Source organism: Ursus maritimus, unplaced genomic scaffold (assembly GCF_017311325.1).
Source record: "Ursus maritimus isolate PB19 unplaced genomic scaffold, ASM1731132v1 scaffold_12, whole genome shotgun sequence".
Lineage (NCBI taxonomy): Eukaryota > Metazoa > Chordata > Mammalia > Carnivora > Ursidae > Ursus > Ursus maritimus.
This window is the reverse complement of record NW_024423564.1, coordinates 422,403-491,687: the sequence shown is the minus strand read 5'-3', so window position 1 is coordinate 491,687 and position 69,285 is coordinate 422,403. Positions and strand designations below refer to the sequence as shown.

General features: G+C 41.7%; 2 protein-coding genes across 2 annotated transcripts; both read left to right on the top strand.

The window, feature by feature from the left end:
- Positions 1 to 27,688: 27,688 nt before the first annotated feature.
- LCE6A (late cornified envelope 6A) lies at positions 27,689 to 32,034 on the top strand. Its single transcript, XM_008695764.2, is given in 2 exon segments — positions 27,689 to 27,989; positions 32,009 to 32,034. Coding segments are annotated over 2 exon segments (273 nt in total). The 5' UTR covers positions 27,689 to 27,742.
- A 26,618-nt stretch (positions 32,035 to 58,652) lies between these two features.
- On the top strand, positions 58,653 to 59,006 carry LOC103667588 (sperm mitochondria associated cysteine rich protein). Its single transcript, XM_008695763.1, has one exon. It carries the CDS (start codon positions 58,653 to 58,655, stop codon positions 59,004 to 59,006), a length of 354 nt encoding a protein of 117 aa, XP_008693985.1.
- Positions 59,007 to 69,285: the final 10,279 nt, after the last annotated feature.

Below are 69,285 nucleotides of genomic sequence, written 5' to 3'. Positions count from 1 at the left end.
TAGTCTCATCAGAGGTTATGAGAATTTCTGTCCTTCAACACTGGTTCCAATAATAAATACTGTCAGAATTTTAAATTCTTGATAATGTGATGGATATGGAATTGGATACCATTATGGCTTTTTCTTGCTTTTCTCTGATTCCTCTCAAGGTTGGAAAGCTTTTTCGTAACTTACTGGTTATTTAGTTTTTCCCTTCTGGGAATTAACCTTTTGTGTCTTTTGCTCATTTTCCTTCTTTGCTTTCTTCTCATTGGTCTGTAAGGTTCTTTACATACTAATTTGTTGTCAATTTTATGTGTTGCAAATATCTTCTCAGAATCTGTATTTTAGATTTTCACTCTTTCTGACAATATTTAATGAAAGAAGATTTGATTTTTGTATAACCAAACATTATTTTTTTCCTTTCTGCTTATGTTGTAATTGTCTCTGACATGCACTTGTTTGTATTATTTAGGGGACCCCTCCCAACCAAAAGTTTATAACGTTATTCTGTAAAATCATTTTTGAAATTTTTGAAACTTCTGATAAATGTTTGCGTTCCACCTTAGGCCTTCCAATTATGGAAATGACTTTTGTATATTGTGTGAGGTGGACGTATTAATTTATTGCCCAAATGGATAAACATTTGGCACAAAACCATTTTTAAGTTGCTTCCCTTACGCCACTTTTCTGTAACCCTGCCTGTGACATGGTTCAAGTATTATTATGTATGTGAGTTGATTTTTAATTACAATACCCTGTGACACCATTCTTTCACCAATAGCCCACAGTCCTCATTTCAATCACGTTATATTCCTTGGTATTTGTGAGGCAAGTTCTCATGTTTCGTTCTTCTTCATGTTCTTCTTGTCTATTCTTGGCCTTTTGTTGTTTTATGTTAGTCATAGAATCAGCTTGTGAAGCTCCTTTAAAATTCCTGTGGAGATTTTATTGGAATTACATGGAATCCATGGATTGAGTTGGAGAGAACTGACATCTTTAAGACAATGTGCCTTCATTTCATGGACCTGACATTTCCTTCCTTTTGCTATGGCAGACTTTAATGTCTTTCAATAGTGTTTTCCAACTTTCTCCACTTCTACATCTTTTGAGACATCTATTCTTACATATATATGTTTTTTTTGTTATTATATATAGTTTTATTTTTAAATTATATTTCTAATTGTCATGGTATAATGTATGTGTTCTATAATAGCTTCAGTTAAGAAATATCTTTTCATGACTAAATAACCACAAAATAATCGCTCTATATTTCTTTTCATGCTTATATTACAACCTACTATAGATATTGTGGTTTTTCCAAATTCTCATATTATAAATATAATAGTTAACATCCTTGAGTATTGAGATATTCACATTTTTGTGATAATATCCACAGAATAGAAGCCCTAAAATTGGAATTGCCTGGTCAAAATTATGAATAATCTACATTTTAATCATTTTACTCATAAATAAATAATATCTGAATGAATGGACCAATAATTTGCCCTTAAGAAAGGTAAAGGATAAGACCTATTTACATTCTATCCACACCACCTTTTTCCTTCCACATCTACAGTCAGTTTATAAAACTTATAAATCTTTGCTTATTTGATATGAATGCATGTATTTGATAGGATAAAACAAAATTTCTTTTTTTCCTAGTTTTTCCAAATATTTATTGGTCATATACAAATCTAGCATTTTTTATTGCCTGTTTATCTCTTATTTCCATTGTGATTTTCTTCTTAATTTGTAAAATATAGTTGCATATCAACTATTTTAATCTTATTCACGAAATATGTGTTGTAATTTTACTCTCAATCTGTCATTTCCCTTTCAAATCTCTTTACATGTTGTTCTTTTCCACATGAATAGTATTATTTGGAATTGGATAAACATCAGATTTTCCTTTTATATTACGGTTTTAGGGGCCACGAGGCATAAGAAATAATTACCCTTTCTTTACTACTTTAAGATTATTGTCTAATAATGTGTGTTACAAAAAAGAATTAGATATGTGAAAAAATAATTCTTGAGGGGCGCCTGGGTGGCACAGCGGTTAAGCGTCTGCCTTCGGCTCAGGGCGTGATCCCGGCGTTCTGGGATCGAGCCCCACATCAGGCTCTTCTGCTGTGGGCCTGCTTCTTCCTCTCCCACTCCCCCTGCTTGTGTTCCCTCTCTTGCTGGCTGTCTCTCTCTGTGTCAAATAAATAGATAAAATCTTTGAAAAAAAAATAATTCTTGAGTTTTTGTGGTGCTGGTTGAGGAGCATAAAAGTAAAATAAGACTTAGTATGAAGCTCAGGGTGATTCTATAAGAATAGAACACTTTCAGGGGAGGAGTTAAGATGGTGGAGGAATAGGGGACCCCTTTTTCAGCCAGTCCCCTGAGTCGAGCTGGATAGGTACCAGACCATCCAGAACACCCACAGAACCAGCCTGAGACACAGGAAGATACATCTGGATCTCTACAAATGAACATCTCCAGCACTGAGTAGAGAAGTATGAAGCGGGGAGCCATGAATCTGCACACAGATATCAGAAGATAAACGGAAGGGGGAGGGAGCTGCCGTGTTCAGGTGCCAGGAAGTGGTAGCCACCTGCACTGAGGAGTGGGCTGACTCGCAGACCGGCACCCACAAGAGAGCAGACTGAGACTGTGAGCCGGGGAATGCGAGCGACCAGTCTAAACTCTGGAGCTCTGGAGTGCGCGCGAACCACACTGAAACGGACCTCCGGAGCGCATGGGGGCGACTGGTGGCTGGCGGTGTTAGAAACACAAAGGACAGAGACGTGCGGGACCTGGAAGTGAGGGCTGGGACGCCGGGTGTGGGGCGTACATCCCAGGATGCTGTAGGGTTTAGCAGCACCAACAGAAACAGAGTTAAAGTGGCCAGAAGAGCTCAGTGGAGAGTGGACTGCAATATCTCTGTTCTGAGACAGAGGCTGGGATTCGGCCACTGCTGCTCTGACTCTCAGAAGAGGCAGAGCAAACCGCCAGGGAAAGCCGCAAGAGAACAAAAGCCTGGAAATACCGGCTCACAGTGTGCCCACCCCCAACCCCCTCGCAGGGGACAGGGAGACTCTACCCAAACAGGGTTGCCTGAGTATCTGCGTGCAGGCGCCTCCCCCAGAAGGCAGGCTGAAAAATCAAGAAGCCCACATCCCTAAGGTCCTTATAAAACAAGTGCACACTGCATGGGTCCTGGACAATAATTTGGGCTCTGGTCAACCCCGCAACCTCTCCTCATCAGAATGACGAGAAGGAGAAATCCCCCCCAGCAAAGAAAAGATAATGAGTCTGTGGCCTCTGCCACAGAACTGATGGATATGGATATAACCAAATTATCAGAAATGGAGTTCAGAGTAACAATGGTCAAGATGACACGTAGACATGAAAAAAATATTAACGAAAATATTAATGAGAATATAGAATCTCTAAGGGAGGAAATGAGAGCAAGTTGGCAGAAATTAAAAATGCTATGAACCAAATGCAGTCAAAACTAGATTCTCTGACAGCCAGGGTGAATGAGGCAGAAGAACAAATCAGCGAATTGGAGGATGGGTTGGTAGAAGAGAAAGCTAAAACAGAAACTTGTCTCAAAAAAATTTCAATCTCAAGAATGTAGGTGATGGGAGATTACTGACTCAATGAAACATTCCAATGTCAGAATCATTGGCATCCCCGAGGGCGTGGAGAAAAACAGAGGTCTAGAAGAGATATTTGAACAAATTGTAGCTGAACACTTCCCTAATCTAACAAAGGAAACAAACATTCGTGTCCAAGAGGCAGAGAGGACCCCTCCCAAGCTCAACCACGACAAACCTATGCCTCGTCACGTCATAGTGCAATTTGCAAATATTAGATTCAAGAGTACAGTATTGAAAGCGGCCAGGGCAAAGAAATTTCTCATGTACCAAGGAAAAAGTATCAGGATTATGTCAGACCTGTCTACACAGACCTGGAATGAGAGAAAGGCTGGGGGGGGGGCGCATTTTTAAAGCTCTTTCAGAGAAAAACATGCAGCCAAGGATCCTTTATCCAGCAAGGCTGTCATTCAGAATTGATGGAGAGAAAAAGACCTTCCAGAATCACCAGTCATTGACCAATTTCGTAACCACGAAACCAGCCCTGCAGGAGATATTAAGGGGGGTTCTATAAAAGTAAAAAGGCCCCAAGAACAAAAAGTTACAATCTATAGAAACAAAGACTTTACAGACAACATGACATCATTAAAATCATATCTCTCAATAATCAGTCTCAATGTGAATGGCCTAAATGCTCCCATAAAACACCACAGGGTTGCAGATTGAATAAAAAGACATGACCCATGCATTTGCTGTCTACAAGAGACTCATTTTGAACCTAAAGATACATCCAGACTGAAAGTAAAGGGATGGAAAACCATCTTTCATGCCAATGGACCTCAAAAGAAATCTGGGGTGGCAATTCTTATATCAGACAGATTGGATTTTAAACTAAAGACTACAGTTAGAGATACAGAAAGGCACTATATTATTCTTAAAGGATGTATCCAACAAGTGGACTTGACAATTATAAATATCTATGCCCCCAACAGCGGAGCAGCAAGATACACAAGCCAACTCTGAACTAGAATAAAGAGACATATAGATAAAAATACATTAATAGTAGGGGACCTCAACACCCCACTCTGAGCAATAGATAGATCACCTAAGCAGAAAATCAACAAAGAAACAAGAACTTTGAATGATATACAGGACCAGATGGACGTTATAGATATTTATAGAACACTACACCCCAGAACCAAAAGAATACTCGTTCTATTCGAATGCATGGAACATTCTCCAGAATAGATCATGTTCTGGGTCACAAAACAGGTCTCAACTGATACCAAAAGACTAAAATTTTCCCCTGCGTATTCTCAGACCACAATGCTATGAAATTGGAACTCAACCACAAGGAAAAATTTGGAAGAAACTCAAACACTTGGAAACTAAGAACCACCCCTCAAGAATGATTCAATAAACCAGGAAATCAAAAATCAATTTAAACAATTTATGGAGACCAATGAGAATGAAAACACAATGGTCCAAAACCTATGGGACACGGCAAAGGCAGTCCTAAGGGGGAAATACATAGCCATCCAAGCCTCACAAAAGAATAGAAAAATCTAAAATGCAGTTTTTATATTCTCACCTCAAGAAGCTGGAACAGCAACGGAAGACCAGGCCTAACCCATGCACGGGAAAGCAGTTGATCAAGATTAGAGCAGAGATCAATGAATTAGAAACCAAGAGCACAATAGAGCAGATCAACAGAACTAGAAGCTGGTTCTTTGAAAGAATAAATAAAATAGATAAGCCACTGGCAAGACTTATTCAAAAGAATAGAGAAAGGACCCAACTTAATAAAATTATGAATGAAAAGGTAGAGGTCACAGCCAACACCAATGAAATAGGAAGGATCATTAGAAACTTTTATCAACAGCTTTATGCCAGTAAATTAAGCAACCTTGAAGAGATGGAGGCCTTCCTGGAAACCTATAAACTACCAAGACTGGAACAGGAAGAAATTGATTTTTTTTAAACACACCATATAATTGTGAAGATATTGACAGTGATGAAAAACCTTCCAAAAAACAAAACTCCAGAGCCTGATGGATTCCCCGGGGAATTCTACCAAACATTCAAGGAAGAAATAATACCTATTCTCCTAAAGCTGTTTCAAACAATAGAAACAGAAGGAAATCTACCAAACTCATTCTATGAGGCCAATATTACCTTGATCCCCAAACCAGGCAAAGACCCCCATCAAAAAGGAGAATGGCAGACTGATATCCCTAATGAATATGGATGCCAAAATTCTCAACAAGATCCTAGCTAATAGGATCCAACAGTACATTAAAAGGATTATCCATCATGACCAACTGGGATTCATCCCTGGGAATCAAGGGTGGTTCAACATTCGCAAATCTATCAGTGTGATAGATTATATCAACAAGAAAAAAGCCAAGAATCATATGATCCTCTCAATAGATGCAGAAAAACATTTGACAAAATACATCATCCTTTCCTGATTAAAGCCCTACAGGGTGTAGGGATAGAGGGTACATTCCTCAATCTCATAAAAACCATCTATGAAAAGCCTACAGCAAATATCATTCTCAATGGGAAAAGCTGGAAGCCTTTCCCTTAAGATCAGGAACACGACAAGGATGCCCACTCTCGCCATTATTATTCAACATAGTACTAGAAGTCCTTGCAACAGCAATCAGACTACAAAAAGGGATAAAAGGTATCCAAATTGACAAAGAAGAAGTCAAAATGTCTCTCTTCGCAGATGACATGATACTCTATATGGAAAACCCAAAAGACTCCACTCCCAAACTATTAGAAGTTATAGAGCAATTCAGCAACGTGGCGGGATACAAAATCAATGCTCAGAAATCAGTTGCATTTCTGGGGTGCCTGGGTGGCGCAGTCATTAAGCGTCTGCCTTCCGCTCAGGGTGTGATCCAGGCATTCTGGGATCGAGCCCCACATCAGACTCCTCCTCTGGAAGACTGCTCCTTCCTCTCCCACTCCCCCTGCTTGTGTTCCCTCTCTCGCTTGTTGTCTCTCTCTCTCTGTCAAATAAATAAAGAAAATATTAAAAAAAGAAGAAATCAGTTGCATTTCTATACATGAATAATGAGACTGAAGAAAGAGAAATTAGGGAATCCATTCCATTTACAATAGCACCAAAAATCATATGTTATCTTGGAATTAACTTAACCAGAGACATAAAGTATCTATATTCTAGAAACTACAAATCACTCTTGAAAGACATTGAAGAAGACACAAAAAGATGGAAAAACATTCCATGCTCATGGATCGGAAGAATTAACATAGTTAAAATGTCCATGCTACCCAGAGAAATCTATACTTTCAATGCCATCCCGATCAAAATACCAATGACAGTTTTCAAAGAACTGGAACAAATGGGCCTTAAATTTGTGTGGAACCAGAAAAGGCCCCAAATTGCCAAGGAATTGTTGAAAAGGAAAAACAAAGCTGGGGGCATCACGTTGCCTGATTTCAAGCTATACTACAAAGTTGTGATCCCAAGGACAGCATGGTACTGGCACAAAAACAGACACATAGTCCAATGGAACAAATAGAAAGCCCAGAAATGGACCCTCGGCTCTTTGGGCAACTAATCTTTGATGAAGCAGGAAAAAACATCCAGTGCAAATAAGACAGTCTCTTCAACAAATGGTGCTGGGAAAATTGGACATCTTCATGCAAAAGATTGAAACTTGACCACTCTCTCACATCATACACAAAGATAAACTCCAAATGGATGAAAGTCCTCGATGTGAGACAGGAATCCATCAAAATCCTAGAGGAGAACATAGGCACCTACTTCTACGACATTGGCCACAGCAATCTTTTTCATGACACATCTCCAAAGGCAAGAGAAACAAAAGAAAAAATAAACTTGTGGGACTTCCTCAAGATAAAATGCTTCTGCAGAGCCAAGGAAACAGTTAAAAAAAACTAAGAGGCAGCCCATGGAATGGGAGAAGATATTTGCAAATGACACTACAGATAAAAGACTGGTATCCAAGATCTACAAAGAACTTCTGAAACTCAATACACAAGATCTACAAAGAACTTCTCAAACTGAATACACAAGAAACAAATAAACAAATCATAAAATGGGCAGAAGATATGAACAGACACTTTTCCAATGAAGACATACAAATGGCTAGCAGACACATGAAAAAATGTTCAAAATCATTAGCCATCAGTGAAATTCAAATCAAAACCACACTGAGATACCACCTTATGCCAGTTAGAATGGCAAAAATGGACAAGGCAAGAAACAACAATTGTTGGAGAGGATGTGGAGAAATAGAATGCAAGTTGGTACAGCTGCTCTGGAAAAGAGTGTGGAGGTCCCTTAAAAAGTTAAAAATTGAGCTATCCTATGATGCAGCAATTGCACTACTGGGTATTTACCCCAAAGATACAGATGTAGTGAAGAGAAGGGCCATATGCACCCAATGTTCATAGCAGCATTGTCCACAATAGCTAAATCGTGGAAGGAGCCGAGATGCCCTTCAACAGATGACTGGATTAATAAGATGTGGTCCATATATACAATGGAATATTACTCAGCTATCAAAAAGAATGATTTCTCAACATTTGCTGCAACATGGACGGCACTGGAGGAGATAATGCTAAGTGAAATAAGTCAAGCAGAGAAGGACTATTATCATGGTTTCACTCATTTATGGAACATAAGAAGTAGGAAGATCGGTAGGAGAAGAAAGGGATAAAGAAATGGGGGGTAACCAGAAGGGGGAATGAAGCATGAGAGAGTATGGACCCTGACAAAAAACTGAGGGCTTCAGAGGGGAGGGGGGTGTGGGAATGGGATAGATGGGGGAATGGGATAGATTGGTGATGGGTAGTAAGGAGGGCATGTATTGCATCGTGCACTGGGTGTTATATGCAACTAATGAATCATGGAACTTTTCATCAAATACCAGGGATGTACTGTATGGTGACTAACATAATATAATAAAAAATATTTTTATAAAAAAAAGAAAGTGAAGAAATAAAAAAATAATTGAACACTTTCAACAATTTATTAAGCAGCTACTAGATTATAGATAGGCACAGTCAAAATAAATTAGATAATAAATGATCACAGTTACTTCTATAACTTTCCAATGTGAGACATATTTCGTTACTTATAATTCACCTTCTATTTCCACTCTAGGTCTCACACCCAGTCCCTGATAAGAGAAGACCTAAAAGCCAATCATTCGCTTAATAAATTTTTCTCTTATTAAATTGAATACCAGTCATTGATATCACATAGTCAAGGCAAGCAGACAAATCCTTATGAGCTTCCAAACAAGCTGTCAACTTCTCACCCAGATCTTAATCAAACTGATGGATGGTTTGGGTACCATATCACTAGAGGCATGGGCTGTATGAACCCTCGGGCCAATTACCTTAAGAATCAGTGCTTAGCTCCTAAGACTTACCTATGTGAGCCAAGGAACTGATATCCTGACTACTCCCTTATACGTAAGCCTTTTAATAATGTGAGCAGGAAGAGAAGAGTTATTCTCAGGCAACATAGGGCCAGACTTCTGCAAAGTAAAGTCTTCACCACATGTGTCTGCATGTTCCAGGTCTTGTGTTGATGGCCTAAGTCATATGGAAAAACTATCTGTAAACTCTAAAGTCTTATGCAAATTTTGGCTTTGCACTTGACAAAAAAAAAAAGAGAGAGAGAGAGAGAAAAATCTGTTGATTGCCACAGCATGCATATAGAAGTTGATTAGGGAAAATAATGATGATGATGATGATGATGATGATGATGATGATGATGATGATGGTTTTTGGCATGCATAAAATGTGCAAGGCAAAGTTCTATGAGCTTCAAATATATTATCCCATTTAATACTTTTAGTGAACTCATGAAGTAGAGGTTATTAAAGTCACTGTTTCACAGATGAGGAGACTGAGGCAGAGAGGTTAAAAGATTTTCCCTAAGTTATATAAATAGTGTCAGAGCTAGAATTCATGTCCAGGATATCTGACTTCAGAGCCCCAAACTTAACTCCTAAATAATTTTTCCAAGCTCAAGTCAATTTTAAGAGGTAAAGCAATTTTGGAATGTGAGCTCAACACAACACACACCTAATGCATACACCACATTTAGAAACAAACACAGACACCTGTTAGAATGCACAGATATACTCACTCCCAATGGCAAAGTGACTGGAACACATGTGAAAAAGCTTGGAAGCATCTATGTTTCATTGTTCAATCTAGGAGGTCTAGAGCTAATGAATTAACATTGCAGGAAGGAGAAGGGGAAGGGTTGGGGGACCAAACTCCAAGAAAGAGAGTGAGAGGCAGGAATCACTGAGGATAATAAGGTGGCAGATGATGGCAGGAATTTACCCTCTACCCCATTTCTAAGCAGTCCTATTCCTAGCTGGGAGCAGCTGCCTTGAGCCCCATGGAAGAAGGCAGGGAGGAGCTGCCAGTCACCACCTGTCACAGGACCATGTAGGTGACAGGTACTCATGCCCAGGTTCTGTCTCACAGGCTAAGCGCAGAGCCCAAGGTCAGGATAAGAAGACCTCGGAGTCAGAGCACCTCTATACACTCCTGTCCTGAGGTGCTGACAGACCCAGTGCTGCCTGTGCACCAGTAACTGTCCCCTGAGACTGAGAGTAGCACCTTCCACAGAGGGAGCTCAGACCAGAGCAAGGGGCAGGAGGGACGGAGCTTCGGAGTGGGGGAGATAGAGAGGGACAGAAAGTCTAGAAATTCTGATGAAGGGGGATGAGCTATGAGACAGGAGAGAGAGGAGACAGCAGGATGATTTGTGTGTCCGTGCTCTAAATAAAATCAGTTCTGTATCTTTTTAAGTTTCTCAGGTTTTTGGTAAGTTAAACAGTTCTTCCTGTCAGAGGGAAGAGTTTACTTTGGAGAAATCAACTGTGTCCCTTCCCCAAATCTTCTACCGGAGTCGCAGTGACTCTCAAGCAGTGAACAGAGGAAGCATAAATCCAGACATGCATGGGTCTTAACCCCAGCAGGTGTCGCTAGCAGGTCAGGAAGGGTGTGTGGGCATCTGTGTCAGAAAGCCCGAAGTTGGATAGTGAATAACGAATAACGGTAATGATAGTGAATAATGAATAATGAATTGAAATTTACTGTTGTAAGGTGTGGAAAAGAAAGGAGGCTGTGTGCTGTAGAGAGTACATAGCATATCCCAACTTGCCACAGTCAGGTCTCACCTCACTTCTACATTTCTAGAATGATTTGGGTAACCTGTTTTATATATGTGTATATATATGCCAAGAGTCATCGTATGAGCTGGTTAACCCAACTATAAATGTATATATATGTATTATATATAATTATATGGGATAGTTATATGTTATTTATATGATATTATATATAGTATATGATATATGATAATAATATATATCTGTTGAAAAGCTAGCCATAAAGTTCCTCCAAAAGGGACCCTTATTTCTTGCTCAGCAAAGAACACTGTCACTCTAACCTGGCTCCTTGGTGGGACATTTCCAGAATTCAGAGTGGTGCAGAGCATGGACTTGAGTCACACTTTGTGAATGCACATTTTGCCTTCTCCACTTAAAGGACACGGATTTTGGGTGACTTTGTTGATACAGCTGTCCTCTGTGCTTTGTTAAGAGAAGTAACTGTGTCTGTTTTGTGAAAAAGCTCCTAAGGTTCAAATGAGATAATGTGAAAGCAATTGACAGGCTATTTTAGAGATAATTTCCTCATGACTTATCTTGAACAGGCTTTAAAAAATGTAGGTTAAAGAAATGATGGTAAAACAAGGGAGACCTGTGTGTTCTGAGTCTGACTAACTGTGTGACTCTCCCTCAGCACCTGACCCTGACTGCCAAGATGTCCTGCCAGAACTAGCAGCAGTGCCAGCCCCCTCCCAAGTGCCCCACTCCTAAATGTCCCCCAAAGTGTCCCCCAAAATGCTCCCCCCCGTCTCTTCCTGCTGCAGTGTCAGCTCTGGGGGCTGCTGCGGCTCCAGCTCTGGGGGTGGGGGCTGCTGTAGCTCTGAGGGTGGTGGCTGCTGCCTGAGCCACCACAGGCCACACAGGTCCCACCGTCACAGACACCAGAGCTCTGGCTGCTGAACCCAGCCCTCGGGGGCCTCTGGGTGCTGTGGAGGGAGCAGCGGTCAGTCATCTGGAGGCTGCTGCTGATGTGGACACTGAACCAAGAAAAGCAGAGTTGGGGACAGCAAACGACCAAATCTTTCCTCCAGCTCGGGCTTCTCCTGGGCCTGCCCAAGTGGCTGAGTTGTCTCAGGGAATGTTCTGAGCTCTGGGCTGGCAGGTCCCTCTGCCCTGAGATTTGGAGGGCCAAGTCCTCTCCCCTAATTCCATCTGCTGACCTCTGACACCAACTGTGTTGTCTGCTCCGGGATTCCCAAACCACAGACTCTGATCTATTCCCCAGCTACTCTCCTTGCCCTCTGCTCCTCAAATGAAACAGTAAAACAAGAAATCTGCTCACCATCCTGTTCTAAACTCTTCCTTGCTTGCTTGCATCCCAGTACTTTTCCCCCACCACTATCCATTCTCTTGCTGCCCGGAGATCTTGGAAATCAAATTTGAGCTATTTGCATGATTGGCAATGAGAGGAGGGGAGAGAAAATGGCTCTGTCTTGTACTCTGACACCATTTCTCAGACAAATCCTATGTAGCTCTGCTGGAACTTGAACTTGGACTTTCTTTGGGGTTCAGACAAGTCACCAGGGCAATGCACATTCCTCCCTCCATTGGTCTCCTCCTTGTTCTCCCTTGTGACACTGCTCCAACTCACCCTCGAATTTCTTTCTCCTTCAGGCAAAAAATAAGTATTTAGAAAATTATACATGAACTTTCTACAAATAGCCCATGAATCTTTGTTAATTCTAACTAGAAACATCCATATAGCATGCAGCAAAGATTGTAATAATAAAAATGCCTATAAAAGGAATCAGGGAATTTTAAAAAATCAGTCACTTCTCCCCTTTCTCTCCCTGAGTCCTATGTTCAGTTTTTCAGGTCAAATATTTCATCTCTGTGTGTTATTAAAAAATCTTGATTTTCTTGTCAAAATTTTTTTCAATTACAAATTTCACATGAGATTTAATTATTATTAATTTTACTTTGAGTCTTTTTTATTATTGAAATATAGTTGACATGATATATTATATTAGTTTCAGGTATACAACATAGTGATTTGACAATTCTATACATTATGTAATGCTTACCATGAAAAGTGTGGCTACCATCTGTCACCATACAATGTTATCACAATATTATTGACTACATTCCTTACGCTGTACTTTTCATCCTTATGTTTTATTTATTTTATAACTATAAGCTTGTGCCTCTTAATCCCCTTCACCTACACTGCCCATCTCCCATTGCCCTCCCCTCTGGCAACCATCAGTTTGTTGTCTGTATTTATGAGTCTGTTTTTGTTCTTCTTTGTTTTTTAGATTCTACATATTACTGAAATTATATGGTATTCGTCTTTCTCTGTCTGACTTATTTCACTTAGCATAATACCCTCTAGATCCATCCATGTTTTTGCAGATGGGAAGATTTCATTATTTTTAAGATTTATTTATTTGAGAGGTGGGAGGAGCAAAGGGAGAGAATCTCAAGCACACTCCATGCTGAGTGTGGAGCCTGATGTGGGGCTTGATCTCACGAACCTGAAATCATGACCTGAACTGAAATCAAGAGTTGGACACTTCACCAATGGAGCCACTGAGGCACCCCAAGATTTCATTTTTAAATGCATGCCTTGGTAGTCATATTATGAACTGAATAAACAGCCCAAACCTCAAATTTATATTTTAATTCATGAAAAAACACAGGTGTCTGGTGGAGCAGACAGTAGGAACCCATCACAACTGCTGTGATTAATATGACCTCTAGATGTCCCTGTGTCTTTAGTCATTCAAGATTCAAATTCCCATGAAGAATTGTTCATATTGCTGATCCTAACCATGTGTCTGCTCCTTGGCTATTCCAGGAAGCTAGAAAAGGGATGCATGTTGCTTTGGTGTCAGTAACAAGAGAGCTCAAACACTATGTGTATTGGGGGATCCCTTCCAAAAAATCAACTAGTATACTAACAAGTATGGCGTTGATTGTTTGCCAAAGTGACACATGACCACCATGTTTAGTAAGTAGGACCTCTCAGACAGTAGGATCCTATATCTCTGAGAATGTAATATTCCAGTTGAGACCAGGTCAAGTGTTCTCTGTCCTCCCTTACACTGGATGCCTCTTAAGGTCTGGTGCTATAAATATGTACCTTAGACTAGATTTCCATGAATGCTGAAGTTGTGTTTCTTCTAAGGGTTTTATATTTTTAGCTCCTCAGTTAGGTTTTGATCCATTTCAAGTTATTTTTCTAAATGCTGTAGGTAAGGGACAATTTCATTCTTTTACATGTGGATATGTAGTGCTCCCAGCACCATTTGTTGAAAAGACTATTGTTTCCTCAGTGAAATGTCTTGACACCTGGTCTGGAATCAATTGACCATACACTGATGGGTTTATTTTTGAACTCTCAATTCTCTTGATTGATCAGATTCAATTATTTCCAAGCCCCATTACAGGGTTAGTTTTTGAGGGAGTCTTTGAAGCTTGTTCTGAACCCAGGAGGGCTCTGCTTAGCCCTCACTTTCTTGGTTCTTTCTGGTAAACTAGCTGGCAGCTGCTCCTGGTCAGCATACTGCTGTCATGGATAAGCAGCCTCTTCTTAACTGCTTGCCAATAAAATCTCCCTTATTTTCCAGAGCGCTTTTAGGTCTGAACTTCCCCAACCTCTGTTCTGAATAAAGGCTGTTCCTTTGGTGAGAACGTCAGAGTCCTCTGTTTTTTTGGCCTGCCCCTTCCTTTGGTCAAAATCTCTGAGCTACTGCTCTGGAGCTGGGGGTGGGGACAGTTATCTGCTTCTCTTGGAGTGGCATTCTTCCTGTATAAGTAGGGTGTTGTGCTGGGCTGGCAACTGCTAGTCTTCTTAAATTGCCTCTCCACCATGGATTTTCTATCCTACAAATGAGCTGGGGCAAAGGTGATCAGGGTCCCAGTATTCTAGGCCTGTTGCACCTGAGGTGGAATCATTGCCTGCCTCTCCAGTGAGAGCAGGATGGAACAATGGAGCCCCCATGTCTTGTAGCTTCTGCATTGTAGGGCTGGAGGTATGCAAAATGTTGACTTTTAGTTATTACTGAGATTTAGTAGATTTTCTTGAACAAAAGTTTCTGTGGGGTGCCTGGGTGACTCAGTCAGTTAAGTGTCCAATTCTTTTTTTTATTTTAATAATATTTTTTTATTATATTATGTTACTGTAAGGTGTCCAATTCTTGATTTCAGTTCAGATCATGATCTTGGCATTGTGAGACTGAGCCCTGCATCAGGCTCTGTGTTGAGCATGGAGCCTGCTTGGGATTCTCTCTCTCCGTCTCCTTCTGCCCCCTCCCGCACCCCCCGCTCATGCTCTTGCTCTCTCTCTCTCAAAAAAAAGTTTCTTCATTTGCTATATGTGCTGAGGACAACTTATAGAGACTACAAATGTTTGTTTGTTTAATAATTGTCAATGGTTATAGTTATTTTGTGGGGGACAGTATCCAAGTAGCTCTTCATGTTGTCATTCTGTAAGCCATCCTGTAACATCTTTTGTTCAATTTGGTTTAGATTTTCTTTGAGACTTAAAAGGACTCTGTATCTCAAAATTTTATGTCTTTATAGATTTCTTTTATAATTTACCTTAAAAAGTTATTTTATGAGGTGTGTGGACAACCTAAACTCTGAGCATGGTTTTAATTCTTTCCTCTAAATCCCAGAAGATTCTCCACTACTTCTTTTGCATGGGAGAGAAGGAAAACATAAGGGACCAAGCCCTTTGATGAAGAAAAGGTTACACTAAGCCTATCCTTTGCTAGTGACAATTTCTTCTACTGAAATAGAAATGAAACATTTAGACCCAGTGGTCTGTCCTCATTATGTTACTTGTAGCCTTGAGTACAAGTCAGGATCATGGTGCTTTGGCTGCAGTCCTACCTGGAAGAAAACTCTAGGGCTATAAGAACTCTTAGCATCTCCTCCTAGGAAAACAAAGAGAGGGCTGAGTTTTGAAATAAGTACCTGTGGTAGTCATGGATATAGATTTCCTGAACACTGTTTCCAAACTGAATTCTTTAGTATAATCTAAATAAAAATATCATAGTATTCAGGAAACATAGTTGAAGTATCCATAGTGAGATACAGACAACCCCACCTCACTGTAAGTGTCTGATTTTCCCATGCCCTGAGATCATATTCATCTTAAATTGACTCGGGACATAACATATGTAAAGCATTCTGTAAACTGTTTTTGCAAATACTGGTGACAGGGATTTTTTTTATTGAAGATAATAATATTTATTTATTTCTCATTATTATGTTCAATTAGCATTAGTTTTTGATGTAGTGATGTAGTGTTCAATGATTCATTAGTTGTGTGTAATATCCAGTGCTCATCACCACACATGCCCTCCTTAATACCCGTCACTCGGTTACACATCCCTCTACTCCACTCCATTCTGTCACCTTCACTTTGGTTCCCAGAGTCCAGAGTTTATCATGGTTTTTCTCCCTCTCTGATTTCTTCCCATTCAGTTTTCCCTCTCTTGCCCTGTGGTTCTCTGCTCTATTCCTTATGTTCCACATAGGAGAGAAACCATATGAAAATTGTCTTTCTCTGCTTGACTTATTTCACTTACCATAATCCCCTCCAGTTCCATACATGTAAATGCAAATGGTGGGTATTCATCTTTTCTGAGGGCTGAGTAATATTCCATCGTCTATATGGACCACATCTCCTTTATCCATTCATCTGTTGTAGGGCATCTCAGCTTCTTCGATGGTTTGGTTATTGTGGGCATTGCCACTATGAACCTTGGGGTGAATGGGCCCCTTATTTTCACTATGTCTATACCTTTGAGATAAATCCCTAGTATGCAATTGCTGGGTCATAGGGTAGCTCTATTTTTAACACCTTGAGGAACCTCCGTATTGTTTTCCAGAGTGGCTGTACCAGCTTGCATCCCCAGCAACAGTGTAAGAGGGTTCCCCTTGCTTCACATTCTCACCAACATTTGTTGTTTCCTGCCTTGTTAATTTTTGCCATTCTAACTGGTGTAAGGTGGTATCTCATGTGGTTTTGATTTGAATTTCCCTGATGGCTAATGATGTTGAACATTTTTTTTTAAAGATTTATTTATTTATTTATTTATTAGACAGAGAGAGACAGCCAGCGAGAGAGGGAACACAAACAGGGGGAGTGGGAGAGGAAGAAGCAGGCTCCTAGTGGAGAAGCCTGATGTGGGGCTCGATCCCAGAACGCCGGGATCATGCCCTGAGCCGAAGGCAGACGCTTAACGACTGAGCCACCCAGGCGCCCCTGATGTTGAACATTTTTTCGTGTCTGTTGGCTATTTCTATGCTTCTTTGGTGAAGTGTCTATTCATGTCTTCTGCCCATTTCTTGACTGGATTATTTGTTCTTTGGGTGTTGAGTTTGAGAATTTCTTTATAGATCTTAGATACCAGCCCTTTATTCAAAATATTATTTGCAAATATCTTCTCCCATTCCGTGGGTTGCCTCTTAGTTTTGTTGACTGTTTCCTTTGCTGTGCAGAAGCTCTTTATCTTGATAAAGTCTCAAAGTTCATTTTTGCTTTTGTTTCCCTTGCCTTCAGAGACATGTCTTGAAAGAGGTCATTGTGGCCAGTGTCAAAGAGATTACTGCTTATGTTCTTCTCTGAGATTTTGATGGATTTTTGTCTCACATTGAGGTCTTTCATCCATTTGGAGTTTATCTTTGGGTATGGTGTAAGAGAATTGTCCAGTTTCATTCTTCTGCCTGTGTCTTTCCAATTTTCCCAGCACCATTTATTGAAGAGACTTTTTTTTTCTCAATGAATTTTTTTTCCTGATTTGTTGAGGATAAGCTGACCAGAGAGTTAATGGGCCCTTTATTTTGTTCCATTGATCTATGTGTCTTTTCTTTTTTTGTGCCAGTACCATGCTGTCTTGGTGATCACAGCTTTGTAGTATAGCTTGAAATCAGGCAACATGATGCCCCCAGCTACCAGGACCAATACAAACTAAAAGAATATGTGACCACCAAGCCAACCCTACAAGAAATATTAAGGGGGAGTTTCTATAAAAGTAAAAAGACCCCAAGAGTAATACAGAACAGAAATTTACAATCTATAGAAACAAAGACTTCACAGGCAGCATGACATCATTAAAATCATATCTCTCAATAATCACTCTCAACGTGAATGGCCTAAACGCTCCCATAAAATGGCACAGGGGTGCAGATTGGATAAAAAGACATGACCCATCCATTTGCTGTCTACAAGAGACTCATTTTGAACCTAAAGATACATCCAGACTGAAAGTGAAGTGATAGAGAACCATTTTTCATGTCAACAGACCTCAAAAGAAAGCTGAAGTAGAAATTCTCATATGAGATATATTAGATTTTAGGCTAAAGACTGTAGTTAGAGATACAGAAGGACACTATATTATTCTTCAAGGGTGTATCCAACAAGAGGATCTAACAATCATAAATATCTATGCCCCCAACAGGGGAGCAGCTAGATATACAAGCCAACTCTTAAACAGAATAAAGAGACATTAGATAGTAATACATTAATAGTAGGGGACCTCAACACTCTGCTCTCAGCAATAGACAGATAATCTAAGCAGAAAATCAACAAAGAAACAAGAGCTTCAAATGACATACTGGACCAGATGGACCTCATAGATATATGCAGAACACTACAGCCTAGAACTACCAAATACCCATTCTTTTCGAATGCACATGGAACTTTCTCCAGAATAGACCATATACTGGGTCACAAAACAGGTCTCAACTGATACCAAAAGACTGAGATTATTCCCTGCATATTCTCACATTTTGCTTTGAAACAGGAACTCAATCACAAGGAGAAATTTGGAAGAAGCACAAACACTTGGAAACTAAGAACCATCATGCTCAAGAATGATTCGATAAACCAGGAAATCAAAAATCAATTTAAACAATTTATGGAAACCAATGAGAATGAAAACACAATGGTCCAAAACCCATGGGACACTACAAAGGCAGTCCTGTAGGGAAAATACATAGCCATCCAAGCCTCACTCAAAAGAATGGAACAATCTAAAATGCAGTCCTTATATCCTCACCTTAAGAGGCTGGAGATGGAGCAGAAGAACAGGCCTAAACCACACACGAGAAGGCAACTGATCAAGATTAGTGGAGAGATCAATGAATTAGAAACCAGGAGCACAGTAGGGCACAACAACATAATGAGAAGGTGGTTCTTTGAAAGAATAAATAAGATCAATAAGCCACTAGCCAGACTTATTCAAAAGATTAGAGAAAGTACCCAAATTAATAAAATTATGAATGAAACAGGAGAGATCACGACCAACACCAAGGAAATAGAAACAATCATTAGAAACTATTATCAATAACTATATGACAAGAAATTAAACAACCCAGAAGAAATGGATGCCTTCCTGGAAACCTATAAACTACCAAGACTGAAACAGGAAGAAATTGATTATTTAAACAGACTGATTAATCATGAAGAGATTGAAGCAGTGATCAAAAACCTCCCCAAAAACAAGAGTCCAGGGACTGACGGATTTCCCCGGGAATTCTACCAAACATTCAAAGAAGAAATACTATCTATTCTCCTGAAGCTGTTTCAAACAATAGAAACAGAAGGAAATCTACCAAACTCATTCTACGAGGCCAGTGTGACCTTGATCCCCAAACCAGGCAAAGACCCCATCAAAAAAAAAGAGAATTCCTGACCAATATCCCTGATTAATATGGATGCCAAAATTCTCAGCAAGATCCTAGCTAATAGGATCCAACAGTACATTAAAAGGATTATCCATCATGACCAAGTGGGATTCATCCCTGGGATGCGAGGGTGGTTCCACATTCGCAACTTGATCAGTGTGATAGATCACATTAATAAGAGAAGAGACAAGAACCATATGATCCTTTCAATTGATGCAGAAAAAGCATGTGATGAAATACAGCATCCTTTCCTGATTAAAACCCTTCAGAGTGTGGGGATATAGGATACATTCCTCAATTTCATAAAAACCATCTATGAAAAGCCTACAGAGAATATCATTCTCAATGGAGAAAAGCTGAAATCCTTTCTCTTAAGATCAGGAACACGACAAGGATGCTCATTCTCACCATTATTGTTCAACATAGTACTAGAAGTCCTAGCAACAGCAATCAGACAACAAAAAAGAATAAAAGGTATTCAAATTGGCAAAGAAGAAGTCAAACTCTCTCTCTTCACACATGACATGATACTTTATATGGAAAACCCAAAAGTCTCCACCCCCAAATTATTAAATCTCATACAACAATGCAGTAATGTGGCAGAATACAAAATCAAGGCTCAGAAATCAGTTCCATTTCTATGCACAAACAATGAGACTGAAGAAAGAAAAATTAGGGAATCGATTCCATTTACAACATCACCAAAAACCATAAGATATCTCCAAATAAACTTAACCAGAGAGGTAAAAGATCTATACTCTAGAAACTACAGATCACTCTTGAAAGACATTGAAGAAGACACAAAAAGATGGAAAAACATTCCACGTTCATGGATTAGAAGAATAAACATAGTTAAAACGTCTATGCTATCCAGAGCAATCTACACTTTCAATGCCATCCCGATCAAAATACCAATGACATTTTTCAAAGAGCTGGAACAAACAATCCTAAAATTTGTGTGGAACTAGAAAAGACCCCAAAGAAAAACAAAGCTGGGTGAATCATGTTGCCTGATTTCAAGCTATACTACAAATGGTGATCACCAAGACAGCATGATACTGGCACGAAAACAGACACATAGGCCAATGGAACAGAACAGAGATGCCAGAAATGGACCCTTGACTTTATGGCCAACTGATCTTTGATGAAGCAGGAAAAAAACATCCAGTGGGAAAAACAGTCTCTTCAATAAATGGTGCTGGGAAAACTGGACAGCTATATACAAAAGAATGAAACATGACCACTCTCTCACACCATACGCAAAGATAAACTCCAAATGAATGAAAGACCTCAATGTGAGACAGGAATCCATCAAAATCATAGAGGAGAACATAGGTTGTAACCTCTTCGACCTTGGCCACAGCAACTTCTTTCATGTCACGTCTCCAAAGGCAAGAGAAACAAAAGAAAAAATGAACTTGTGGGACTTCATCACCATAAAAGCTTCTGCACAGCCAAGGAAACCATCAACAAAACTAAGAGGCAGCCCACGGAATGGGAGAAGATATTTGCAAATGACACTACAGATAAAAGACTGGTATTCAAGATCTACAAAGAACTTCTCAAGCTCAATACGTGAAAAACAAATAATCAAATATAAAAATGGGCAGAAGATATGAACAGACACTTTTCCGAAGAAGACATACAAATTGCTAACAGACACATGAAGAAATGTTCAAAATCATTAGTCATCAGGGAAATTCAAATCAAAACCACATTGAGATACCACCTTACACTAGTTAGAATGGCAAAAATGGACAAGGCAAGAAACAACAAATGTTGGAGAGGATGTGGAAAAAGGGGATCCCTCTTACACTGTTGGTGGGGATGCAAGTTGGTACAGTCACTTTGAAAAACGGTGTGGAGGTCCCTTAAAAAGTTACAAATAGAGCTACCCTATGACCCAGCCATTGCACTACTGGGTATTTACCCCAAAGATACAGACGTAGTGAAGAGAAGGGCCATATGCACCCCAATGTTCATAGCAGCATTGTCCACAATAGCTAAACTGTGGAAGGAGCTGAGATGCCCTTTAACAGATGAATGGATAAAGAAGATGTGGTCCATATACACAATGGAATATTACTTGGCCATCAGAAAGAACGATTACCAAACATGGATGGGATTGGAGGGGATTATGCTAAGTGAAATAAGTCAAGCAGAGGAAGACAATTTTCACAGGGTTTCACTCATTTATGGAACATATAAAATAGCAAGGACATCAGTAGGAGAAGGAAGGGAAGAATGAAGGTAAACATAAGGGGGAATGAAGCATGAGAGATTATGGACTCTGGGAAACAAACAGAGGGCTTCAGAGGGGAGGAGGGTGGGGGATTGGGCTAGGCCGGTGATGGGAATTAAGGAGGGTACATATTGCATGGAGCACTGGATGTTATACACAAACAATGAATCATGGAACATTACATCAAAAACTAAGGATGTACTCTATGGTGACTAACATAACATCATAAAAAGTTTAAATAGAAAAATAAAAGCCTATAGTAATATAAAAATAGAAGAAAGAAATATTAAGAGGTGTTCCATAAAAGAAGAAAGACCCCAAGAGTAATATAGACCAGAAATTTACAGAGACAATCTACAGAAACAGGGACTTTACAGGCCATATGATGGCACATAAATTCATTATATATATCTATAATTCATATCTTTTAATAGTTACTCTCAATGTGAATGGGCTTAATGCTGCCATCAAAGGGCACAGGGCTTCAGATTGGATAAAAATCAGGACCCATCCATATGCTATCTACAAGAAACTCATTTTGAATCTAAAGACACCTCCAGATTGAAAGTGAGAAGATGGAGTACCATTTATCATTGGGACCTCAAAAGAAAGCTGGGGTAGGAATTCTCCTATCAGACATATTAGATTTTAAGCCAAAGACCATAATTAAGAGATGTGGAGGGACACTATATCATACTGAAAGGGTCTATCCAACATAAAAATCTAACAATTGTAAATATATATGCCCCCAACATGGGAGCCGCCAACCACACAAACCATCTAATAACCAAAATAAAGAATCTTAGGGATAATAATACAGTAATAGTAGGAGACTTCAACACTTCACTCACAGCAATAGACACATCATCTAAGCATAGTATCAACAAAGAAACAAGAGCTCTAAATGACACATTGGACCAGATGGACTTCGTAGATATATACAGAACACCCCATCCTAAAACAACAGAATACTCATTCTTCTTGAGTGCACATGGAACTTTCTCCAGAATAGATCACATCCTGGATCACAAATCAGGTCCCAACTGATACCAAAAGATTGGAATTATTCCCTGCATATTTTCAGGACACAATGCTTTGAAACTGGAACTTTGAAACAAGGAAAAATTTGGAAGGTACACAAACACTTGGAGGTTAAAAAACACCTTGCTAAAGAATGAATGCATCAACCAGGAAATTAAAGAGGAACTTAAATAATTCATGCAAACCAATGAAAATGAAAACACATTGCTTCAGAACCTATGGGATACTGCAAAGGCCATCCTTAGAGGGAAGTACATAGCCATCCAAACCTCTCTCAAAAAACTAGAAAAATCACAAATGCACAAGCTAATCTTACACATAAAGGATCTGGAGAAAGAAGAGCAAATAAAGTCAAAACCAAGCAGGAGAAGAGAAATAATAAAGATTAGAGCAGAAATCAATGAAATGGAACCTAGAAGAACAGTAGAACAGATCAACAAAACTAGAAACTGGTTCTTTGTAAGAATTAATAAGTTCAATAAACCTCTGGCCAGACTTATGGAAAAGAAAAGAGAAAGGACCTAAATTAATAAAATCATTAAGGAAAGGGGAAAGATCACAACCAAAACCAAGGAAATAGAGACAATTATTAGAACTTATTACCAGCATCTATATGCCAACAAGCTAGGCAACCTGGAAGAAATAGATTCATTCCTGGACACTTATAAACTACAAAGACTGAAACAGGAAGAAATAGATAATCTGAACACACCAGTAACCAGCAAGGAAATTGAAACAGTAATAAAAAACCTCCCAAAAAACAAGACTTCAGGGCCAGATGGCTTCCCAGAGGAATTGTACCAAACATTTAAAAAAAGAAATCATGGGGTGCCTGGGTGGCACAGCGGTTAAGCGTCTGCCTTCAGCTCAGGGTGTGATCCCGCGTTATGGGATCAAGCCCCACATCAGGCTCCTCCGCTATGAGCCTGCTTCTTCCTCTCCCACTCCCCCTGCTTGTGTTCCCTCTCTTGCTGGCTGTCTCTATCTCTGTTGAATAAATAAATAAAATCTTAAAAAAAAAGAAATCATGCTCATTCTACTGAAGTTGTTCCAAAAAATAGAAATGGGAGGCAAACTTCCAAATTCGTTCTATGAGGCCAGCATTATCATGATCCCAAAACCAGACAAAGACCCCATCAGAAAGGAGAATTACAGACCAATATCCCTGATAAACATGGATGCCAAAATACTCACCAAGATCCTAGCCAATAGGATCCAACAGTACATTAAAAGGATTATGCACCACGACCAGGTAGAATTAATTCCTGGGATGCAAGAATGGTTCAACATTCTCAAATCAACCAACGTGATAGATCACATTAACAAAAGAGGAGACAAGAACCATATGATCCTCTCAATTGATGCAGAAAAAGCATTTGATAAAATACAGCATCCTTTCCTATAAAACTCTTCAAAATATAGGGATAGAGGGAACATACCTCAATATCATAAAAGCCATCTACAACAGGGATTTTTGAATACCTAATAACTGATATGTGCAATGAACCACGGCAAACACTGAAAAAGGATGGGAGATATATGAGATATAGCCTCATGCTTGAAATGATTACAATCTCATGCAAAAATGTGCACAACAATAAATTACATGTACAACAAGCAATAAAATCTCCAGAAGATTCTCTTGGTCAGACATTATCAGGGAACCCATTACAGGGGACAAAGGATTTAGATTAGTACTTGGAAGATTTTCCAAAGGCAAAGAGAAGAGGGGAGGATATTCTTAGAGGAAGAACCAACACAGAAAAGAAAAAGACAGACAGCCAGAAATAAAGAAAGAAGGGGGGGCGAAGGAGGGAAGGTGGGAAGGTAGGAAGGCAGGAAAGATGGAAGGAAGGGAGGGAGGCATCTATTGCTTAGAGAAATAGGGTCACAAATCAGGACTAGGAATGAAAAGGGATGGATAAGTCTCAGGGATGAGCTCCTGTCCCCAGACTAGGATGAGATGCTAATAATAGTGAGAGGAACAACATTCAAAAGACTATCACTGATTTGGTATATTTAAGCTGACTAGTTCCATTTTCAAGCCACAACCAGCATTTGCCTGTCTCTCTGTTTGCTCATCTTTCACTTACTGTCTTACGTTATCTATTAATGTGTAATGTGTCTGCATTATCTCTAGAGTGAAAGCTCTAAAGCATGAGGCAGGGCTCTTACTGCTTCTTGTATCCTGGACACAGTAAGTTCTTGGCAAATATCAAATCATAGAATCATGCCTGTAGACACCTGAGCCAGGGAGAAATGGAGTGGCACTGGAGAGAGGCACATGTCTGGGGTCCTGACCTGGAACTTGCTGCACTTGTAAGTCTAGTAGGAGGGTGGACCACTCAGGGGCTTCAATAAGGCTCACTTCAGGGAATGGGCAAATCTATATGCTGCTCTCCTCCAATGAAAGTGCTAATTCTGGTGGGTCAGTCCCCAAACCATGATGAACTTTGTTGTACTGAAAATGACTGTACTCTGAGACTTCAGGGGGCAAGCATTATGAGGAGCTGCCTGGGGGAACTAGGGAGGAGGAAGGGATGTTCTCCCAAAGAGGAACCTCCAGGAAGAGCCCTTAGCCCTTGGTTAGGGGCAGTGGGGGTTGTGTAGTTGTTAGTTCACCTCAAGGAAACACATTTGAGATGCGTGAGGTGTCAGAGTGTGGGCTTATGTGGTATGAATCTGGGTGGAGAAAAGGAAACCCTGGTATAACAAGACCAGAGTTACTCTGCCCTCCCAGGTCTTAGTGTCTATGACACCTTTCTGAGGAGCAGTTAGGGGTACTTCTGATACCTGAGAGGGAGGAAAAGAGGAGAGGAGGAAAAGGAGAGAGAGGAGGGAGAAGGAAGTGAGGGAAGAAGGGGTCGGATCTCTGAGGCCCTATAACTCAGGTGCTCCCAGGGTCCTGTTCTAATGGACTGAGAAAGGCTTCCTACCATCTCCCACCTTCTATTTCACTTACATGGACTCTTCTTTCCCTTCAACCAAACTACATGTCAAAGCCTACTTCCCCCTGCGAGCCTTCCCAGATGAAGCAGGTAGGCCCTGACAGTCATGTCCTGCTGGATTTGCTCCAGCAGATGCTCCTCTGGCCTGTCCCACTCTCCACCCTGGTTAGATCGTTATCTGTCACCCCACATCCCAACCTTGCTCACCTTTGTCCTATGTATGACTTGAAGTCTTTGAGGGCAACCCCTATACTCAGAATATCCCTCTAGTTGCTCATCTTTTTCACTTAATCCCCGGTTTCCTGAGTCCCTGAGTCCCTAGGCACTGAGAACACAGAGACAGGCAAGACACTGTCCCTAACACCAGGAGTTTAAGTAGGACCTTTTCACTTAGCTGACACATGGGCAACAATTCTGAGCCAGATACCTCCAGAAGTGAGGGACCATATTTCAAAGAGACTGTTCTCACTGTAAGCACAGCCTACATGTACTGATATCAATTTTCATAAAAGATAAAGGAAAATTTTTCACTCTGCAGAAAACTTTTCCTTGGGGCCTCTCAATAGTTACATAAACAACTCCCCTTTGCATTAAGAGGTAGCAGAGGTTTATGAATGTTTTACTCTCCACACTTTTCTTGGCCTGATCTGTAAGGTGAGGTCCACCCACCGATTTCTCTGTACTATTTATGAAAGGGTGTTCCCAGAAGCGTTAGGTGTGGATGGTGAACACAAGAGATTGAGATTTGAGCCACAGAACAAAAATGAGTCGGTTTTGTTTTTTTCCTATTTTTTGTTCTCCCAAAATACAAAGTCCATTTTAATGGCACATAGATTATTCCATTCCACAAATATTAATGAGCATCTTCTTTATGTCAGGGATGTATCAGGTCCTAGGAATTTAGAAGTGATAAAGACAAGGTCCTCTCATCAAGGAACTGTGTAATAAAGGTGGTAAGACAAATATGTAGGTCACCTCAGTGACCTACAGCTATAAAGGCTGTGAGAGGCGCTTCTGACATTCAGAGGAGGGAGGACTTGGATGTGGCCTGGTGGACCAGGCAAGTCACTGTGGAGGTGGTGGCCTTGAGCTGAGTGGTAGAAGGGGTGGAGGAGGGGTGGGGGTGGACAAGAAGGGTCTTCATCAGACTTGGATGGCATTGAACTTGGTCCTTCCCCAGCAATCTTAGGGAGGTTTCCACATAATCAGATCCCTCTTAGGCCCCCAGAGATGTCATCTAGACTTGGCCAGTGTACCTAACCCAATCAGGCCACTCTGAAGGCCACAGCCTCTGGTTACTCATTCTCATGGGATTGCCGTTGGCCCACATCTTGTTGCATGCCACTGAGGAATCCAGCCTTGGGAATTGTGAAACATCTGGATAAATAGTCCATGCACAGCTGCCCTCCAATAATATGTAGCCTGAAGGCTTCACTGGAGGATATATAAAATGTTTCCAGGCTCCTTCTCCTGGAATGATTTGTCCACACATCCTCCTCTAGGGTGAGGCTACCTCTGGGTGAGGAGACACTTGTATGTCCATCACTCAGATGCTGCCAAGGCAGGTCTCACTTCTGCCCAGGGAGTAGATAAGCCAGGTAAAAGACCTTTGGGACAGGGAGAAGGGAAGGGAGGTGGTCCCCACAAAAGACCTACCTCAAATGATTTAACATGGGAGAAAGAGAAACCAGAGGGCTGAAGAAGCAGAGAAGATACACCCAGGCTTAAGAATCTCAGGGCAAGGTAAGACTGAGTGAAGAAAGAGCAGAGATTCGTTTCTCCTTTATACCTGACCATGGTGGACCCTGGTCTGGGAAAGTAAAGAGTCTGCTCAACTCAGCTGCACTTTAAGAAGATGATTAAGTTATTAGCTTGGTTGTTGGTGAGTGGGAGTTCCCACTCACCCTGGGAGTTCCCACCATGGCTTACTTCCCAAATTTACCCACTCAGATCCATTTCTGTCCCTCCTAGGATGGATTTAGCAGATTGTAAATGCCAGCTTTATTTTGACAGCTCCAGCCCAGGAGAAAAGAAACAGATACCCAAGGCCCTGACTTAACTGAATTCTCTTTTTCCTTCCAGCTTCCACTCAGTAGTGCACTGATGTCACAGCAGAAGCAGCAATCCTGGGAGGCCCCTATTGCTCCCAAATGCTCACTTCCCCAGTGCCCAAACCCCTCCCTGGCTGCCTGCTCTGCTCCTTGCTGTGACCCCTGTTCAGGAGGCTGTGATTCTGGTTCCCAAAAGCCCGGGGAGCAGAGAGCCTGCCGCTCTCAGAAGGCTCACCGCAAGAAGCCCTGCTGCCTTAGTGGTGGCACAGTCTACCACATCAAAGAAGAGGAGTGCTGAGGTGACCAACCCAAGGGAGAGGGACACAGGTACGGTTGCTCTCTCCCATCCGGATTTCTGCACTCATGCCACTGGGATGCTCCAGACCTCCCCCTCTAGTTAGGGCTGGGAAACACTTCCTGGTCCCCATAAGCTGCATTCCTGCTTCTGTCTTCCATCCACCCCTTCGGCTCAGCAACAACGTAGAGTCAGAGCCCTGGCTGCTGTGAATCCCTGAGGCCACTGGAGGGGCTGAGGCCTCCACAGGTGGATGCTGCCTCTTCTTTCCTTCCAAGATGTTGACTGGTGGTGTTTCAGAGACACATGGTTTGAGATTTCTGTCTCAGCATCCTTATAGCCATCAACCTATGTTATTGCATAATCCTTACATTGAAAGCTTTCGTGTGACAAACATATGTTGAGCACCTACTCTATACTGTGCTCTGTGTTCCCAGATGTAATAGGAGATTTGTCTCTGTTCTAGAAAAGCTTGCAGTCTAGTGGGAGAAACAACGTACATTGTAGATTGAAATATGTGGACTAATAAATATAATTTTAAGGTGATTGACATACTTCTTTTTTCCCCCTCACTTTGTGTGAACTCTAAGGGGGCAAAGAGTACAAAAGGTCAAGGACAGAAGGGAAAAACTCATCCTGATGGTGTAGATCAAAAGTGGTTTCCTTGGGGGGCGCCTGGGTGGCACAGCCGTTAAGCGTCTGCCTTCGGCTCAGGGCGTGATCCCGGCGTTATGGGATCGAGCCCCACATCAGGCTCCTCCACTAGGAGCCTGCTTCTTCCTCTCCCACTCCCCCTGCTTGTGTTCCCTCTCTCGCTGGCTGTCACTGTCAAATAAATAAAATCTTAAAAAAAAAAAAAAAGACAAAAGTGGTTTCCTTGGAAAGAGAAATCTGAAGCAGAGAGGGCATGTTGCTTGGGGGAGAACAGAACTCCAGGATAGGTAGCATTTCAACAGGGCTTTTAAAGACAAGCCGACTTTGGTGTTGGGGATGGAACAAGGATGAGGAACTTTCCAGGTAGAACTGATACTTTTCATGTACAAGTGGGATACTTGCCAATGACATGGATTTCAGCTTGGCTAGACTGCCAGGAGTGAGATTATCATATGGAATAGCTCATAAGCCAGGTATGAAACTGCAGCTCCCAAAGGACAGTTGCTCTGGGGTGGGGAGGACCTGAGATAAAGTAGAGGGGCCTGGTGGGGCTTAAGACTCATCACGGTTGCATATCAATATAAGTTCGGGGAAATAATTTTTAGTTGATTCTCATTTTCTGGGGAAACTGAAAATATGTTTTTAACTAAGTACCCAGCCCAATGGATTCTATTGCCCAGTCTCAGGGCAGAGAATCAGGCTGTCTACCATTCCCAAAACACAAGATGCCCATTTCCAGAGCTTAGCAATCCTTCTGACTGCTGGAACCTGGTTTAGCCTCTGCTGTGATGTATCTCTCTATATAGGCATATGCAAAGAGCACAATTTTGTATAATTATAATCTTGAAAGTGTAATTTTTCTCACTAAACAAATGATGCATGCCTGTATAAAGATGTTTTAATGTAAATAAGCATAAGGAAGATGATTAAGACCAACCAAACTACTACTACTAACTACTGCTAATAACTTCAGGATCTATTTCCAAACTTTATTTTTAAAAAATCACAAAATAGGATCATTTCAGAATACTTTGTAACCTGATCTTTTACTTAGCAGTACAATTGTCAATACTCTTCCGTGCTAATAAATATTGATCAACACTATTATAGTCCATCCTGTGAACACACCACGATTTGTGTAAATAGTTCCCTGATTTATGTGGAGAAAGGGGAACCCTCTTACACTGTTGGTGGGAATGCAAGTTGGTACAGCCACTCTGGAAAACAGTGTGGAGGTCCCTTAAAAAGTTAAAAATTGAGCTACCCCATGATCCAGCCATTGCACTACTGGGTATTTACCCCAAAGATACAGACGTAGTGAAGAGAAGGGCCATATGCACCCCAATGTTCATAGCAGCATTGTCCACAATAGCTGAATTGTGGAAGGAGCCGAGATGCCCTTCAACAGATGACTGGATTAAGAAGATGTGGTCCATATATACAATGGAATATTACTCAGCCATCAGAAAGAATGATTATACAACATTTGCAGCAACATGGACGGGACTGGAGGAGATAATGCTAAGTGAAATAAGCCAAGCAGAGAAAGGCAATTATCATATGGTTTCACTCATTTATGGAACATAAGGAGTAGGAAGATCGGTAGGAGAAGGAAGGGAAGAATGAAGGGGGGTAAACAGAAGGGGGAATGAACCATGAGAGACTATGGACTCTGGGAAACAAACTGAGGGCTTCAGAGGGGAGGGGTGTGGGGAATTGGGCTAGGCCAGTGATGGGTATTAAGGAGGGCACATATTGTATGGAGAGCACTGGATGTTATACACAAACAATGAATCATGGAGCACGACATCAAAAACTAAGGATGTACTGTATGGTGACTAACATAATAAAAAAATTTTTAAAAATAGTTTCCTGATTTGTGGCACTTATATTGCTTCCACTTTTTTGCTGTCTAAACAACAGTAAAATAAACATTCTCATTGGTGATTATTCTTAGTAATTTCTCTCAGATACATTTTTAGAATTGGAATTCTAAAGTTGTCAAAGACTTTTTTTCAGACTCTCCAGGAAGATTGCATCTTAGAGGCAATGAAAATGCCTCCATTTAAGAAAACCATTTTGGAGAAAGGGATTTCTTTTGCTCAAGAGTAAGAGTGAGTACTATGTTAAAAAATTACTCTAGGGATGCCTGGGTGGCTGTCGTTAAGCGTCTGCCTTCAGCTCAGGGCGAGATCCTGGTGTTCTGGGATCGAGCCCCACATCAGGCTCCTCTGCTGAGAGCCTGCTTCTTCCTCTCCCACTCCCCCTGCTTGTGTTCCCTCTCTCACTGGCTGTCTCTATCTCTGTCAAATAAATAAATAAAATCTTTAAAAAAATTTTCTCTAGTTAGGGGCATATGGTGGCTCAGTCATTTAAGTGTGCAACTCTTGATCTCAGCTCAGGTCATGATCTCGGGGTCCTGGGTTAGAGTCCTGCGTCGGTTTCCGAGCTCAGCAGGAAGTCTGCTTAAGATTATCTCTTCCCTTCCCTTCTCCCTCTGCCTCCGCCCACCCCACCATGTGCACACTCTCCCTCGCTCTCTCAAATAAGTAAATATTCTTTTTTTTTTAAGATTTTATTTAAAGATTCTCCCTATGAACCAGAGTGGGAGAGGGCATAGAATCTCTATCATAAAACTACATGTGGAAAATTAGAAGCAATGGGGAACAGCCTGTGATTCAATAAAAGGGCATAAATATTCAGTCTGTGACCCACACAGTTATTCTACCTCAGACTAATGATCAGTTCTGAACTTCCTGGCAGATAGAATATATAGAGAGACAAATGATCTAATTTACATAGCTTTCGAGGGAAGGATTGCCCTCCTAACAATGGAGTCTGAAGGAAGTTGTTTGCAATGATCAGCGATATACTTAACGTCATTGCTAGAACACAGTCATAGAAGAAGATGGCAAACCACTATTGTTTTGTCTCCCACTGAAAAAGCATGTAGCATTAAAATGAAATGTTGCTTATGAAATGGCAGAGGGGTCAGCCAAGAAAAAGGCAGATGCTTAAAAGCAGAAGGTCTCTCAGTTCTAGTCAGAGATTGGTTCACCAGGGGTAGAATTCACCTGTCTGTAAAATGTGGCCAACAAAATACCTTAATTCTTCATTCTGGTGTGAGATAAGATAAAGGGGCCTAAATAAATGCATTATCTAACACCTGACCAGTATAGGACCCCCTACACACACAGGAGTCTCACTTCTACACTTCTCTCTACTTAGCACCTGCCATCCTCCTCCTTGGAGCTTCAGCAGGACCTTCCTAAGTGGGCCTATAGTTGACTTCATTACACTGATTGAAGGTCCTGGAATTTCTACCCTTATCTTTGACAGGTTCTCTCTGTTTTGTTTTGATTGACACAGGACTAGAAGTGACCGACACACCCTAACCCCCCCGGCAAACTCAGTCCCTGCTCCGATCAACCATTAACTCTACTTGTTTCTCTAGTGCCTAGTTAGTTTGCTCTCATAGGTTTCAGGTGAGTGAATTATAGGGCACTTTCCCCATTGTAGCTTTATATAATAGCCCTGACATATGAGAACCATTTCCCAAATATTTGACTGGAATCCACCTTAAAATTCTTGCCTGATCTGTCTCAGTATCCACTGTCACAGCTACAACCCCGACCCATGCAAGGCCCATGGGATTTCTGTAGAAGGTGGTGGTGGTCCTTAGTGTGATGTAGAAAGAAGAATGTGAAACCAGCTTTTCTGGGTTACTGATGCATTCTCTTGGCATTCACTGGTATTTATAAATCTTTGGAGAAATAAAAATATAGATCCTTATCACTGAGGGACCCTGAAATAGCCAAATAATTAGTAATAATTATAAAGTATTATAAATATTATAACAACAACAAAAGACAATGAACTAGCCAAATAACAGTAATAATAAATTATTATATAAATGTTATAACAAGGGACGATGAACTACCCTAATAATGGAAATAATAATAATTATTATCATAAATATTATAACAACAATAGCACAAAGAGCAATGGCAGCAATCTGTATTTGTGCAGAGCTTACTGTGGAGGAACACTCGTCTATCACTTTACACATGTTACTCATGTAATCCTCACAGCAGCTTTATGATATAGATATAATTTTTATCACCATTACAGATGAGCAATTGAGGCACAGAGGAAACAAGTGACAAGCCTAATGTTGTACAACCAATGAGTAAGGGAACTTGGAATTTAAAACTACGTGATCGAAGCACAGACACTTAACTCTGATACTGTGCCCCCAAGAGGGTAGTGTTGGAATGAATATGTTCTGCTCTTGCTATGTATGCCCCCACCTCCCCACCCAGGCCCAAGCATAAACACTGGGTTGGAAATCAATTGACCTTATATTTAGTCCTAATTCTGCCACTATTTCACTCTATGAGTTGAGTAAAATGACTTATCTGAATCTTTAACTCTCATTTGTGAAAGGAAGGCATATAATCAAGCTAAATGGCATATTTTATTATTAATTAATCCACTTATTCAACAAGTAATTAAGTGCCAACTATATGTCAAGAACTGCTTTTTTTGAGGCATTATCATTATTTTTTTATTATATGATGCATGCATTTTATTAGGGAAAAATTTCTAACAAAGATAACAGTCTAAAAAGGATTGGGCTGCTTTGTGAGGTAATGAGTTCTCCAACTAAAAGGGTTTCAATTTAGCACAGAAAGCTCATCATTAGGCATATGGGAGAGGATATGGAAACAGCAGGTAGAAAACTACACTAGATGCTTGGTAAGACTCCTCCAAGGGCTGAATGATTTTCTGAGTTGCCTGGACTCCCTACATCTTTTAACCATCTATGAAGATCTCTGGAAGAGCTTAGAGGAAGGTAGAGACTATGGAAATATTGCTAGAATGTTCTGTGAGCTAGCTATCATTCTATGGTGCTACAAGAACACTCTAGGACTATGGTTCCCAAACTAGCAGAATCCCCTAGTGATTTAAACATTGCAAATGCTTAGGAAATGATTTAACATTGCAAATGCTTAGGAATGATTCCATGGAGATAATGACTTGATAGGTCTTAACTGGGGACAGGAATCTGAATTTTAAGTGCTTTTCAGACGGTACAACCAGGTTTAGAGTCCCTGATCTATAACAGCACCCAGAGCATGACTGAACCAACAGTTTCCTTGTTTCATGTAATCCTTGCTGGGCTGGCTCTATTGCTCCAAAACCAAGAGACTATGTGATCTGCACATGCCCTTAAACTCTCCAATGCTCAACTTTCCCATATGTGGTGATATCCACCCAACAGAGTTGTTAAGAGGAGAAAACAAAACATGTGAAATGTAGTACAAATGGGGGAGGGGAGAGGGGGTGCCCACTGTCTCCAAAAGTATGAAAGGTTGAGAACTATGGGTTCACAGAATGACAGAGCAGAAGGTCCTGATGTCACAGATGAAAGTGCAGGCCCAAAAAGTCTGAGGAACTTGCCTAAGTCTTCTTAATGCCTGCCCCCTATGCTCATATTTTATAGTACTGGCCTTCCTCAGTAAAGATAACACTACTGATTCAACTAGGAGCAGGCTTTGCAGTTTCATAGTCCAGCCTTTCTCTGAAGATTCTGAAGATGTGTTAATTGCAGGACAAAGGATATAGTCTACTGAGTTATCTCCCTTTGGCACAGTGGGAAGAATGATGGTGAAGTCATTAGCATGGCATTGTGATGAGTCAGAGATATTATCAGTATAAGCAGTCTTTAGGAATGGGAGGATGATGGAGCCAAAGTCCTGTCCTGGTTACTCTGCTGGGAGGAACCCACCTCTAACATCAGAAGAAAGGAATGAAGGTACACAGGAGCAAGAAACTCTGTCATTATAGACTGAGGGGTCTTCTTTCCTAGAAGATTTATAAATATCTTCTTGGGATCAGTGTCTAGAGGAATAGGATAGGCAAAGTGTCCTCACTTCATCCCTTCCTATCTTAGGACTGAAAGGTTTTTTCCTTGGTGACATTTGTAGACACAAGACACAATAGGATGTTTTATTTCCCCACTCACTGAGGTCAGCTGAGGGTCCAGGGTGGAGCCTGGGACTGAAAGAAGAAATCCTTACATTTGTTACGTAGTAGAAGGATCCTCACAGCTATGAAGGACAATAGCTCAGGAAGTCACCCAGGTTTAGTATGTTCTGGCAGCCCTGAGCATGAACTCTCATCATTACATCAGAGATCAAGAAGAAAACAACAAAGACAAACACTCATTTCACAAATGGAAACCCTGAGGTCCAGAAGAAGCAAATGACCCATGGCTGGTCAGTGTCAGGACTGGGCCTGTGCTCCAGGGATGACCTGCTACTTCAATCCGAGGGAGTTTTCTGCAGTTTGAGATATTACAGAAAAGAAGGGCTGTAATGCCAGAACAGATGATATTGGTGTGTATCCCCCAGTCCCACAGGAATAGGACTCAGAAGCTGAGAAATATCTAGGACCACAGTGAATAATTATAATGCTTATATTGTAACTACAGCTTACAGAACACTTACTCAGTGCTGGGCATGGTGTCGATTTCTTTCCTCCTAACATTTATTTTAACCATCACATTATACATGGTAGGCCTATGTCTCTAGCCTACACTATACAGACAAGGGAGGGTGACTGGTTTTTGAGGCCTCCTCATGGAAGTGATGGGAATGTGTTATGCTGTGTTGGTCTTGTCTCCTTTCTTTTATCCACTAATTGAGATGGCTTAAGACCCATAGGGCCAGGTCATTGTACAAAGATCATGACTGTACCCTCCATTCCAAGAGAAGCACAAGTTGCTTTAGTCTTTCAACAAGCAGGTATAATTCCCATTGCCTCAAAATGGATGAAAGACCTAAATCTGAGACAGGAATCCATCAAAATCCTAGAGGAGAACACAGGCAGCAACCTCTGTGACCTTGGCCGCAGCAACTTCTTGCTAGACACATCTCCAAAGGCAAGGAAAACGAAGGCAAAAATGAACTTTTGGGACTTCATCAAGATAAAAAAGCTTTTGCACAACAAAGGAAACAGTTGACAAAACCAAAAGACAACTGACAGAATGGGAGAAGATATTTGCAAATGTCTATCAGATAAAGGGTTAGTATCCAAAATCTATAAAGAACTTACCAAACTTAACACCCAAAGAACAAATAATCCAATCAACAAATGGGCAGAAGATATAAACAGACATTTTTCCAAAGAAGACATACAAATGGCCAACAGACACATGAAAAAATGCTCAACATCACTCAGCATCAGGGACATACAAATCAAAACCACAATGAGATACCACCCCATGCTGGTTAGAATTGGCTAAATTTAACAGGAAATGACAGGTGTTGGCGAGGATACAGAGAAAGGGGAATGTTCTTACACTGTGATGGGAATGCAAGCTTGTGTAGCCACTCTGGAAAACAGTATGGAGTTTCCTCAAGAAGTTGAAAATAGAGCTACCCTAGGACCTGGCAATTGCACTACTAGGTATTTACCCCCAAAGATACCCCCAAAGATGGTGATCTGTAGTGATCTGTGAATTATGTGCCCTAATGTTCATACCAGCAATGTCCACAATAGTCAAACTATGGAAAAAGCCCAGATTTCCACCAACAGATGAATGGATAAAGACAATGTGGTGTATATATATACAATGGCATACTACTCAGCCACCAAAAAATGAGATCTTGCCATTTGCGATGACGTGGATGGAACTAGAGGGTATTATGCTAAGTGAAATAAGTCAATCAGAGAAAGAAAATTATCATATGCACTCACCCATATGTGTAATTTAAGAAATAAAACAGAGGAGCATAGGGGAAGGGAGGGAAAAATAAAACAAGATGAAATCAGAAAGGGAGACAAACCATAAGAGACTCTTAACCATAGAAAACTAACGAGGGTTGCTGGAGGGGACAGGAGTGGGGGGATGGGGTAACTGGATGATGGATATTAAGGAGGGCATGTGATGTAATGAGCACTGGTATATAAGACTGATGAATCACTGAACTCTACCTCTGAAACTAATAATATACCAAAAGTTAATTAATTGAATTTAAATAAAAAAGAAAGAAAAAAATCCCATTGCCTTGGGAGGACCATGAATCCTCTCCCAGTGCTCCAGTGCTGTTTGCTCCACATGTCTGCTTGCACACTGGGATTCTGGCCCATAGGAGGATTGTTCAAAGGTCTGACTGCTCTGACAGAAGGAAGATCCTTGTTTTCCTTTCTTTCATCACTTGAGAATTAGCACGATAAGAATCTCATTCATGCCAATGTTGCCCTCACCCTTCTATTAAGGGGCATACCTAAGACAGGCAGGAATCCATAGCATGCTTGAATCCTCAAGTAGGCAGGATGGTGAGGAAGTGCTTGGGCAGATGAGAACAGAATCCAGGAATGCATGGGCTGTATGCAGACTGGATGCAGACAAGTGAAGACCTTCCAATCACCTTCCAACTGCTCTCTTTGTCTACAAACTCAATAAGAACTCACTTGAGTCCAAATCTGATCCACACACCAAACTTGTATCCTGGCCATTCACCATGGACCTAAGCTTTTTGAGTAACCAAATCACAGCTCCTAAGGCCACCTGAGCTGAGTGATCTTTTTAAAATGTAAATCTCATCAGGTTCTTCCTTTGCTTAAATGGTCAAGGATGCCCCAACTGTCCCTGGTCAAATCTTTTAAAGCATCATGATTCTGTTTGCAAGTTAAATGGAATGTATATCTTCAATACATAAAGCATCTAATTACTCTATAGCAGGGGTAAAGTGGAAGGCCCAGAGTGTTGTCTGCTCAGGCTCCCCATCCCAGGCAGCCCAAATAATCAAGAACTAAGAATTTGTGGTATCTAAAATGTGACTCAAAATTTTTAGCCCCCCATGTGATGATGGGGGATGATGTTGGGAAAAGGAGGGAAATTAAAATGTTATTTCCAACCTGCTATCTGTCAAACATTATCTGCATTATCACAGTAAAATAGCTCCGTGAGTTTCTTATTGTTAATCCCATTTTATTTTTGTTAATCTCATTTTAAAGATTTAAAAGAAAAAAAGATGAGGCTCAAAAAACATTAAATAACCTACCCATGGTTCAGATGACAGTACCCCAACTCCAAGACCCATCTTCGGCCTCCATGCTGTGTTAAGATGTGGAGCTGATATGGTAGACAATGGGAGGAGGTGGGGAAGACAGCTGGAAGGGCAGCTACGCAGAGCAGCTCATACTGCCCATAGGGATGGCTCTTGGGCATGTATGATGTTTGAACATCCCTGACAACAATATAATTTGGAAGCCATTAATCTACAGTCTAAAGTACATAACCCAGCAAGTAAAGCTTTTAATGTTCTGGGCCCTTCCTTCCTTTCTGCCCAGTTAGTGTCCCAACACTATGCTCTTACCAAATATTATGTCCACTCTTTTTCCAGAAAAGATCATGCCCCTACACATTTCCATGCCTCTGCCTGTGCTCTTCTTCCCTCTGTCTAGAATGCCAGCTACCCCTCACCTTCTGACTGATGCCCACTCTGTTTCTGAGCCTCAGTCTTTTTTAATCTGTAAAATGGGATTAGCAATAAAAAACTCATAGAGCTGATGTATTGTGATAATGCAAATAACATTTTTGGTGGATGGGAAGTTGAGAATAAATTTTAATTCCCTGTCTTTTCCTTGTGTTATCTTACTTGCATTTTTTCAAAGATTTTATTTATTTGTTAGAGAGAGAGGGAGAGAGATAGTTTTAAGGAGCCTGATGTGGGTCTCAATGTGGGGCTCGATGCAGGACTTGATCCCAGGACCCTGGGATCCTGACCTAAGTGGAAGGCAGATGCTTAACTGACTGAGCCACCCAGGCATCCCCCATTTGCATCTTGAGACAAAGAAGTATCTTAATCTCTGAATTCACAAAACCCTACACATAACCATCATTCAGTAAATAAATGTTCTTAAGGTGATATTCGTGAAGTTATTATAAGAAAGAAATTTCTGTTGGGATAAATAATTTTCCTCATTGAACCAGTGGTTCATTGATGTGTTGGATCAATACGATAGGACAATGTTTTACAACTTTTAGAAATTATTTGTAATATTTTAGTAGGGGCCATGCAGGGAAGGAGCATAACTTTGCCTACCCTGCTAATCCAGGTGTTAGGAGCTCACATTCACAGCTAGGAGAGGCACAATTAGGGGAGTCATGTACATACGCAATGTTCTGCTTTGGCACAACAAGGAAAGAAGTTAAGTAAGTAATTTCCTCTGACAACTGGGATTGACTAAATAGACTATATGGAGTTGCTATCTCAGAGTGTGACTTACCTTCAAATATGCCACATCCTCGTATACACACCAGATGTCTCTGCTTTGTCAAGTTCATCCCCACTCCAACCTCCAGATAAAATATGTTCAGGGAAAAACAAAAAGCAGGAAAGGCAGCACTTGGGCTCAGTGTTAGCTCCTTGGAGGTCTGATGCTCATAAATGCAAATATCGATTTGATTATGTACTGAAATCATCTGGTCCAGTTGCCTCTGAAACTGAGAGGCAGCAGCGGAGCCAGAACCAGAGCTCTGTCTTACTCCACTGCAAAGTTCTTGAGTCTGGTCAGTATGGGTGACTCCACCCTGGGAGCACGTCCCAAACCTGCCGCATGTGCTTACCTCTGGCCTGACCTCCCAAGTCACTCTCTCTCGAGGTGTGAAAGGAGGGAGCCCTTTGTCTCAACCACAAATAACTCATTAATTCAACAAATATTTTTTTGAGCACTTACAAGATGTCAGGCACTGTGCAGATGCTAAGAACATGGAGATTTCATTCTATCCAGGATGAGCGATACAGAAAAATAAACCCAAGCATGGTGTTATAGGAATATGGGATACCATGACAGCATTTCACAGGAAAAACTAATATAACCAAGGCTGAACATACAAGGATCCAGAACAAAGTAGCAGGGACAGGCATTAGAAAAGAAAAGAGGCCATTCCTCTTCTAACAAGGAGATCATAAAGATGGTTGCAGGCATAAGTAGGTTTAAAGACCTGGTAATGGGAAGTGGAAGTGACTTACACTTGACAGCTACTCTCTGACCCTGGGAGTAGAAGCAGTATCATCTATTTAGAGGCAGCAAAGAGTATTTGGAAGGTTCCAGAGAAGAGAAAAGGCATGATGTGTGTGTGTGTGTGTGTGTGTGTGTGTGTGTGTGTGTGTGTGTGTGTTGAACACAGAGAAGTATATGGAATCACCAAGCAGTGTTTAGGTTCAGCCTGGATGGATGGTCATGATCTTACGATGATGCCAGCCTGCCAAAGTGTCTTTTTTAATTTTGTTTTTGTATTTATAGCAACTAGGCATAACAGGGAGGAATTAGCCAGGGTTGGGATTTTGTCAGTCAAGTGCATTAATAAGCCAAAGGAGCAAGAAAATTTATTATATTGGTAAAAAAGTGGTTGAAATGATAAACTAAACAAAATGGGTGGTAAGTGGCATGAAGAAGGGATCTGGTGGGCAGAGAGGTAGTAGATTCCGGTGGACATGACCAAGCAGGTAGAAAAGAAGGGACTAAGGTCAAAGAAAGGGGTGCCTGGCTTCCAGTTCAGACACTGCACAACTTTGAGCATCTCCTTTGTCCTCTCTTGCTCTCAGTTCTTCATCTATGTGTGGAGTGTAGGTACAGGACTGAAATCCTTTCCAGCGGGGCCTTTTACCCATGATGCTACATTGTTGGTCTATGTCTTATGCACTCTGTGATCTGAATCAGTAACAACCCAGGGATATTTAAATTATTGATTCTGAACTGGTTATGGAACCTACAGAAACTCCCACTATTCTATGTTGATCCAACACTTGTGGCCTTAGATTTTCATCTAAAGCTTGCATTGGATTCCTGCGGAAACCCTAAGTTCGGTCCCCAGGAGTGGCCATTATAAACTCCCTTGTAAATCATGATCTTCTTATCTTTATGGAAATACTTCTAACTTTTACAGAGGGACAGGATGCTCTGGGAAGATACTCATGAGGACGCAGTAGTGATCCAGTGTGATAAAGTGGCAGAATGACAGAGAAACACAGGAATGTGGGATGTTGTCCTCATAACCACCTGGTTGGGAAGAGCTTTTACATCGTTGTGGCTCATTCCCTTAAGTTGGGTGCAGGATGTGTATAAAAGGCCTCCTCACTTCACTTGACCTACCCATTGCTTACCCGACATTGGGAAAACAAGGTAAGTGTCCTTACCAATCTGAGGGCAGTTTGGGGATAGCTGGGATTGCTACGCCTCAGCTCAATGGGACAAGCCACTCCAGGTTGGAGAGAATGGGAACTAACTGGTAATGGCAGGGAGATCAGGCTCAAGGAAATCATCGGTTGGCTCAGAAGTAGCCATCTCAGAAGGAGTGAATGTTAACTGAGATTGGGGTTGGTAGGGGAAGCTAGTTTGTAGGACAAGAGATACACACACAGGGCCAAAAAGTACAACTGAAGGCAGAGCCCATGATGTAAGAAAGAAAAAAAAAGGAGATGAAAAAGACGGGTGGTGTAACCCTGGACTCAGGCTAACTATGTGGTTTCTAGAATGCATAAATTGGAGTACATCATAAAAATAATTTAAGACTTTAGAAACTATCCAACTTTCTGCCTTGGAAGTCAGGAGTCTTGGGAGAACCAGGACAGGTAGGAGAAGTTGTTACCAAATTTGAATACCCCTGCCTGATTCCTCCTATGCCAGGAAAGTAGGGCTTCTCCACTATAAAGATATGGGTCCGGGAGCCATAGAATCAGTTATAGAACTTCGGACTCTGGAGAAAAATAGTGATACAAATAGAGTTTATAGTCACTGAACTTTCAAAATATCTGCATTGCTTTTTAGAGTAACTGAACTTTCTGTAAGATGTCCTGCCAGCAAAACCAGCAGAAGTTCCACCTCCCTGCCAAGTACCTCCCCAAGTGCCCACCCAAGTGGCTACCTCAGGCCCTGCAGGACCCACAGGCTCCGCAGGCCTCAGTTCCTTGCCCAGCTCCCTGCCCAGCTCCCTGCCCCCCACCTGCCCCCTCCTGTTGTGTCCCCAGTTGCTGTATCACTGGCTTTGGAGGCTGCTGCTCTCTGGGGTCTCATGTGTTTCCAGGAGTCTGTCTAGGCCAGCCCCAGCCTTCGAACTGCTGGGAGAGGGAGTCTTCTGGGTGTTCCAGTTGTTGTCATGGATTTGGGGGTGGCAGCTGACCTGCAAGTTTTGAGGAGCCAAAGATCCATAGCCAAGGACGAGCATGGAGTTGACGACTTTCCTCACTCTCACCCTGTTCTCCCTTCTCCTCCTGAACTAAGTTGCCTAGATATGTACTTAATGGATTTTTTTTTGCTGAGAACCTCAGACCTCTTGGCCTCGGCTTTGGACCTACATCAAGGAGACCTGAATGCTATAGAAAACTCTGCTTTCCAAAGCCTTGTCAGCATGCAAAAATAAAGCCTGTCTTTCCTGCACTCTGAGTTCTTTGGTGTTTGTTGATGCCCCATCCTCAGCTCAGAGGAGCTCCCATTAACCTGGATTCTTTAAGTAGACCCCACAATGAACCAGACAGATGGGAAGTTCCCACCAAGGGAGGTCCCAGACCTGAGCCATCTGAGAGGAAAGATCCAGAGGGGAGTAATGGGGTGCTCCCAAAACATCAGCTACCCTGTTTCACTGCTGCTGCTGCCACCATCTGTGAGGTTTCTTCCTCCCCATTAAAGACACTGTGCTCCTGAGCCCCAGAATTTAGCCTCTAGACCTTTCTGATGTGAGGTAATCCTATGCTTAAGAAAAAATAGCACAGGGGTACTTGTCGTTTTTAGATCTTAGTTCTAAAATCTACAGCAAATACCTTCCTTGAGCATATCCACATGACTGAGGCCCTCACTACTTCTCTTCACACAGGAGCCAGAGTCTACCCAGTGGCCCAGTTAGCATAATTCTCTTGATCGACTTTTGCTATGTACCATTTGTGGTTTCTTTTCTCCTTGTATTCAATGGGGCAAGTGGCATGGGTTTGGGGGCAAGTTCTTAAAGCTCTGTTCTTTCTAACCCAACACAGGCCAAAGGCAACAGCAATGCTTGTGTCCATCCTTCAGGACTAGGGTTCTTAGCTACAGGATAGAGACACTGGTGCCTTGGGGCCAGTAGGAGACGAAGGATGGGACTCTGATCAGTACCCCAGAAGTAACACATAATCCATACCTTAGATCAACCAAGCCACAGCTATGTGAACAACTGGGCTCCTGTGGTAGAGTGAGTCTCACACGTGAATGCCATCTGCTAGATGTGCTGTAGCAGAAGAGAGATTGAAGGTTGCCACTTCTGGCCATCCTCTTGCATCAAAATAAATTATTAGAAGTCTTGGCTGGCCAGGGGCATACAGGTCACTGAGAGCTTTGGGTTTTAGCATGAAAGTGGACCTGATCACCTTCTTTTACATCCCAATCAGCCCTCAGTCTGAGGATCAGTAGTTTTCAGCCTCTGACATAGGCAACAATAGTCATCCAGAGAGGTATTTCAGAGATTCTTTAGATGTCTTTGAGAGGGAAATTTGTGTGTGTGTGTGTGTGTGTGTGTGTGTGTGTGTGTGTTTATTTTAAATAGTGTAATAATATTCAGCATGCTTACTTAGAAGTGTTAAATAGCCAGTGATAAATGGTAACACCTTGGAGGTTATCAGGCTCTCCAGGCAATCTGGGTCAGGAGCATAACCAGCAGATGCCGGAGTAGAGTAAAAATGTTATAACAAATTAGTGTACATTTAAGGTCTTAGTCATATTTACTGATTTAAGGGGAAATATTTTTTTCCCAACATTCTAGTTTTATTTTTTGAAATAACATTCTCTATCTCAAACTTACTCCTTTCCTCTGGAGAAAGAGTGAGTGATCTGACAGGTGAGATGGCAAGTCCTTTACAATTGTCTGTGCACTTTCCTGCTGTGCTCACTCTTGGGGGCTGGGGGAGGGTCCCTAAGGACCAAGCTTTGTCCCAATCCAGCCCCCAAGGCTTAGATTTTGAAATAAATATAATGGGTTCCATTTTGACCACGACACAAGTTACATTCTTCAACGCTTTACCAACACTCTGTCTTACATGGATGTCTCTCTCAATTGATTTAGAGTCTGGAGAAGAAAGGAATGTGATTAATTAACCCTCTCGAACATTAAAAAGAGTGTAGCTCTGTGTTGGATCCACCTCCATCTTTTATATACTGTATTTAGTTACACACAATTTTACTCACACAAAATTGTACTATAACTCATTGCATTAAATGGGATACCAAGTAACTCTGGGTGCATCAGTGTCTCATGGTAAATTATTTTAATAGCTAGTAAACATGTCATATATAATAATATAATGCTAAAGCTAATCTTAGCACTGTATAAGTTTTCTTATCTGCCTTTATATTTATAGATGCTTATTTTACATAAAGATAAAATAATATTACAAATGGATCACTGGTTAAAGAGAAAAATGTAGAAGAATAATTACTGTTGTACCAAACAGAATGTTCAGACTTAAAATAGGACAATTTATACAGGACTGGTACTAGGTGATTTTCAACTAGCAATAACCATTTTAATTATAGTATACAAAATTAATGCCATGGGCCTAAAATCTGACCTTAGTTTACCCTAAAGCAGTACATTATAATTATGTTTCTGATCATCAGGATTCACCTTTCACAGTGATTAGGAATAGGTTAAATGTCTGATATGTTTTATGCAGTGAAATTTCACAAGATAGTTTATGCCAGCTATTTCCTAACAATTATAATTTTGCTATAAAGTATAACATACATTTACATGAAATAGCTAATGTTAATTTTAAAAGTACAGATAAATTTAAATCTGGCAATGAAAATGCATTTATATTATGTCAAAACTGGGTTTCCACATGAGAAAAAAACATAGACCACTACAGAAGAGCTTGTTAAAAATCACATGTAATCGACACTGTAAGAAGGATATTCTATGACTGACTGATTAAGAAATACAGTGGGATCACTTGCTCATAAAGAGGTTAGGAAAGATTCCAGTATGATATCAGCCATACTTCATGAATTATCCTAAAGGTCAAGATCATGAGATATTTACAACAAAGCTCAACAGGAGTATAGTTGTTAAGAATCTTTCCATTTTGCTTATTTTGCTACAGTACGTTTAGGCAAGTAGATATAAAGATGACGGACACATATCAACAGAAGAAAACAGCTTTATATATTGAGATCAGATTTTTAACACATTGTTAAATACATATTGAAAATGTAATGTTCATACTGATATTGCAAAAGCAAAGGCAAGAAAAATTGTGCTTTGTATAGATACTATCGCTAATATATGTTGAAGTAATTGTGTGTTGCATGAAAAATGAGTGTATTTAATAAAATGCTTATATATTGTAAAACAAGATCTGGCAATCATTCATAAAAATTTCCTTTAACTTGCCAAATTTCCAACAGTATTTGTATGAAATGAGAAGAAATGGCATTTACTTTTTTATACCACAGATCATTGCCAATACAGAGATAATATCCTGGCATAAATATTTCAAATGCAATAAGAAATGATCATTTTGTTTGTTTATAAACATCATTATCATTGGCAAAGTTCTTGTGAACATACCATAGTTGTATCAGTTGCCAAAATTTCCTGATTAATTGAAGAAAGTGAAAAAGCTCAACACATATAGTATTGCAATGTTACTATGTTTAAAACAGAAAATCTGGTACAAACAATGAAACGAATTTTTTTTTCAAATTTTAATTCCAGTGTAGTTAACAGACAGTGTTACATTAGTTTCAAGTATAGAATGTAGTGATTCAACACTTCCATACATTACAAAGAGCTCATCACGATAAGTGTACTCTTAGTGAAATGAAAGCTTCTGACTCAACATTGAAAAAAGTAAATTCAACTTTTTTAATATTGAATTTTAATAATTCATTAAATGAATATTTATTAAGCACCTACTGTGTGGTAAGCATTAGTCTAGGGGTTGAGGATATAGCTTTAAACAGAAAGAAAATAGTCTCTGCTATCATGGAGCTCAGAGTCTAGTGGCAGAATCAGATAACAGCTGTACACTGTTTAACTGTATAACGTATTACATGCTACCAAGTGGTACAGAGGAGAAATAAAGGAAGGTTGAGGGCATGTAGAATGCTGGAGGAGGCCTGCCAGTTTATACAGGATGGTCAGGGAATGCCTATGTAATAAAATCTTCTTTGCAGGAAGTGAAGAAGTAAGTCATGCGAGAATCTAGAGTAATAACGTTTTAAGCAGCAAGAACCATGAATAGACACTAGATGCTACATTCTAGATGGAAGGAGGGAGTGGGAGCCTGGGTAGAAGTAAGATCATAGAAATAACTTTCATTCAGTTTATGATGAGCTCACAGGATTTTGGCTTTTATAGTAAGTGGAATAGGCATGCATCAGAAGGTTTGGAGTAGAGGAGTACCATTACCTGATTTATGCTTTAAAAGCATAGTTTTGGTTGTTCTGTTGAGAATAAACTGTAGAGATTAAGGGTAGGTCAGGGTTCCCATGTAGGAGACCACTTCACTAATCAAAGCAAGAGCTAATAGTGGAGTGGACAGAGTATTTGTGCTGGAAGTACTGAAAAGTTTTCAGATTCTGGATATATTTTGAGGACCAAACCAACAGGATTCACTGCTAAATAGATATGGGCATATATAAAAAAGAGGAGTCAGGGACTGTTTCATCTGTTCAGTGGGAAGGATGGAGTTATTTTTTGTTTCGTTTTGTTTTGTTTTAGGATGGAGTTATTTTTTAAGAGATGAGGAAGACTTTAGGAGAAATGGATTCTGTGGGTTTGTTTGTTTTAAGGGAAGAGGCACACTTGGATACATTAGTCTGTAAAGAGAAATTTGGGAATCATTTTATAGTTGAGATAGGATGGTACCACCTGGAGAGTGAAGAGGAGATCTTTAATGACTGGGCCCTGGGATGCTCCAGTACCTAGAAATCAGGGATAGGAGAAGTGACCATCAAGGGAATCAAAGTGGAGTGGTCAGTGAGGAGGGTGGGAGCCAGGAGAGAGTGGAGGACACACAGGCAGGCAGAGGAAGCACTCCAGAAAGAATTAGTGCCCGCTCCAGCCAGTTGCTGCTGCTGGTGCCAGCCCCACCCATCATATCTGGCAGCAGTGAAATCAGCAGGACCTGGATAAGGGCATTTGGGGGAAGTGGTGGGAATGCAAGCTAGCATATATATTTAAAATATATTTACATGCTGATGGAAATGATCCAGTATAGGAGAAAGGATGATTGGTGGTAGGATACTCTTGGGTAGATAAGAGGGGTGGGATTCAGGACACCTGTGGAGAGACAGGCCCCAGACTGGAGCAGTGGGCAGATCCTGCATGGCAGCAGGAGGGAAAACAAGAGTATAATGCAGGTACAAATGCAGGTAGGTTAGCAGAAAAGAGCATGTGGATATTCTCTTCTGATTGCTTTTGTTTTCTCAATGAAACAGAAAGTATATTCATCTCTTGAAAGGGAGGACAGGAAAGGAGTTCCAGGAGTTTGAGGAGAGCTGGGATGTGTTCTGAGCTGTCCAGCGCAGTGATGGGTGGATGGACTTGAGACCTACAGTGAGGTTGTTGGTACAGTACCCTCATGATCATGTTCATGAAACTGAAGTGAAATCAGTTCGGTATAGCTGTGTGTTTTCACGTAGTCACTCTGTGGTTTGTGGTAGCTGAGAGTAAGGTGGAGCCAGCGTTGTGGTTTTGTTAGTAGAATTTAATGATAGAGAGAAGATCAAGAAGGGTACGGGTTAAGCCAATGGATGATGATAACAGCTCATGGGCAAGGAGAGAAATGAAGGTGTGAAGCAATGATGCTCAGTCAAGGTGTTAGAGTGTCAATGCATTGCTGCTCCTGGAAGGGTCGAAACCTCTCACAGTTGAGATCCTAGCGGATCTAGGGTTTTTGGAAATACAGTAGGTGAGGTTGAGAGGGTGGGTTGCTTGAATGTGATATTATGGAGAGGTTGCTGTTGTTAATAAGGATGAGGCCACGCTCGTGGGATGTGGGAATGGATGCAAGTAGGGTGAAGGACAAACCAATTAGAGGTGTAGAAGTCAAGGGATTATGAAGCTGATCATAAAAGAGATCATATTTGTGATTATTAAAATCACCAAGGGGACCACAACAGAAACAGTGAGTGATAGGCTAACTGTGGGCCAAGTGCTAAATGACAGGTGGGAATCTGCAATGGGCGACAGCAGGGAGTGGTGTCAGGGACATCTGACCCACTCCTAGGCCCAGTGATTATAATGTGTGTGGATGGGAAGACAGCCATCTCAGGTAGGACTGTGAAGCTAATGGGGCCCCATTAGGGAATGTGTGACCTGTGAAGAAGGGAGGAATCTAGTGTCACTGAGACACGTGAGCAGTGAGAGCAGGATGGGGTCAGGGCCAAGAGTCCTCCAGGTAGAGTGGAGTAGAAGGCCATTAGTGCTGGGGAGCAAACAGCTGGGTGAGCAGAACTTGCCTGCCCACTGCCCCCACTGCCACCATTTCTGCTGGTTGTAGCTGAATTTCTTTCAAGGACTAAGAACTAAGGACCAAGGATTCTTAGCAAGTTAAGAACAGCATTGAGGATTATCTCATAGTATTCTATACATTCAAGGATTCTATCATACTGTAGTTTGTCACATCACACCATATCATACAATAGAATTCTCCACTCAATAACATTTATTTACATTGTCTGACATACTACATTTAGTATTCTTTTAACTTTAGACTTTCCAGTTAAGGAATGTGAGCAGGTCTTAGGTATAGCTACTGACAGTCCCCAAACCCTCTATGACTCTTTTTTCAAATGTTGAGATTAGTCAAATAGAAAAATAGGCTGAGGGGTGACTGGGTGGCCATCACTTAAGCCTTGGACTCTTGGTTTCTGCTCAGGTCATGGTCTCGGGGTCGTGAGATCAAGCCCTGAGATGGGCTCCAAGCTGAACGGTTTCTGCTTAAGATTCTGTCTCTTGCTCACCCTCTGTCCCATCCCACCACCCAGTCACGGACTCTCTCTAAAATAAATACATAAAATCTTTAAAAAAAAGGGGGGGAGGGCTAAAATTGAAAATGGAGCTGCTGAAAACAAAGAAACAAACAAACTCCAACAACGGTTGGTGTTAACTGGTAAGGTGGGCTTCCCTGGCACTCCCTGGGGTTGAGCAGTACACAGTCTGCACAACTCTGAGCAGAGGCCTGGTTACTATTTGCAAAGCAGTGATTATGATTTTACCAATCCTGTCCAACTAGAAAAAAAATCCAGAAATAGAGTGGATACTAAAATCAATAATAAGGCTGCAACAGTCATCCACAATCTACTAATTAATTTTTTTGCGTGTTCATCAAAATAGCCCAATTTCTTTAAGTTGATTGATGCAAATTCCAATGTGAAGAAAACTTAAATGAATAAACTCTTGTCAGTTTTATATATAGTGGCACCAATGTAAGATTTTGTTTGAAAAATGGTTGCAGTTGTTAAAATATTTGAAAGCTTCCAAAGAATATTAGAGATTCCACGCTATGTCAATAGGGATTCTATTTTTTAAATTTGCAAGTAATATTTTTCTTTGAAAATATTGTGAATAATATAAGTATATTAATGGTATTTATATTATTTTTATTCTTAGTATGCAATCTGCATTTAAGAAAATAACATGCCAAATCAGAGAAAGCCAGGGAGTCACCGACAGACTATCTGACCCGGGAGCACATGACCTTTTACCTGGATACTAATGCACACGTAGAATTTCTGGTTAATATCTGCCTTGATGTATATTGTCTAAAGGATGGGAAGACTTATTAATGTTATTTATCTTATTTACAATATCAGCATATACCTGAGACACTATTCAAGGTCATTATATATTGGGCATTTTACTACACAACTATTTCCCCTTTGATGTGTTAGTGAGAAAATAAATTTGTGGGACCTTTGTTTTTTTTCTCTACTTTAATGCAAGAGGGCATTATGTGTTTTTCTTGAACAAAATTAAATGCATTCTTCCATTATTAAGTTAGAATATTACATATGCGAAAAAGATGGCAGAGGAGTATGGGACCCCTGTTCAGCAGGTCCCCTGAGTCAAGCTGGATATGTACCAGACCATCCTGAAAACTCATGGAATCAGCCTGAGACACAGGAAGATACATCTGGATCTCTACAAACAAATATCTCCAGTGCTGAATATTCAGGTATGAACAGGGGAGCTGTAAATCCATGCACAGATATTGAAATATAAACGGAAGGGGGAGGGAGCCGCTGCACTCGGGTGCTGGGAAGCAGTAGCCACCTGCTCCAGGGAGCAGGCCGGACTTCCGGACATGAGAAAGCAGACTGAGACCGTGAGCCTGGGAATGCGCATGACCAGACTGAAAAACGGAGCTCTGGAGCACGTGTGAACCACACTGAAACAGGGAGCTCAGGAGCATGCTCAGGAACTAGGGGTGGATGGCGGTGTTAGAAGCACAAAGAACAGAGACCTGCCAGCCCTGGAAGTGAGGGCAGGGACACAGGCTGTGGGGCGCACAACACGGGATGCTGCAGGGGTTTTAGCAGCACCGACAGAAAGAGAGTTAAAGTGGCCAAGAGAGCTCAGTAGAGAGCAGACTGCGATCACTCTGTTCTGAGACAGAGGATAGGATACAGCCACTGCTGTTCTGACTCTCAGAAGAGCCAAAGAAAACATCCAGGGAAAGCTGCCAGAGAACAAAAGCCCAGAAATACTAGCTCACATTGTGCCCACCCCCAACCCCCTTTGCAGGGGACAGGGTGACTCTACCCAAACAGGGTTACCTGAGTATCAGCATGGCAGTCCCCTCCCCCAGAAGGCAATCTGAAAAACCAAGAAGCCTACAGTCCTAAGATCCCTATAAAACTAGTGCAGAATACCTGGGTCCTGGTCAATAATTTGGGCTCTGGGCATCCCCGCAACCTCTCCTCATCAGAATGACAAGGAGGAGAAATCCTGCCCAGCAAAGAAAAGATAATGAGTCTGTGACCTCTGCCACAGAACTGATGGATATGGATATAACCAAATTGTCAGAAATGGAGTTCAGAGTAACAATGGTCAAGATGATGTACACGCTTGAAAAAAATATTAACAAAAATACTAAAGAGACTATAGAATCTCTAAGGGCAGAAATGAGAGTGAATCTGGCAGAAATTAAAAATGCTAAAATCAAATGCAGTCAAAACTAGATGCTCTGACGGCCAGGGTAAATGAGGCAGAAGAACGAATTAGTGAATTGGAGGATGGGATGGTAGAAGAGAAAGTTAAAACAGAAACATGGCTCAAAAAAAATCCAATCTCAAGAATATAGGTTACGGGAGATTACTGACTCAATGAAACGTTCCAATGTCAGAATCATCTGCATCCCTGAGGGGGTGGAGAAAGAGAGAGGTCTAGAAGAGATATTTGAACAAATTGTAGCTGAGAACTTCCTTAATCTGTCAAAAGAAATAAACATTCATGTCCAAGAGACAGAAAGGACCCCTCCCAAGGTCGACCACGGCAAACCTACACCACGTCACCTCATAGTGCAATTCTCAAATAGCAGATCCAAAGATACAGTATTGGAAGTGGCCAGGGCAAAAAATTTCTCATGTACAGAGGAAAAAATATCAGAATAATGTCAGACCTGTCTACAGAGACATGGCAGGCTAGGAAGGGGTGGCAGCATATTTTCAACGCTCTATCAGAGAAAAAATACGCCAAGGATCCTTTATCCAGCAAGGCTGTCGTTCAGAATTGATGGAGAGACAAGGACCTTCCAGGATCGGTAGAAACTGAAGGAATTCATAACCACCAAACGAGCCCTATGAGAGATATTAAGGGGGGTTCTATAAAAGTAAAAAGGCCCCAAGAGTGATACAGAACAAAAATTTTAAATCTATAGGAACAAAGACTTCACAGGCAGCATGACATCATTAAAATCATATCTCTCAATAATCACTCTCAATGTGAATGGCCTAAATGCTCCCCCAAAATGCCACAGGGTTGCAGATTGCATAAAAAAACATGACCCATCCTTTTGCTGTCTACAAGAGACTCATTTTGAATCTAAAGATACAACCAAACTAAAAGTGAAGGGATGGAAAATTTTTTTCATGCCAATGGACCTCAAAAGAAAGCTGGGGTAGCAAATCTTATATCAGACAGATTCGATTTTAAACTAAAGACTGCAGTTAGAGATAAAGAAGGACACTATATAATTCTTAAAGGATGTATCCAACAAGTGGATATGACAATTATAAATATCTATGCCTTCAACAGGGGAGCAGCAAGATACACAAGCTAACTCTTAACCAGAATAGAGAAACATATAGATAATAATATGTCAATTGCAGGGGACCTCAACACTCTGCTCTCAGCAATAGAAAGATAATCTAAGCTGAAAATCAACAAAGAAACAAGAGCTTTGACTGACATACTGGACCAGATGGACCTCATAGATATATACAGAACACTACACCCCAGAACAACAGAATACTCGTTCTTTTTGAATGCACATGGAACTTTCTCCAGAATAGGCCATATACTTGGTCACAAAACAGGTCTCAACCGATACCAAAAGACTGAGATTATTCCCTGCATATTCTCAGACCACATGCTTTGAAACTGGAACTCAATCACAAGGAAAAATTTGGAAGAAACGCAAACACTTGGAAACTAAGAACCATCCTGCTCAAGAATGATTCAGTAAACCAGGAAATTAAAAATCAATTTAAACAATTTATGGAGACCATTGAGAATGAAAACACAATGGTCCAAAACCTATGCGACACTGCAAAGGCAGTCTTAAGGGGAAAATACATAGCCATCCAAGCCTCACTCAAAAGAATAGAAATATCTAAAGTGCAATTTTTATATTCTCACCTCAAGAAGCTGGAACAGCAACAGAAGAACAGGCCTAACCCATGCACGAGAAGGCAGTTGATCAAGATTAGAGCAGAGATCAATGAATTAGAAACCAAGAGCACAGTAGAGCAGATCAACAGAACTAGAAGCTGGTTCTTTGAAGGAATAAAGAAGATTGATAAGCACTGAACAGACTTATTCAAATAAATAGAGCAAGGACCCAAATTAATAAAAATTATGGATGAAAGGGGAGAGGTCACAACTAACACCAGTGAAGTAGGAAGGGTCATTAGAAACTTTTATCAACAGCTTTATGCCAATAAATTAAACAACCTGGAAGAAATGGATGCCTTCCTGGAAATCTATAAACTACCAAGACTGAAACAGGAAGAAATCGATTATTTAAACAGACCAATTAATTATGAAGAGATTGAAGCAGTGATCAAAAACCTCCCCAAAAACAAGAGTCCAGGGACTGACGGATTCCCCAGGGAATTCTACCAAACATTCAAAGAAGAAATAATACTTATTCTCCTGAAGCTGTTTCAAACAATAGAAACAGAAGGAAAACTACGAAACTCATTCTACGAGGCCAGTGTGACCTTGATCCCCAAACCAGGCAAAGACCCCATCAAAAAGGAGAATTACAGACCAATATCCCTGGGGAATATGGATGCCAAAATTCTCAACAAGATCCTAGCTGATAGGATTCAGCAGTATATTAAAAGGATTATCCATCATGACCAAGTGGGATTCATCCCTGGATTGCAAGGGTGGTTCAACATTCACAAATCGATCAGCGTGATAGATCATATCATCAAGGAAAGAGTCAAGAACCATATGATCCTCTCAATTGATGAAGAAAAAGCATTTGACAAAATACAGCATCCTTTCCTGATTAAAACCCTTCATAGTGTAGGGATAAAGGGTACATTCCTCAATCTCATAAAAATCATCTATGAAAAGCCTACAGCGGAAATCATTCTCAATGGGGAAAAGCTGGAAGCCTTTCCCTTAAGATCAGGAACACGACAAGGATGCCCACTCTCACCATTATAATTCAACATAGTACTAGAAGTCCTTGCAACAGCAATCAGACAACAAAAAGGGATAAAAGGTATCCAAATTGGCAAAGAAGTCAAACTGTCTCTCTTCGCAGATGACATGATACTCTATATGGAAAACCCAAAAGACTCCACCCCCAAACTACTAGAAGTTATGGAGCAATTCAGTAATGTGGTGGGATACAAAATCAATGCTCAGAATTCAGTTGCATTTCTAGACACGAACAATGAGACTGTAGAAAGAGAAATTAGGTACTCCATTCCATTTACAATAGCACCAAAAATCATATTTAAAATCAAAATGAATAAAACAGGGTCCTATCCCCTGAGGGCTCTTGATTCTCCCATAAAAACCCCTTGATTGCTCCCGTTGCCCTCAGGCAAAGTCCAAACTCTTTCTCATGGTGTATAAGGTCCTCATCAATACAGCCTCAACCTGCTTCTGAAGCTTACTGGACCTCTTCTTTAGCCTCACTATGTCCCCTCACACTGGTCCGTGTTGTTGGGAGGAACACCCTTTCACACACACCTCCATGCCCCACTTCCTATCTCCAATGCCAGCTAAATCTCATTAAACATACTCCTTCCAGAAAGCATTCCTGATCCCAAACCTGGCTCCATGTGTTCTGTTCCCGTGGCAGCCGGGGGTACCCTTACATCATTCTCATGATAGAGGATTGACAGTTTACTGTCTCTATACTAAGTTGGAAGAGCTTTGGGCATGTGAATTATATCCTACTGAGCTTATATACTTCACGTTTAGGACAGAACCTGGTAGACAGTAAACGGTTTATACAAATGTGAGCTTCAGGTTTCTGTTTTAGGTGATTGAATGATGGTAGATTAACTACAGACCTCGCTTTGTCCTTCAGGAAAGAAAAGAAACAAGAGGAGTCAAGAGGTCCTGCCAGCAGGGAGTGCTATTGGGTCAGTCATAGTCACGGAATCCTGGGGAGAGAAGAATGGCAGTGTCACAGAGGTGTAGAACCTCAGAATCTGGGTGCTGGGAGGGAAGAGAAACCATTGGCTTCTTCAGTCATGGACTCACTAGACTGCTGAGGGGAGGTCATATCTGCTGGAACCAGTCCAGGGAAGACCATTTTTCTCTGAAGCCAAGCATGACCATCATAAATTGAGAAGAAACTGAAGAGAAGTAGCCAGACCAGGTAACCCAGAGAAAGTTTGTCTTTTGGGTCCTCTCTTGTCATTTCTTACTTGTTGAAGCCCGTATAATGTCATACATTGTGCTAAACGCCGAGAATGGTGGCAGGAAGGAGGTGAGGATGTCTGTGTTCAGGAAGCTAGCAGACTAGAGAAGTCAGACCATTAGAGAAATCACAATTGTGTAAGAACGTAATGAGAAGCACCGGGACCTCCAGGAGGTTACAACCGGGGACACTGACCCTACGGGCTAGGGAAGTTTTCCTCCAGGGAGTGATGTTAAAGTTGAGATTCACAGGTAGTGAGGGGGTGGGGGTCAGGGGAAGGCTCTTCTAGGCCACAGAAAGAGCATATGCAAAGGTCCAGACAAAAGTGAGCAGGACTTAGCAGGGATCTGCTCTGAGCCCGTCTGATGAGCATGAAAGGGACAGTGGCTGAAGATGAGGCTGGGCTGGTAGGTCAAAGAGAAGCCAACCTAGCCATTCTCCAGGCAGCAAGGCAAGGAATGTGGTAGTGCTAGGTGAGGAGGCAGGGACCTGAGGCAACTGTCATTCCCCTCCCAGTGCCGCACTGCAGGAGACTGATTCCCTACCTCCTCCCCATCTTTGACATAGCAACCTTCCCCCTTTCAGGACCTGTTCCCAGGGGCTGTCCATAAAAGACTGTGCTCAGACGGGATGTCTATGGGGGCCCCTAGGTGAACCCGTGGACTAGAGCTCTGGGTGCTCTCTGGTGACCTGGATGAGAATTGCTTCTGTATCATAGCCCAGACTGGACTTGGAAGGATGGAGCCTGAGGAGCTGGCCTTCCAATCAGACAGGAGGCTCCAAAATGTCAATCCAGGAACCCTGTCATTCAGGAGGAGAAAGGTAAACTACAGACACAGAAGAGAAGAGAAACAGAGAGAGAGAGTGAAAAGCAGTGATACAGAGAGATGGAGAGGCAGAGAGAAGTTATAAAGGAGGCAAAAATAGTCACAGACAGAGAAAAGCGACAGAAAATGAGAAAGGCATTCCCTCCTCCCTTTCCACCTCTCAGAGCCTGGACTTCGGTTTGGCCCTGGACGACAGGGAGACACAGAGGATACCAGGCTCCCTGCACACGTGCACACCCCACCATGGCTGCAGGTGCTCAAACACACACAGGTTTTCCACCGAACAGCTTCCAAGGCTATAAAGGAGGCAGAGAGCAAAACTCCTATGGCCCTTTACTCCCCCCTTTTCCCCATTTTTATGCTGATGTCTCTGCTCCGTATTCATTTTCTGTGTGTCTCCCTTGCTCTGCCTCTCTGCTTCCTTTTCCCTTCCAGCCAAGTCAGGACATCAACAGCGCAGAGCTCTGCCACCTCAGCTTTTTTTGGCATCTCTTGAGCTGGAAGGAGAGACTGCATTTGTCCCCACTCCCACCCCTTAGGAGTCCTGGTCCAGCGTCGTTGTCTTAAAACTAAGTAGAAAACTCTTCCTGAACGACAGAATTAATTCCTAAGTGACTGGAAGGCATGGAGTCACAAATGAGTTGAGGTCAACACCCCCCCCCCCCCCCCCCCAGCAGTCACTTTCCCTGAGCAGGTGAGAATCTGCTGCTGACCCAGTTTCTGCAGCCAAACAGCCAAGGACTTGGGAATGTGGAGGGCGTAGACCCAGGGGCAGGGCCCTTGCTAGGTGATCATCCAGAAATTTCTTTCATGCCTGCTGCTCTCGTTCAAGAGGTTCACAACATGGCGGACTCCCAAGAGGAGGGACCATCGTTTGTCCTTCAGACAGCAGCAAGGAGCATAGTGACAGGCTCCTCAGGCACATGCCAGGGGCTCTTTCCCACAGGGAAACCACAAGATGAGGCTCTGCTGGTTCCAAAAGTTGAGGTGCAGCGAGCTTGGGCTGGGTCAGCATAGCTTGTCGTTTTGAAAGTTACTGTTTTCAGTGGGTGGAGGTGTCAGCCACGCCTGGCTCAGCGTGGTACGGCTTATACACATGAGCTGACTGAGATGGGTCTGCAGATGTCAAGAGCTGAGGCTGAGAGCCTGACACCTATCATCCGAGGCAGCCAAGGCCCTGGGTTTGTAGCGAAGTAGGTCGTCTGACAGGTATCCTTCAGGAACCACCTGATGTGAGAATCTTGCATGTCTTCAGTGAACGGAAGCAGACTTCTGTGGCAAGGAGGGAACGATACAGCTTCTGTCCAACTCTGGTAACCCTCAGGAAGCCTTTGGTGTAAGGGGGATTTTTAGGGGAACGGACTCACCCCATCCTCAGAACACAGATGGAAGATACGGCTTTCTAAGCATCAGGTGGGGCATTTGGAGCAGGACTGAGAGGGAGTGGCAGGATAGCAGGCAGGAATGAAATGGAGAACATGGAAGGGTCCTGAGGCCAGTGCAGAAACAACGACCTTGTGAGCAGGTCTCTGGCATTAGAGTCTGTTGAACAAGTCCGCAGAAATCTCTGCTTGGTCCAGCCACATGGCCATTGTCAGAAACCTCGAGTCCTTTCTTCCTTGTGCCTGTGTTTCTGCAAGGTCAGGCACACGCACACACAGGTGCCTGCAGAGGCACATGCCCCAGGTAGAGAAGAGGCTGTGCCTAGTGGAAAGCTCACAGCAGTAATTGGCTTGGTTTAAAAAAAGCAGTTTGGGCCAGAGGCTTATCTGTGGGTGCTGGAGGTTGGAGGGTGGTGGCAGCTTTACCTCAGCATTTGTCTGCTGTCAGTTGTTACCCGCCTTCCTCCACCTGGGTGACAGCCCTGGCACCTCCCAGTGTGGGTTTGGGGCCTTGTGGGATGTTCCCATATGGGGGTACATGCTCATTTCCCCTCCTTCCATGTCTGCCCCAAGGCTAGACACCTCCCCAGGTCCCTCTGCCTGCTGACTCCTGGCCACTTCCAGACTCTCTGTCCTGCTCTGAGGCCCTGACAGCAGCTTTTATCCACATGCCATTGGGGGAACAGGGCAGAAATCATGGAGGGCAATAGGAGGCGGGGGAACTGCTCCAGGACCACATATTAGGGCTGAGGCTTAGGGAGCTGGCCCAGGGCACTTGGATTTCCTGAGTGGGAGGAAGATGGGTTGCAAAGACAGAGTTGTCTTGGATTTTCCCACTCCTAGAAGAATCAGGAAATTACACAAGTGCTGAATGTTTGGGTTTGAGGACACCTATAAAGTCTCATTTGGCCTCCTCACCACTGGCACTGGCCCTATACAGACCAAGTGATAAAGCCCAGAGGTGACGTGAGCTGCTGATGCCCCAGGACCCAAGGGCTTTGGAAGGCCTATTGCTGAAGGAGCTCCCGGCAGCTGACTTCCCACAAGCTCAGGGTTGGGGAGCAAGGTGGTGCCTTTGGGAAAGGCCTGTTGGGTGGTCACACAAGGTGTAAGACTCCTGATGCTCCTGGGTCTCTGGTGCTGCATTTGAAACCAGACCGAGCATGAAACCAGACTGAGTTGGGATGGAACCTGGCTTGGATCCACTTATGGCAGATGGCATAGACCCTCTGAGCCCCCATTGTCCTTATACGGAAAATGGGCAAAAACACTGACCTTTTAGGCTGGCTGTGGTCATTCACGAGACAATGTTTGCGAAGTGCCTGACACTAGACCCAAACTCAGGCTACTAAGCATCACACTGTGCCTCATTAACTAAGAGACCTTAGGCAATTTTCTTACATGTCCTGGTCTTTCCGTTTCCATCTGGAAAATGGTCACCTGATGAGGAACTGGTGCACTGACACATGGAAAGGCTTGGAACTGAGGGACTGGCTTTTGCCCTCTCAGGCCGGTCTCAGTTTTCGCTCTGACGATGGATGCACTTGGGGGTTAGAGAAGGGGGAATGAAAGAAGGCAGCCCACTTTCTTTTTGAGAATGTTCTTCTTTTTTTTCCTAGGACCTTCAAAACTCCAGAAGATGTGTGACCAGCCAAAATCCCCGTGCTCCCCGCCAAAATCTCCTTGCTGCCCACCAAAACCTCCATGCTGCCCGCAGAAACCTCCATGCTGCCCACAAAAGCCCCCGTGCTGCCCGCAGAAGCCCCCATGCTGCCCGCAGAAGTCCCCATGCTGCATGCAGAAGCCCCCGTGCTGCATTCAGACCAAGTGCTGCTGTCTGGAGCCCAAGCCTGAATGCACTTGCCTTAGTAAGGAGTCTGAGCCCCCATCACCCCAAACTCAGAACAAGAATTCCCAAACCCAACAGCAGTCCCAAAGTCCAAAACAGGGGCCCAACCTAGGTAACTTGGGGCAAAAGAAGCCAAACAAGTAGAGGGGCCAGGCCCATGACTTGGTGGGATCAGGGTAGACCTACATTTAGAAAAGCTGTCTCTCAGTGACATTCACATAGTACAAGCAGCAGCCCCTATTTCCCTTCACAGCCCCCCCCCCCCCAGTGTAGGGAGGCCCCTAACTGGAAATGGAAGGCTGAAGAGACTGGAATCATCTTTCCTCGTGATCCTGACATTAGAAAGCACAAAAATAAAAGAGCATTAAAAAGAACCTCCTGTCCCTTTCTCCTTAATCTATGAAACCAACTCACCCATCTGGCCTTAATCCAAGAAAATGTTCTGGACATGTCATGAAAACAAGAGCCAGAAAACCAGAGCCTGGAAGCACAGGCCTCTGTGGGACCCCAGTTAGGGTGACTGACTGATTCATCCTGGTTTTAAAATGAAAATCTTGCATTCCAGGGACCCTTCCAGTCCCAGGCACAGCGGTGCAGTTGGCCACCCTTGGTGCAAGAATACCAGACTCCTGGGTCCCTGAGTACCATGTTTGATGGGCAGCAACAAGGGGGCCTCATGGCAGAGCGTGACAGTGTATGGGCTGCTGTGCCAGGTCTGTGACCCCAATTATGCCTGACGCCTTATTACTCAGCCGGGCTAGCCTACCCACAGCAAGCAAGAGCATGTCCCTGGCAGTGATTCCCCTCCCCATCCCAGAGATTTTAGGCAGAGGTAAGGCTGCCAGGCAAACTCCATGGTGGCACAGGTAGTGCAGTCTTGGGGCATCAGTGCTGGCTCTCTGGACCTAGAGTACATTGTTCAACCTCTCAGGCTCCATTTTCTTATCTGTAAAATAAGAGTAATACTACTACTTCATAGAGATTTTATGAGAATTAAATGGGATAATTCATTTAAAGTGCTTAACATAAGGTTGGACACATGGCGAATACACAATACATGGTTCTCCTCAAACTTGGCTCTTTGCCACCAGGTTCTGACTCTCCTGCGAAGAACACACCATGTTCCAACAATTTGTCCTCAAAACACACCTCCATTAATCTAGGTGGGCAGGTAGAAATAGAGAAACCAGCCTTATTCACCATACTTGTAAACTTCAGTGTTGACCACCTTTTTGGCATGTAATTGACATATCCATCACCTGTAAACATTTTCTAATGCTCCTTTGTGTTTCCTCCCTCATGACTGCCCCTGCCCACAGTCCCCCGAAAGCAACTGATCTGCACTTGGTCCCTATAAATCAGTTTGCTCTTCCAAGAATTTTCTATTAATGGAATCATCTAGTATGTACTCTTTTATGTTTGGCTTCTCTCAGCAAAACTGCTTTGAGATTCAAACAAGTTGGTGCATGTATCAATTATTCATTCTTTTTATTGCTGAGTCGTGAATGCCGTCATCGTATGGATACACCACACTTTTTAATCCATTAATCTACTGATGGGCATTTGGATTGTTTCCGGGTTTGGCTATTACAAATAGAGCTGTTGTGAACGTTCATGACACGTCTTTGGATGGACATATGCTTTCATGTCTCTTGGGCAAAGCTGTAGGAGTAAAAGGACTATGTCATTATTAGGTGTTTGTTTTACTTTTTAAGAAACCACCCAAGGTTCTGGGATTGAGCCCCTCCTTGGGCTCCCTGCTCAGCAGGGAGTCTGCTTCTCCCTCTCCCTCTGCCCCTCCCCTCCACTCATGCTTTCTCTCTCTCAGATAAATAAATACAATCTTTAAAAAAAGAAAAAGAAACTACTCAACTGTTTTCCAAATGGTTGTGCTATTTTCATTCCCACCAGAACTAAGTGAGAATGCCAGCCGCTACACATCTTTGCCAATATTTTGTATGCTCATTTTTCTAGTTTTAGACATTCTAATATATATGTAGTGCTATTTCATTGTGACTCTAATTTACATTTCCTTAGTGGCTAATGATATTGAGTATCTATTTGCTCATTTGCCTCCACGTATCTTCTTTAATGAATTATTTATTCAAATATTGCCTGTACTATTTATTGAGTTTTGGTTTCTTATTACTGAATTCTGAGTGGTTTTTGAAATATATATATCCTTGATACAAGTCCTTCATCAGATAAGTTATTTGCACATATTTCCCCCAGTGTAGGGCTTATCTTTTCATTCTCAGTTTCAAAGAGTTTTTAGCTTTGATAAAATCAATGAAACTATTTTTTCCTCTACGAATCTTGTTTTTTAGTGTCATATCTAAGAAATTGTTGCCTAATCCTAAGACACAAAGATTTCTTTTTTCCTATGTTTTCTTCTGAAAGTTAACTTTTGTATATAGTGAAATGTATGGACAAAGAGGTTCTCTGTGAGGGGAGGGGGCGGGAGTATGGAGGACACCATACGGATATACGGTTGTTCCAGACTACCCTTTCTCTACTCGGTTGCCTGTGCATCTTTGTAAAAAGTCAACTGGCCATATTTGCATTTATCTCTGAGTTTTTATCTTGTTCCATTGATCTATTTGTCTATCCTGCCACTATCGTCTTATTTACTATATAGTAACTCTTGAAGTCAGATAATGTAAGTCTTCTAATTTTGTTCTTTTTCAAAGTTGTTTTAGCTATTCTAGGTCCTTTGCACTTCCATATGAATTTTGAAAAAAAAATGTCAATTTCTACAAAATGAAAAGAAAAGAGGAAAGAAAACCCTGTTGAAATTTTGACTGGCATTGAATTAAATATATAGATTAAATTGGAGAGGAATGGACATCTTAACAATATTGAGTGTTCCAATTCATAAATATTAAATTATCTCTCCATTTATTAAGTCATCTTTAATTTTTTGAAATTTTGTAGCTTTCCATGAACAACTTTTGCACATATTTTGTCATATTTTCCCTACATATTTCATATGCTTTGATCATATTCTAGATGGTATTTTTTATCTTCAGTTTCTGTTTATCCACTGTTAGTATATAAAAACACAATTATTTTTGTATATTAATCTTGCATTCTGCTTATTAGTTTTAATAGTTTCATGTAAATTCCATAGAGTTTTGGATACATTTTATCTCTTTTTTTCCTGTCACTTGAGGATGTTCATTTTCTTCCTACTCTGCTAAGAGTTTTTAGCAAAAATGAATGTTGGATTTTGGAAAAATTCTGCATTTGTTGATATGATTATATAGTTTTTTTCTTTAGTCCATTAATATGGTGAATTATATTGATTGATTTTTGAGTGTTAAAACAATCTTGCATTTTTGAGATAAAACCTATTTAATTGGGTTGTTTAATCCTTTTTACATGTTCTTTCATTTGACTTACTAAAATTTTAAGTTTTACCTCTATATTAATGAGAGTTATTGATCTATAGTTTTGGATTTTTTTCTTATAAAATGAGAAGCAGTCCCTTTCCTTCAGTTTCTAGAGCAGCTTATGAGAGAATTGGTTTAATTCCTTCCTTAGGTTTTTTTTTAAGATTTTATTTATTTATTTGACAGAGGGAGAGAGAGAGACAGAGAGCACAAGCAGGGAGAACAGCAGAGGGAGAGGGAGAAGCAGACTCCCCACTGAGCAGGTAGCCCAATGGGGACTTGATCCCAGGACCCTGGGATCATGACCTGAGCCAAAGGCAGATGGTTAACTGACTGAGCCACCTGGGCGCCCCTCCTTTGTTAGATATTTTGTAGAATTCACCTTCTGTGCCTGGAGATTTCTTTGTGGGAAGGTTTTTAATTAAAAATACAATTTCTTTAACTGATTTAAAGTGTTTCATAATGAATCGTCGAGCCTTACATCGGAAACCGGGGATGTACTGTATGGTGACTAACATAATATAATAAAAAATCATTTAAAAAAAAATAAAATAAAGTGTTTCAGATTATCTATTTCCTTTTGAATGAACTTTGCTAGTTTTTGTCGCTTTTTATTTTATCTTTTTATTTATTGGCATAATGTTGTTGATAGTATACCCTCATGAGTTTTTAATACCTATAGAATTTGTAATAAGGTGACCTCTTTTGTTCCTAGTATTGGTGCTTTATGTCTTCTTTTTTTCCTGCTCAGCCTGTCTAGTATCTTCATTGATTTTTATCAATCTTCTTAAAGAACCAGCTTTTTGTTTCATTGGTCTTCTATGTTGCTTTCAGTTTTTGTTTTACTGATGACCGATCTCACCTGTATCATTTCCTTTCTTCTGCTTACTCTGAGTTTAATTTTTCTTTTCTCTAGTTTCTTAAGATGATGGTAAGGCCATTAATTAGAATTCTTTCTTCTTCTAATATGTGCATTCCATGCTATAAATTCTCCTCTAAGTGCTGTTTTAGCTACATTTAAAAATGTTTGATATGTTGTTTTTATTTTCTCGTTCAAAGACTTCCTAATTTCTTTTTTGATTTATCTTTCGATCCACGAGTTAGTTATAACTTTTAAATTATTATTTTCCAAATGCTGGGAGATTTTTAAAAGATCTTTCTGTTATTTCTAATTTTGTTCGTCTATGGTCAAATAATATCCTTTGTGTGACTTGAATCCTTTTAAATTTATTGAGTCTTGTTTTATGGACAAGAATATGCTCCGTCTTGATAAATCCTCCACGTCCTCTTGAAAAGAAAATTCATTCTACCGTCACTGCATGGAGCCCTCGGTAGTATCAATTAGGTTAATTGGTTAGACAGTGCGATTCAAGTCTTCTATATTTCTACTGATTTTACAGCCCTTGTTTTGTCAGGTATTAAATGAATCATATTGAGATCTCTGGCCATAATTGTGAATTTCTCTATTGTTTCTTGTAATTCTAACAGTTTTACTTTATATATTTTGAAAATCTCTTGTTAGATGCATAAACACTTAGATTTATTATGTCCTCTTCATAAATTGCCTCTTAATTTTAAAAAAAATGGCCTTTTATCTCTGATGATATTCTTTGCTCTAAATTCTACTTTGAAGTCAGTTACCCACTTCAGCTTTCTGTTGATTGGTAGAGGCCAGACATTTCTTTTCCCCTCACTTTACTTCTAACCTATTTGTGACTTTATATTCAAAATCGATTCCTTCTAGATAATATATAGTCAAGTCTTTAAAATTCAACCTGACAATCTCTGCCTGTTAGAGTATTTCGATCAGCAATTACAATGTGATTATTGATATGGTTCAGTTTAAATCTAACGTCTTGATACTTGTTTTCTATGTGTTACCTATTTTCTGTTTTCTTTTGCACTGAATCTTTTATATAATCCCAGTTCATCTCCATTGTTGACTTATTCTCTACAACTCTTCGCTGTGTGATTTTGGTGGTTACATTAGGATTTATGGGATGGGTCTTTAACTCAGCACAGCTCGCCTTCCCATTATACCCCTCCCCTGGCAGTATTAGAACCTATAAACATCCCTCCTTCTGACCCCTGTGCTAGTGGTGTGATACATTTCCTTCTACAGGCTGTACATATGCATTATACATACACATATTATATTCTCATAATGCATTGTTCTCAATTTTGCATTAAATAATCTTCTACTCTTTAAGTAGGTTTAAAGAGTAAGCAAAACTCTTTTGTTTTTATCCAGGTAGTTACCTTTTACAGGACTCTTCCTCTGTGTGGATCCACGATTCCATTTTATGTAACTTTCCTTCATCCTGAAGCTTTAACATTTCTTTTTTTTTTAATAATAATTTTTTTATTATATTATGTTAGTCACCATACAGTACATCCCTGGTTTCTGATGTAAAGTTCCATGATTCATTAGTTGCATATAACACCCAGTGCACGATGCAATATGTTCCCTCCTTAATACCCATCACCACCCTATCCCATTCCCCCACCCCCCTCCCCTCTGAGGCCCTCAGTTTGTTTCTCAGAGTCCATAGTCTCTCATGCTTCATTCCCCCTTCTGATTACCCCCCCTTTCTTTATCCCTTTCTTCTCCTACCGATCTTCCTAGTTCTTATGTTCCATAGATGAGAGAAATCATGTGATAATTGTCTTTCTCTGCATAGTTCAGGGTCTGCTGGTGTTAAATTATTTCAACTTTAAGTTCTGAAAAAGTCTTTATTTTTCCTTCACTGCCCAATGTTGTCTCATGTATTGTGTCTTTTTTTCTTTTTTAACTCTTTTTCAGGTAGCGGTGTAAATCTGCTCTTTCTTACCTTACATTCACCAGAAGTGGCAATTCACTCTGTTTTACTAATCATTTGTTTGAACACCAAATAAATGCCAGCACTGCCCAACAAAGGAGAGACAGCATAGGGGAGGGGGGATTTTGGAATGTTGCAACCCCATCCTTTCTCTCCCACAAAGCACCCCCCTCTGATTGGTAGCACACACTCCAGGTGAGGGTCTAGGGCCAGAGCCTCAAAACAAACATTCTTAAGTTTCTAAGTAGGCTGGGATTCATGGCAGACATCTAAAAACTTATACGTCCCAGAAAGCAGGCTTAAATAAATCTGAGAGGTAAGAGCGGGAGTGGGAGAGGAGATCCTACATTGCCTGAGGTTAAACCAGACTTGTCTTATCTTATCAGGATTTGAACACATGAAGTTTTCTGTCATCAGGAACGGTGAGCAGATATTAGATGTTATTTATTGGAAAATACACGTACCTCTTTTTAACATGAGTAGATTCATTCCCTCAAGAAGTATTTAGGAAGGTGATGGACTTGTGGGACTATGCACCAAGCATGGTCCAAGGTGCCGGAGAAATTGAGAAGCCCACACAGTCAGGAGACCCACTCTCCTGAACTTGCATTTTAGTGAAGCAAGCACACAGATTAATAGTGTAAGTTCAAAAAGCAGTGAGAGCTGTAATAAGACAGGACGGTGTACCGAGTGATCTATTTTAGGTAGGGTAGGAGGAGCTTCCTCAGGGAGGTGATATTTTGAATAGAGGTCTAGCTGATGTGCAGAAGTAGGTTGTTAGGACATCTGCAGAGAGGTCCTCAGGAATAGGGAGCAAGTAGGAAAGTCCTAGGCTCCTTGCAAACCCTCCACAAGTAGGAACTGGAGAGTCAGTGAAGGGTTGAGATGAACATGGGCTGTAGGACAGCCAGGGTCTCATGGACTGTGGTCTGTCAGTGACAGCTCCCCAGCAGAGGGAGCGTAAAGTCAGGTGTGGGGTTTAGAAGCTGGAGGAAGGGAGTCAGCACTGGCTGATACCCCATTCATCATCATCTCCTCCCTACAACATTTTTTGGAAATACTGTCTGTGCTCATTGTTCTCAAGTTCCCTCTTCTTTGCTCTTGAAGCCACTGCAATCTGGTTTTCATCCTCACTGCTGCCTTTAGCTGCCTTGTCAAGGTTGCCAACAGACTCCACATTGCCCAGCCCTGTGGGCATTCTCAGTCCACATCTGTACAGCATTTCCCCAGGTGTCCAGTCCCCTCCATGGCCTTGTTTCCAAGTGGGGAATGGGCATATCCCATTCTCCTGGCATATGTCTTACTCCACTGGGCACTCTTCCCAGTTTTCTTCAGTCTTCTTCACTTGTTCCTTTTCATCTGACCACTTAACACTAGAGTGATTCAGGGGACTGTCCTTGAACTTCTCTCCTCTTTTCTGTCTGTATTCATTCCCATGATGATCTCATTTTGGCTCATGATTTAAATGCAATTTATACTTTGGTGATTCTGAACTTACAACCATTGCATGAACCCTTATTCTGAACTCAAGACTGATATATCTGTCTACTTGGATGTCTAATGGGCATCCCAAACGTAACATGCCCCAAAGCACTCACTGTCGATCTTTTCCACAAAGCCTGTGGTTTTTCTCTATCACTGTGAATGACAGATCCCATCCTTACAGTCATTCAGACCAGAATTTTGAGTCACTTTTTGCTCCCATCTGTAACTTTTTTTAAAAAACTCACTCGACAGAGAGAGAGAGTGTGCATGCACAAGGAGCAGGGAGCCCAATATGGGGCTCGAAGCAGGACTCAATGCCAGGACCCTGGGATCATGACCTGAGCCGAAGGCAGACGCTGAACCGACTGAGCCACCCAGGTGCCCCGCATTTGTACCTTTTACCTAATCTGTTAGAGAATCTTACTGATTCCATTGTTAAAACACATCTGTAATCTGACCACTTCTCCCTGCCTCTACTGCTGTCCCCCTAGTTCCAAGCCATTACTACATCAATACAACTGCCTCTTATAGTTCTACCTGCTCCCATCCTTACCAGAGAGACCCCTTTTAAAGTAAGTCAGATGATACCAATGCTTCGTACAGCACTCTCCTGGGCTTCTCATCTCATTCACTAGGAAAGCCCAAGCTGCTGCGTGATTTCCTGCACAGCCCACCATCACCCACTCCTGCACCCTCATCTCTTACATCTCTCTCCCTTGTTTACACATGCCCAGATACAGGCCTGCCAGATACTGGCCTGCTTGCTGGTTCCAGAACATGCCAGGCAGGATCCTGACTTAGGGACATGGCCCCTGCTGTTGCCTCTCCCCACTTATCCTCTCACTGATGTCATTTTCCTCAGGTTCTTGCTGTGAGTCTCTCTTGATTACGCCATTTAAAATAAACCACATCCCCTCCCTTAGCACTCCACAAACCTCTTTCTTGCCCTATTTTTCTACATGGTATTCTAACATGCTTTATATTCCGGGTATATGTTTATTTTGCTCGTTGTCTGCCTCCTGCACCAGAATGACGGCTTTAGGAGGGTGGGGATATTCACCTGTTTTGTTGGATGCTGTGACCCTGGTACCTAGAACATGGGCTCATGGGAAGCTCTCAATAAACAATAGTCAGACAAAAAGCAATAAGGCAGAAGGTGAAAAAGGTATATCAGCAGAGAGAATGGAATGCACAAAGGCATAAAGATGAGTAAAATTGAACTCAGGGGAGCTGGGCCTGACCCAAACCTGCCACTGACCCCCAGTATGATCCTTCCTCTCTCTAGACTTTGTCATTCTTTCCAAACCAGGACTGGACTCCCTGACTGTGAAGGTCCCTCCAGCACCAGATTTCGTAGACCTGGATCCTTCACTGGGAGGGAGATAGCTCTGGGGTGACGGGGGCCAGAGGCTTCTGGAAGAAGCACCAGAGGCCAGGGCACAGGGGAGAGAGGAAGGCAAGGCTGAAGCCCAGCAAGCAAGAACTTGCCTGTAAGGAGAAGCCCTTTACCTGCCTTTCTCCCCCAAAGCCCTCTGACCTCTCTCTCCCTTTCCTGCCCCTATCCCACACCAAGCAGGCTTTCTGTTAAAACCTGAGAGGCAGGAAAATAACACTTCTGCAGTTTCCATCTTGCCCGTCTACACTTTGCAGCTCTCTGGTCTTCCTCTGTGACAACCATGGGCTCTTCCTGGGGATGCAACAGGACTCCCATATCTATCGCATTCAGTGGGCATCTCTGTCTTCAGTGGAGGTTGGCCTGGGACCAGAGACTCCCTGCTTGATGCACTTGCTGGCTGAGAGACCACTGACCAGTTGTTACACTACTCTGTCTCAGTCCCTCATCTGTATCGTGCAGAGGATTGTTAAAGGATGAAGAGTACCTAGCACTATGTCTCAAAAACATCAGGCTTTGTAGGTTTGTTTCCTTTGCATTCTCCCCAGGGAGACTCTTGAAGCCCTGGTCTGTTCTCACTTGCATCCATGCACAGGCCAGGTAGCTGAGTGCTCACATGGCATGGCATCAAAGCACACCTGCCTCTGATTCTATACCTGTTGCTCCATCAGATGGGACTTTCCTGAGAGCAGAAGCAGGGCGCCCCCCCCCCAAATCTAGAGTTTCATGAGGTCAGCAGTTGTATCTCCCTGTCTGACTGGGAGGGTAGGGTGACAGGCCAAGGCTCTCACCAGTACGCTGGCCCAACTGGGGCCCCAGATGCCAGCGCTTGCCCTGACTCTGCACTGTGGCCTGATTTGCTGGAGATAGTAAATGGAGAGGCACACTTCAGGGAGGGCAGACTAAGTATTGTTTTATAGTCTGGATGACACCAACCCATCTGGAGGCCTAGAGCAGTTGGACAGCTTCATGACAAACTGTCCACAAACAGATTGTAGATGAGGTTAGAAAGAGGCCATGCTGGGGCTGCTCACAGGAGCTCAGTAGGACCCAAGAGAGGCAGGGAAATGCAGGCACTAACTCCTCCTGGTGAAAGCCTCTCCTCCAGGACCAGATATATTGCCAGATCACCCCCACCACACACACCTGCACACACTCACACACACTCCTACACACACACACGTGTGCATACACACATACTTCATATGTATGCAACCCTTTTCAAAAGTCATTTTAAGAGCAATTACTTCTTTCAGGAGGCAGCTGATGCAGGGTCAGGTGTCTCCCACCCCCCACCACTCCCTAATTAGCAGGGAAGGCGGCGGGGGGGGGGG

Coding starts and splice junctions, on each gene's coding strand:
- LOC103667588 (XM_008695763.1), top strand. CDS start 58,653: ATGTGTGACCAGCCAAAATCCCCGTGCTCCCCGCCAAAATCTCCTTGC.